Here is a 72,089-nt window from a genome sequence, read left to right as displayed (position 1 = left end):
GTTACCTCATCCTGGGAAAAATAAACCTTAATATTGAAAATGAATAGATTTAAAAAAAAGTAAGAATTGCTGGTCAATATTTATCTGAATCTTAGACTAGCTGGTATGGTGTATTTTTCTGTTTTGAAGTCTGGAAAATGTGGATAGCTGTTAGGATAGACCAGACATGGTTATTAACCCAATATTTGGGTAGAAAAGATGTTATCTTGTCGTCTTGTTTGGGAACAGTTGGGTATATGAAAGAGGGTGATCATTTGTGTTTATCTTGTCTCCTGTGACTGCATGAACATTCTTTATTGTTACTACTTCAATACTGTTTTCTATGTTTTGTGGCATAAATTTGTGGCAGTGGTGGGAGCAAGCAGGGAAGACAGTAAGGAAGTTACTGCATTTGCAACATTCATGTTCCTTATCAGCAAGTCTCTCAGTTCCCTCCTGCATCATCTTATGCACCTACACTGGTCTCTAGCTTTTACTACTCTCATATTTCTAGAGTTGGGCAATGCTGGTATATCATCATGCTGCCCCTATAGGCACTATTATAACCCTTGACTCTGAGAAGTCTTGTGCACTCCTTCCTCACCAGGACCTAGAATCCACTATACATAACTGCTACTACCATAACTGCAGCCACTGCTACTGGCTATGACCTCAGCTGTTGCTTGCAATCTGCTACTCCCTTTTAGCCAGGGCACAGAATTTCTCATCTCTAAGTCTTCTTTTTACTCTACTTTCTCTGGTCCCTCTCCATTGTTATTGGAATCAATTTTATAGGGATTCATCATCTTTTTGGTATGGATACTACTAAGTATCATGTATTATTTTACGCTGCTCTACTTTATTAAAGGCTAACTCTAGGGTTAGGTTATGGCCACCTGACCTACAACAGAAAGAAAAAACAAAACAAAGCAACCCCACTGAAAACCAACTAACTAGTGTACTATTCCCACTGGAGAGTATTGTCACTCATCTCATATTCTATTTGGTTTTATTTACCTTTCTAAGACATTTGCCAAAGCATATACTTTATCTTGATATTTATATTAAATTTTTATGTAAGTTTATTTGATATGGTTAAAAATCTGTAAAATCTGCAACAAAGGTTAGCTTAAAACTTACAACAAAAAAGATGATAATTAAAATATATACATGGGTAATCATAATTTACTATAGCCTGTTGAATATATAATTTGGGTTCAACTCTTTTTTTTTTTATAATCTCAGTTTCATTTCTTTTTTCTTTTTTTTTTTTATTAACTTGAGTATTTCTTATTTACATTTCGAGTGTTATTCCCTTTCCCGGTTTCCGGGAAAACATCCCCCTCCCCCTCCCCTTCTCTATGGGTGTTCCCCTCCCAACCCTCCCCCCCATTGCCGCCCTCCCCCCAACAATCTAGTTCACTGGGGGTTCAGCCTTAGCAGGACCCAGGGCTTCCCCTTCCACTGGTGCTCTTACTAGGATATTCATTGCTACCTATGAGGTCAGAGTCCAGGGTCAGTCCATGTATAGTCTTTAGGTAGTGGCTTAGTCCCTGGAAGCTCTGGTTGCTTGGCATTGTTGTTCATATGGGGTCTCGAGCCCCTTCGAGCTCTTCCAGTTCGTTCTCTGATTCCTTCAACGGGGGTCCCGTTCTCAGTTCAGTGGTTTGCTGCTGGCATTCGCCTCTGTATTTGCTGTATTCTGGCTGTGTCTCTCAGGAGCGACCTACATCCGGCTCCTGTCAGCCTGCACTTCTTTGCTTCATCCATATTGTCTAATTGGGTGGCTGTATATGTATGGGCCACATGTGGGGCAGGCTCTGAATGGGTGTTCCTTCAGTCTCTGTTTTAATCTTTGCCTCTCCCTTCCCTGCCAAGTGTATTCTTGTTCCCCTTTTAAAGAAGGAGTGAAGCATTCACATTTTGATCATCCGTCTTGAGTTTCATTTGTTCTAGGCATCTAGGGTAATTCAAGCATTTGGGCTAATAGCCACTTATCAATGAGTGCATACCATGTATGTCTTTCTGTGATTGGGTTACCTCACTCAGGATGATATTTTCCAGTTCCAACCATTTGCCTACGAATTTCATAAAGTCGTTGTTTTTGATAGCTGAGTAATATTCCATTGTATAGATGTACCACATTTTCTGTATCCATTCCTCTGTTGAAGGGCATCTGGGTTCTTTCCAGCTTCTGGCTATTATAAATAAGGCTGCGATGAACATAGTGGAGCACGTGTCTCTTTTATATGTTGAGGCATCTTTTGGGTATATGCCCAAGAGAGGTATAGCTGGATCATCCTCAGGCAGTTCAATGTCCAATTTTCTGAGGAACCTCCAGACTGATTTCCAGAATGGTTGTACCAGTCTGCAATCCCACCAACAATGGAGGAGTGTTCCTCTTTCTCCACATCCTCACCAGCATCTGCTGTCACCTGAGTTTTTGATCTTAGCCATTCTCACTGGTGTGAGGTGAAATCTCAGGGTTATTTTGATTTGCATTTCCCTTATGACTAAAGATGTTGAACATTTCTTTAGGTGTTTCTCAGCCATTCGGCATTCCTCAGCTGCGAATTCTTTGTTTAGCTCTGAACCCTATTTTTAATAGGGTTATTTGACTCCCTGCGGTCTAACTTCTTGAGTTCTTTGTATATTTTGGATATAAGGCCTCTATCTGTTGTAGGATTGGTAAAGATCTTTTCCCAATCTGTTGGTTGCCGTTTTGTCCTAACCACAGTGTCCTTTGCCTTACAGAAGCTTTGCAGTTTTATGAGATCCCATTTGTCGATTCTTGATCTTAGAGCATAAGCCATTGGTGTTTTGTTCAGGAAATTTTTTCCAGTGCCCATGTGTTCCAGATGCTTCCCTAGTTTTTCTTCTATTAGTTTGAGTGTATCTGGTTTGATGTGGAGGTCCTTGATCCACTTGGACTTAAGCTTTGTACAGGGTGATAAGCATGGATCGATCTGCATTCTTCTACATGTTGACCTCCAGTTGAACCAGCACCATTTGCTGAAAATGCTATCTTTTTTCCATTTGATGGTTTTGGCTCCTTTGTCAAAAATCAAGTGACCATAGGTGTGTGGGTTCATTTCTGGGTCTTCAATTCTATTCCATTGGTCTATCTGTCTGTCTCTGTACCAATACCATGCAGTTTTTATCACTATTGCTCTGTAATACTGCTTGAGTTCAGGGATAGTGATTCCCCCTGAAGTCCTTTTATAGTTGAGGATAGCTTTAGCTATCCTGGGTTTTTTGTTATTCCAGATGAATTTGCAAATTGTTCTGTCTAACTCTTTGAAGAATTGGATTGGTATTTTGATGGGGATTGCATTGAATCTGTAGATTGCTTTTGGTAAAATGGCCATTTTTACTATATTAATCCTGCCAATCCATGAGCATGGGAGATCTTTCCATCTTCTGAGGTCTTCTTCAATTTCTTTCTTCAGTGTCTTGAAGTTCTTATTGTACAGATCTTTTACTTGCTTGGTTAAAGTTAAACCGAGGTACTTTATATTATTTGGGTCTATTATGATGGGTGTCGTTTCCCTAATTTCTTTCTCGGCTTGTTTCTCTTTTGTATAGAGGAAGGCAACTGATTTATTTGAGTTAATTTTATACCCAGCCACTTTGCTGAAGTTGTTTATCAGCTTTAGCAGTTCTCTGGTGGAACTTTTGGGATCACTTAAATAAACTATCATGTCATCTGCAAATAGTGATATTTTGACCTCTTCTTTTCCGATCTGTATCCCTTTGATCTCCTTTTGTTGTCTGATTGCTCTGGCTAGAACTTCAAGAACTATATTGAATAAGTAGGGAGAGAGTGGGCAGCCTTGTCTAGTCCCTGATTTTAGTGGGATTGCTTCAAGTTTCTCTCCATTTAGTTTAATGTTAGCAACTGGTTTGCTGTATATGGCTTTTACTATGTTTAGGTATGGGCCTTGAATTCCTATTCTTTCCAGGACTTTTATCATGAAGGGGTGTTGAATTTTTTCAAATGCTTTCTCAGCATCTAATGAAATGATCATGTGGTTCTGTTCTTTCAGTTTGTTTATATAATGGATCACGTTGATGGTTTTCCGTATATTAAACCATCCCTGCATGCCTGGGATGAAGCCTACTTGATCATGGTGGATGATTGTTTTGATGTGCTCTTGTATTCGGTTTGCCAGAATTTTATTGAGTATTTTTGCGTCGATATTCATAAGGGAAATTGGTCTGAAGTTCTCTTTCTTTGTTGTGTCTTTGTGTGGTTTAGGTATAAGAGTAATTGTGGCTTCGTAGAAGGTATTCCGTAGTGCTCCATCTGTTTCAATTTTGTGGAATAGTTTGGATAATATTGGTATGAGGTCTTCTATGAAGGTTTGATAGAATTCTGCACTAAACCCGTCTGGACCTGGGCTCTTTTTGGTTGGGAGACCTTTAATGACTGCTTCTATTTCCTTAGGAGTTATGAGGTTGTTTAACTGGTTTATCTGTTCCTGATTTAACTTCGATACCTGGTATCTGTCTAGGAAATTGTCCATTTCCTGAAGATTTTCAAATTTTGTTGAATATAGGTTTTTATAGTAAGATCTGATGATTTTTTGAATTTCCTCTGAATCTGTAGTTATGTCTCCCTTTTCATTTCTGATTTTGTTAATTTGGACACACTCTCTGTGTCCTCTCGTTAGTCTGGCTAAGGGTTTATCTATCTTGTTGATTTTCTCAAAGAACCAACTTTTGGTTCTGTTGATTCTTTCTATGGTCCTTTTTGTTTCTACTTGGTTGATTTCAGCTCTAAGTTTGATTATTTCCTGCCTTCTACTCCTCCTGGGTGTATTTGCTTCTTTTTGTTCTAGAGCTTTTAGGTGTGCTGTCAAGCTGCTGACATATGCTCTTTCCTGTTTCTTTCTGCAGGCACTCAGCGCTATGAGTTTTCCTCTTAGCACAGCTTTCATTGTGTCCCATAAGTTTGAGTATGTTGTATCTTCATTTTCATTAAATTCTAAAAAGTTTTTAATTTCTTTCTTTATTTCTTCCTTGACCAGGTTATCATTGAGTAGAGCATTGTTCAATTTCCACGTATATGTGGGTATTCTTCCCTTATTGTTATTGAAGACCAGTTTTAGGCCGTGGTAGTCTGATAGCACGCATGGGATTATTTCTATCTTTCTGTACCCGTTGAGGCCCGTTTTTTGACCAATTATATGGTCAATTTTGGAGAAAGTACCATGAGGAGCTGAGAAGAAGGTATATCCTTTTGCTTTAGGATAGAATGTTCTATAAATATCCGTTAAGTCCATTTGGCTCATGACTTCTCTTAGTCTGTCGACATCACTGTTTAATTTCTGTTTCCATGATCTGTCCATTGATGAGAGTGGGGTGTTGAAATCTCCCACTATTATTGTGTGAGGTGCAATGTGTGTTTTGAGCTTTAGTAAGGTTTCTTTTACGTATGTAGGTGCCCTTGTATTTGGGGCATAGATATTTAGGATTGAGAGTTCATCTTGGTTGATTTTTCCTTTGATGAATATGAAGTGTCCTTCCTTATCTTTTTTGATGACTTTTAGTTGGAAATTGATTTTATTTGATATTAGAATGGCTACTCCAGCTTGCTTCTTCTGACCACTTGCTTGGAAAGTTGTTTTCCAGCGTTTCACTCTGAGGTAGTATCTGTCTTTGTCTCTGAGGTGTGTTTCCTGTAGGCAGCAGAATGCAGGGTCCTCGTTGCGTATCCAGTTTGTTAATCTATGTCTTTTTATTGGGGAGTTGAGGCCATTGATATTGAGAGATATTAAGGAATGGTGATTATTGCTTCCCGTTATATTCATATTTGGATGTGAGGTTATGTTTGTGTGCTTTCATTCTCTTTGTTTTGTTGCCAAGACGATTAGTTTCTTGCTTCTTCTAGGGTATAGCTTGCCTCCTTATGTTGGGCTTTACCATTTATTATCCTTTGTAGTGCTGGGTTTGTAGAAAGAGATTGTGTAAATTTGGTTTTGTCATGGAATATCTTGGTTTCTCCATCAATGTTAATTGATAGTTTTGCTGGATACAGTAACCTGGGCTGGCATTTGTGTTCTCTTAGGGTCTGTATGACATCAGTCCAGGATCTTCTGGCCTTCATAGTTTCTGGCGAGAAGTCTGGTGTGATTCTGATAGGTCTCCATTTATATGTTACTTGACCTTTTTCCCTTACTGCTTTTAATATTCTTTCTTTATTTTGTGCGTTTGGTGTTTTGACAATTATGTGACGGGAGGTGTTTCTTTTCTGGTCCAATCTATTTGGAGTACTGTAGGCTTCTTGTATGCCTATGGGTATCTCTTTTTTTAGGTTAGGGAAGTTTTCTTCTATGATTTTGTTGAAGATATTTACTGGTCCTTTGAGCTGGGAGTCTTCACTCTCTTCTATACCTATTATCCTTAGGTTTGATCTTCTCATTGAGTCCTGGATTTCCTGTATGTTTTGGACCAGTAGCTTTTTCCACTTTACATTATCTTTGACAGTTGAGTCAATGATTTCTATGGAATCTTCTGCTCCTGAAATTCTCTCTTCCATCTCTTGTATTTTCTTGGTGAAGCTCGTATCTACAGCTCCTTGTCTCTTCTTTTGGTTTTCTATATCCAGGGTTGTTTCCTTGTGTTCTTTCTTGATTGCTTCTATTCCATTTTTAATTCCTTCAACTGTTTGATTGTATTTTCCTGGAATTCTTTCAGGGATTTTTGTGTCTCCTCTCTATGGGCTTCTACTTGTTTATTTATGTTTTCCTGGAATTCTTTTAGGGATTTTTGCCATTCCTCTCTGTAGGGTTCTACTTGTTCTCTAAGGGAGTTCTTCATGTCTTTCTTGAAGTCCTCCAGCATCATGATCAAATATGATTTTGAAACTAGATCTTGCTTTTTTGGTGTGTTTGGATATTCCATGTTTGCTTTGGTTGGAAAATTGGGCTCCGATGATGCCATGTAGTCTTGGTTTCTGTTGCTTGGGTTCCTGCACTTTCCTCACCATCAGATTATTTCTAGTGTTACTTTGTTCTGCTATTTCTGACAGTGGCTAGACTGTCCTATAAGCCTGTGTGTCAGGGGTGCTGTAGACCTGTTTTCCTGTTTTCTTTCAGCCAGTTATGGGGACAGAGTGTTCTGCTTTCGGGCATGTAGTTTTTCCTATCTACAGGTCTTCAGCTGTTCCTGTGGGCCTGTGTCTTGAGATCACCAGGCAGGTTGCTTGCAGCAGAAAAGTTGGTCTTACCTGTGGTCCCGAGGCTCAAGTTTGCTGGTGAGGTGTTGCTTAGGAGCACTCAGTGGGGGCAGCCACCAGGAAGATCTGTGCTGCCCTTTCCGGGAGCTTTCGTGCACCAGGGTCCAGATGGCGTTTGGTGTTTTCCTCTGGAATCAGTAATGTGTGCAGAGTGCAGTCTCTTTTGGTTTCCCAGGCGTGTCTGCCTCTCTGAAGGTTTGGCTCTCCCTCCCACGGGATTTGGGTGCAGAGAACTGTTTATCTGGTCGGTCCCTTCAGGTTCAGGCGGTGTCTCAGACGCAGTGGTCCTGCCGCTCCTGGGCCCTCCTCTATGGGAACTGAGAGGTTGTATATAGTTTCCTTTTGGGCCAGGGATGTGGGCAGGGGTGGGCAGTGTTGGTGGTCTCTTCCGCTCTACAGCCTCAGGAGTGCCCACCTGTCCAGGCGGTGAGGTCTCTCTCCCACGGGGTTTGGGAGCAGTGAGCTGCTGCGGGCAGGGATCTGCCGGTTTGGGTGGATTCAACTCTTATTGTCAAGAATCACAGTTGGTTTTAAATAACATTTACCGTCTTGATTAAGATGACCATGTGATATAAACATCAAAAGAGATGGTTCCAAGATATTTTGGAATAGGGTAGATTCATATTTTGGAATATGAGATTCTTGTCCTGACAATGAAAATAACAGGCAAGGACAAAAGTCATATAAACAAGTTTTACGTAAAATAAGATTTAAAAATAACATGTGTTTGATAAATATGATATTAAGCTTAATCTACATGCATTTATATAGAGGATCAAAACTATAAAAGTAAATACAAATATGGAAACATAAACAATTCTCTGCTTTAACTTTGTATTTTTTTTTTGTTAGGGTTTCTATTGTTTCAATGAAACACGATAACCAAAAGCAAGTTGAGGAGGAAGGGGTTTATTTGACTTAAACTTCCATACCATTGTTCATCACCAAAAGAATTCAGGAGAGGTATTCAAACAGGACAGAAACATGTAGAGAGGAGCTGATAGAGAGGCCTCAGACTGGTTCTGCTCACTGATTTACTTCTCATTGCTTATTCAGCCTGGTTTCTTATAAGACCCAGACCAGGAACAGAGCTATTCACAATGGGATGGGGCTTCCCCCATCAATCACTGATAAAGCAAATGCCCTTTTGGCTTGATTATAGTCAGATTTTATGAAGGATTTTCTTAGTTGGGGCTTTCTTCTCTCAAATGTCTTTAATTTGTTTCAAGTTAACACAAAATTATCCAGTATAGATATGAAACCCAAGCAATCAGATAAAAAGGAAAAACAACACTAAAAAGGCAATGATAATTAGAGATGTAAATAAAAGGTAATAGATTTTATTCCTCTATTAAGGCACCAGAAGTGAAGTTTTGTTTGCTACATTTGCAATTATTTGTTCTTGTAAAAAAAAGGCTAAATAGGTCTTCTGAATGTCAGCTTTATCTCAGAATTATGTCACAGACTGATTCACTGATCTAAAATGTTGTCCTTGAATGTCTTCACATTCCAAAGTCTACAAAAGTCATTAGTTTTAAGTTTGTAGGGATTTTCTAATAATTTTGCTAATTCTAATTTTCACTTTATATAGAGGGCTATGGCCAAATACATACTAGAGTTAATAAAATATACCAGAACCCAGAAAAAAACCTATTTAAAAGGTCAAGGCAGGAAATAGTTCCAGAAACAGAATAAAGCAATAGAGAAGATAAAGGAAACCATCTCTTTGGAGAAATCAGTCCAGGTCACCTTCTGACTTAAAACTGCCAGTCTCTGGCCAACCTAGCAGCCACTATCCAGAACTAGCATTCCCAATTGGGTCTTCTATTGAAAACATGACTTTGAAAAATACCAGCAGATAAGTCATTAGATATGATCTAGTCAGGATTTTGGATAGCAAAAATCTGTGTTAATCTAGATAAAGAATAACAGAAGCTAGAGAAACAGTTGCACAATCTAGGATGATAAAGGAAAAAAGACAAGCTAAGAATGTGGAAAGAGAGAAGAAAAACTGAAGATTCTCGAGCCATCAGAAACTAGGATATTCCTATCTTATGATGCAGCTAGACAATAGCCTAGTCTGACAAAGAGCCCTAAGGTCTATTCAGGCTAACAGAAACTGACTTGAAAATACATGTCCTATACCACTCCTGGGCATATACCCAAATGATGCCCCAACATATAACAAAGACACGTGCTCCACTATATTCATAGCAGCCTTATTTATAATAGCCAGAAGCTGGAAAGAACCCAGATGCCCTTCAACAGAGGAATGGATACAGAAAATGTGGTACATCTACACAATGGAATATTACTCAGCTATCAAAAACAACGAGTTTATGAAATTCATAGGCAAATGGATGGAACTGGAAAATATCATCCTGAGTAAGGTAACCCAATCACAGAAAATACATGTCTAGCCTCTTTATCTTTGCTAACTTTAACTTTTAATTATTTGGATAAACTGGGTAAAAACAAAAACTATGAATTTTATAACAGTATGCTATAAAAACAATAAATACAATTCTCAGTCTCTCTATGATCTCCATTTATACTAACCACTGAGTGAAACTGTGCCAAGCTTTGACTACTGCCAGGACCCTTATTGAACTGTAAACACTGTAAAATTGACTGCCCCTTTTTGCCAAAGAAGTATATAATATAAATTGTCTCACCCATCAGAAAGTCTCTTGGATCTTCTGAATCTAGCTGGTAAAGGCTATTGTTACCGAGTGTGGTAGGAGAAGATTTTTTTTTTTTTTTTGGATTTAGCCTCTCCAACATGGAGATGTTTTTCAGTTGCCTAGAAGCACAAATGTGCCGTTGCTTTACACAGATGAGAAGTCTGAGGCTGGCACGATGGCTCAGCAGGTAAGAGTGCTTGCTGTCCAGCCTGAGGGCCTGAATTAGGCTCGCAGGACCCCCATGGTAGAAGGAAAGAATTGACTCTCACAAGTTCTAATCTAGTCTCCATGTGTGTGAGGTATGCAGGTGCACATGCTTGTGCACAGACACATACATACACAATAAATAAATTTTAAAGTAATTTTTTTTATTAACTTGAGTATTTATTATTTACATTTCGAGTGTTATTCCCTTTCCCGGTTTCCGGGCAAACATCCCCCTAATCCCTCCCCCTCCCCTTCCTTATGGGTGTTCCCCTCCCCACCCTCCCCCCATTTTCGCCCTCCCCCCCAACAATCACGTTCACTGGGGGTTCAGTCTTGGCAGAACCCAGGGCTTCCCCTTCCACTGGTGCTCTTACTAGGCTATTCATTGCTACCTATGAGGTCAGAGTCCAGGGTCAGTCCATATATAGTCTTTAGGTAGTGGCTTAGTCCCTGGAAGCTCTGGTTGCTTGGCATTGTTGTACATATGGGGTCTCGAGCATCAAGCTCTTCCAGTTCTTTCTCTGATCCCTTCAACGGGGGTCCTGTTCTCAGTTCAGTGGTTTGCTGCTGGCATTCGCCTCTGTATTTGCTGTATTCTGGCTGTGTCTCTCAGGAGCGATCTACATCCGGCTCCTGTCGGTCTGCACTTCTTTGCTTCATCCATCTTGTCTAATTGGGTGGCTGTATATGTATGGGCCACATGTGGGGCAGGCTCTGAATGGGTGTTCCTTCAGTCTCTGTTTTAATCTTTGCCTCTCCCTTCCCTGCCAAGGGTATTCTTGTTCCCCTTTTAAAGAAGGAGTGAAGCATTCACATTTTGATCATCCGTCTTGAGTTTCATTTGTTCTAGGCATCTAGGGTAATTCAAGCATTTGGGCTAATAGCCACTTATCAATGAGTGCATACCATGTGTGTTTTTCTGTGATTGGGTTAGCTCACTCAGGATGATGTTTTCCAGTTCCAACCATTTGCCTACAAATTTCATAAAGTCATTGTTTTTGATAGCTGAGTAATATTCCATTGTGTAGATGTACCACATTTTCTGTATCCATTGGTAGGAGAAGATTTAATGATGTTCGTTACAGAGGCTGAAGACAAATGCTGCTTAACCCCTCCCCCCCATCATCAGAATGAATGTACAGAGAGGAGCCTAGGGTAACTATTCAGGTAGTAAAGTAGCATGCAAGTAGTTTCTATATCTTAATTGATACACAAACCATTTGGTTTATACTTCCTGTTTTAATTTAGCCTTCTCAGATCTTTGATGATAATGATGGTATTATCAGTTTAACAGCAGCTGGGTAAATCCATTTCATACATAAAAATTACTCCTTGCTTTTTAGAGATATTAGGTCTTCTGGTGAAAAAGAAAATTCAGACAGGTTTTCCTTGTTGACAGGCTTCTTATCAAAATAATAAATAGGTTTTAATGCAGCTTCTGACTCTGTCTTTATTTAAAGGAACTTGCTTTATAAAGACTGTTGTCAGTAGACAAACACTTATATCTCATGATTACAGACATTAATCAAATTATATGAGTGTGCTGGCTAGTTTTAGGTCAACTTAACACAAGCTAGAATTATCTGAAAAATAGAAACTTCAACTGAGAAAATGGTTCTAAAACCTGGCTGTAAGGCATATTCTTAACTAATAATTGATGAGTTAAGGACCAAACCATTATGAATGGTGTCAGTCCTAGTGGTCCTGGATTCTATAAAAAGCAAGCTGAGCAAAGGATGGAGAACAAGGCAGTAAGTAGCACTCCCCTATGGCCTCCATATCAGCTTCAGCCTCCAGGTTCCTATTCTGTTTAAGTTTTTTGTTCTGACTTCCCTCAATGATGAGCTGTTAACCTGGAAGTTGAAAATAAACCTTTCCCCCCATGTTTCTTTGGCCATGGTGTTTCATAACAGCTACATGTCTCCCACTAGCGCAAAGTATCTAAAGAAACAATTTAAAAGAACATCTGTCTCCAATCTACATAACTAACTCCTTGGACAGAGGAAAGAATATTTATGCTTCTAACCTAAAGTCATTTTTGGGGGTCCCCAGACTTTGCAATTGCTCATAGATGTGTCTGTTCTACTTGTCTACAGTACCTCTTAACTGCATTTCTACAACTGGATTTCAGTACAGATTATGTCCTCTGTAAGTTAGAACAAATTATGTAAACTTCAAGTCATGACTTGAACTCACCTGTCAGAGTTTAAAAATACTCCTGTTATGTCAATTAACAGCTTAAGTTTCCCTGTCTATTGCCTATTCCTGAAGGGAAAGCTCCAAATGTAAGACTTTTTAAGTTCCTTAACTTTTTACCTTCTCTCTCTACTCTGTAACTATTCCAAAGATTTCCACTCAGCTGATTGACATCATTCAAGAATCTGCTACAGACACAAACTGCTCCAAAATTGTCACCAACCATGGACTTGGTCAAAACTGATATAAACTAGACTAGCCAACTTGTCCCATCAAGCTGTATCAGCAAAATAGATACTCCTAATGGAATTTCCTATCAGCTTAAGCTCCTGCTTTTGGCGAGCATTCTAGACTGCTCCAGCGTTTCCAGCACTTCACTAGCCCCAGATGGTCTGGAGAACCTAGGTAGTGAATCAGTTATGTTTTGCCCCTCCCATCTTTTGACAAGCATTTCAGTCTTCCTGGACCCTGAAACAATGATATCCTAATTTCAGTTGAGAAGCAGTTACAGAAGATAATATATCATACCTTATCTTCCACAAGACTGGAATTTTGGGCCAAGTGAATCTAGCTCTTCTATGCCTGAGAAAATTGCTCCATTTTCTTTCTGTCAAAAGAGACAAATAGCTACCTGTGTGCCTGTTGGCATGTAGGCCTATGTAGACCTCCAGGTATCTTCAGTATCACAAACACCTGTTAAAAATCAAAGATTGGGTTGGGGATTTAGCTCAGTGGTAGAGCGCTTGCCTAGCAAGCGCAAGGCTCTGGGTTCGGTCCTCAGCTCCAAACAAACAAACAAACAAACAAACAAAAGAAAAGAAAAATCAAAGATTTACAAATGCTGCAAAAAGGGACTACTGAGATTGGAGGCCATGTGCCAAACACTGACATCCTTAAAATTAAATTTCCCAGATGGAACACATTCTCCTTGAACCAATACAATGGACTACTAAATATTAGGTCTGTCTGAAACATTAACATATATCTTAACAAGAATCAATAATTTAATTCAGATGACCAAAACACAGTAGGGAATGTAATGGTTAGAAACTAGATCATTTAAAGTGAATTTCAAAGTACGTTACTGTGTAAAAGAGAAAAACCTAGGAATCAGCAGGAACTTATTCTTAGCTAAGGATTGTTAATCATAGTATGTCTAGACCATGATTCTAAAGTCAGACCCATCATCAGTTGAGTCTTGAGAGCAATCTAGAACACTCATCTTGAGTCCCTTCTTATGTAGTTGTTATTCAAAATATTAACCATATGCTCATTTTCCTCCTGTTATCTCACTTAACCACTGAATATATATAATTTTAATATGATTATTTTCATTATTTTATTATATTTTAATGTAACTATATAATACACATATTAGTTTATATAGAATATATTTTAATAAATAATATATTTATTTACACAGTCATTGAACAAGCAAGCAGTGGTTAAGTAAGATGGCAGAATATGTATGTGTATATATATGTATATACCTATATATTAAAATAAATTATGTATGTAATATATGCCTTTAGAAGCAGAAGAAAACTCAGAACCCATTGGTATGGTGGTGCTTAAGAATAGGGCAATACCTTCCTGTTCCTGCCCTCCATTTGTAGTTGCAGCACAAGACAGGGAGCGAGGGATCTAGGCAGTACAGTTGCGAAAGGAAATAGTGCAGCGGCGGGGGGGGGGGGGGGGGGGGGGGGCAGGAAGGGGGCGTGGCGTGGCAGGGGTTAGGTGGGTGGGGCGTGGAGAGAGAACGTAAAGACCGTGAGCCAAACGGCCGTTTTTCATTTTGCGGCGTTCTTGGCCGCCATTCCTCCAGCTTTCTGGGCAGCGGTTACTCAATTTCCGATGTTCTGGTTCGGATGGTGAGTTTAAGTGTTAACGGTTGGTTGTCTGTCCACACTGTGAGAGTGGGACTGCTTTTTGTTAGCTACTAACGTCCCTCTTCCTTCCTTCCCTCAGCTAGAGCCGGGTCCAGTACTTTGGGATAGGTTGGTCTGCATCACTTGTCATCATTGCCCACTCCTCTACACTGGTCTGGTGAGTTCTGGATGGGGTCACAGCCTTGAGTCTCGTGTGAACTCACTCTGTGCGGTTTCTGGCCTGCTTTACTAGTATAGTACATAAGTTGGCAATCTCTGCTAGGCCTCTTAATTGTGTAGGCTGGAGAAGGCCGCAGTTAGGCCGCGAACAGCTCCACAGCCACAACCGCTGTGCTTACGGACAGGGGTTGGGCAAGAGAAGTCCGGTAGAGGCAGAGAGGTCCTTCTTCCTCAGTTATGGTGCGGGAGTGAGGCCTGGTGAAGGCTGCCAGTAAAGGCTACAGCCCCGCATGCCCACTAAAGGAGAGGGTGTGAAATCCGTGGTCGTGAGGCAAGATGGCGGCTGTTTGGCGCCTGTTACCAGAGATGATTGAGAGTTGAAGGGAAAGGGAGCCACCACCGTTTTTAATGTTGGATTAGGAGGGAAAGTCCCTCTGTAGGCCGTGAGTAGATGAAGTAGAGCTTACTGTAACAAGTGATACTGTACAGCGGTGTACATCAGGTACACCGAATTGATTTGTTAACTGTGCCCAGTTTACAGCAGTACCTATCTTACTGGTTCACTCTGTTTACCTGGAGTATGTGGCTACTAACATTAAAAGCACAACTTTATAGAAAGAAAGTTGCTGGTTCAGTTCTGTAAAACAGAAGTGCAACCTCAAATAGGAAGCTCGAGATGGGGGAGAGTAAAACTCAGTTTTCCAATTTATTGAAAACTATTTCAATAGGTCTGTTTAAAGTCTTACTGTTTTGACGAAGTCTTTGGGAAAAAGATGTATTTTAAGAATTTAAAGTAATGCATATATATGTGGTTTAATGTTAGATTGTTTATTTCATTTGAAAAGTCTTAACTTTACTCAAAGCACTTTTTTCTTTTACATACTTACGTATTTTGCTGGAAAATCGGAATCCTGTGTTTGTTCACTATGAAAAAAGATTCAGCATGTATCTGTCTTCTGAAAGTTCTGTGCTGAAATTTCACCGGAAAAGAAATCTTCCATCAAGGAAATGGTTCTGAAATAGGAAGGCCTTTTCATAAGGTTACTAAAGGATGGGAAAGGTTTTGCTAAGTAGACAGAGGAGTAGAGGAAATAATTTAACAGACAGAAATCTCTTCTGAGAACAAATCTAGTTTGTCTAGAGTTGATTTATAGGTAGAAGTACTGTATACATTTAGACCAAAAGACCTATAGTTATGAAAGATGTCACAAGATTTGTTTGATATTCACATAGTCCTGGCTAAAACCAGTTCTGGATCTATTGCAGGTGTGATAAAGTTGAGTGATAATGGGAGCTAGATAGTGATAATGCTATTACTGGAAATTTTTTTTTTTGCTAAGAATATTGCTTTTTAAGTGGTAATCTCTTCTAGAGGATAACTGTGTTCTTTAAAGTAGCATAAGTAATTATCATTGAATTAGTAAATTTATCATTGTCAAAACTACAGGGATAATTTGAAAAGTTTCTTTAATTGTTCAGAAATAAGTTAATAAAAACAATAAGTTTCACTGTACCTTAAAGTCTTCCTAATCATATAATCTTTTATTACTTCTCACTTAAACTTTTAGAGCTCATGCTTTAATTTAAGGATGACCTAGGTGTCACAAAGTTTCAAAAATAATGTGAATGAGTGCTTATTTCACAGTTTTGTGATTTTAAAAAAGTTTTTTGTTTTCTTAGGTTGCAAAGTTAAAGTAGTGATACTTCATGAGCTATTCAAGTAAAACAAAATTCTTAAGTCATTTAGACCATGGTTTAGAAGAGGGCATTGCAAAAGGCAGACTAGAAGCAAGTTAAAAATGTGTTATTTGTTGGCACTTGTTAATTTATTCTGTTTGTTGACTGTAGAAGTAGTTTCTTGATATCTTGGCAGCTGAAGAAATTTAAACTGAAAAATTACATGTTGCACAGTACAGAAGCAAAAGGTGTTCCAGTACAGCCATTGTGAATATGCAAGATTAAGATAAAATTAGAAGCATACTTTTTATGTCAGGTAAGAATATGCTTTAAAAGATTTCTACAAAAATGCTTACATGTTTATTTTAACTGTTTTTGTTCAAGTTATAATTTTTTTACCAGGTTCAGAGAGCTTATTAATTGGGAGAAATTAATAGATTAGTTCATTAGACATTGATCTTACTAATTTGACAAATCATGGTGATTTGTATGTATGTGTATATGCAGGTGCATATGTGTATGGAAACATGTAAATGGTCTGTATGTATGGAGAGGTAGAATATAACTCAGATGTTGTTTCATAGGTGCTTATCTATCTTGCTTTTTGAGACAGACTCTCAAAATCTCTCCAAGTAGGCCAGACTAGCTAATTTAAGCCCCACCTTTCCAGATCTGGGATCACAAGTGTGTGCCACATAACCTGTTATTTTTTATGGTAGATCTAGGACTCAAACTCAGGCAAACACTTACAGATTTATGGATTGAGATCCCTCAAGGTGCTGTTTTTCACTGTTTATTTAATTAAAATCCTTATTTTGAAAAGCAGAATTTGGGGTTAGTTTCAAAAATGAGGGGAAAAAGGGGAAATTTTCCATACAATCTAGTAATTAGTTGTTAGTATAGTTCAATAGATTAAACAGCATCTAAATTATTTTCTTACTTATTTCTTTTTCTTTTTTTTTTTTTTCGGAGCTGGGACCAAACCCAGGGCCTTGCGCTTGCTAGGCAAGCGCTCTACCACTGAGCTAAATCCCCAACCCTTCTTACTTATTTTTGATCCAGCTTAAAATGTCCTTCAGCCACAAGGCCCTGGGTTCGGTCCCCAGCTCCGAAAAAAAAATGTCCTTCAGCATTATGTAGTTGAATTGCATATAGGGCAGAAAAAGGAGATAACCCTAAGCCCCCTGTTTTCATTAGAAGGCTACATATATTGTATATGATTAGCAAATATTTTAAGATTGACTAATTAATTTTACTTGGAGAGCCATTCAGTTGTATTTAATTCTTTCCTGGTCTCCAAGGTTAAATAAGTAAATAAGAAACTAACAATTATTTGACCTTCTTAGTTGTTTATATTTGTTTTTGATTTTTTTTTTCAATATAGTGTTTGCTGGCTCCAACACATGTAAATCATCCTGGTCTCAAAGTTGAGGCTTTCCTGCATGTGATATGCTAAAAGTATTTTTAATAAGCATTTTGCTTTTCTCTACAACCTTTAAACTGCCAGGACTTATATGAACATTTACACAGTATAAAATAAATCAATAGAAAATACTGTGTAGGATTTAAAACGAGAGTAAAAAGTATTATATAGTTGAAATGTAAAAGAAGATCGATTTTTGTTCTTTGTGAATTTACTATTTACTATTTACTATTTAATATCTTTAACTGAAAATTGAGTTGATACTATCTTAGGTGAAAATTAAGAGAATATGCATATTTTAATACAGATTGTCCCACATAAAAAATAAAGCACACCTGTTTTTTCTTTTTAAGATAATTATATACATTTCTACTTCCTCTTTCCTTCCTTCAAACTTTCACATTTACCCCATGTTATCCTTCAAATTAAGTTTTCATTTTTATTACTTGTGCATGTCTTTGGTCTCTGTGTGTGTGTCTGTATGAATATAAAACCAGAAAAGTTTGTTTAATGTTACTTGTATATAGGTATTCAGGGCTGACTATTTGTCACTGGACTACTAATTTCTCTTTGCTGGAGAAGACCTAACCTAATCTTAGCTTTTGTCTATTGCCTGTAGTTATTTGGGTTTGGTTTTGACCTCCTGGCCTTATACCCAGACACTTTGGTATGTCCATTGGTGGCATCCTAGTTTAGCTCATAATTGGGCAGTCATGTTGGTGATACATTATGGGTGTAGCTCTGATATTACTAGAAGGCATAGTTTCTGAGCAAACTCTGATCCTCTAGCCCTTAGGCTCTTTTCCACAATATTTCCAAAACAGGTGTGGAAGTGTTTTGAAGATGTATCATGACTGCATTTTGATTGGTTCTGGTTTTCTGTAGTAATATCCTTCTGTTGTAAAATGAATTCTTTTTGATGACAGGTAAAGGCTAAATTTATCTATGTTATTTTTTATTAGATATTTTATTTACATTTCAAATGTTATTTCCTTTCTCAGAATCCTGTGCATAAGCCCCCTTCCCCTCCCCTTCTTTTATAACAGTGTTCCCATTCCCATCCACCACCTTCAAACTCCCCCTACATTTCCTTTCACTTGGGGGTTCCAACCTTGGCAGGACTAAGGGCTGCTTCTTCCATTGGTGCCCAACAAGGGTATTCTCTGCTACATATGCAGTTTGAGCCATGGGTCAATCCATGGATAGTCTTTGGGTAGTGATTTAGTCCCTGGAAGCTCTGCTTGGTTGGCATAGTTGTTCTTATGGGTTGCAAGCTCCTTTACCTCTTTCAGTCCTTCCACTAATTCCCCTGCAGGGGGTCCTATTCTCAGTTCAGTGGTTTGCTGCTAGCATTGACCTCTGTATTTGGCATGCTCTGGATGTGTCTCTCAGGGGAGATCTATATCTGGTTCTTGTCAGCATGAACTTCGTAGCTTCATCCATCTTATCTAATTTTAGTAGCTGTATATATATGGGCGCCATGTGGAACAGGCTCTGAATGGCCATTCCTTAAGTCACTGCTCTAAATTTTGCTTCAATATCCCCTCTTATGGATGTTTTTGTTCCCTCTTTTAAGAACTGAAGACTCTGCACTTTGATCATCCTGCTTCTTGAGTTTCATGTGGTTTGTGGATTGTATCTTGGGTAATTCGAGCATTTGGGCTAATATCCACTTATCAGTGAGTACATACCAACTGTGTTTTTCTGAGTTTGGGTTACCTCGCTCAGGATGATATTTTCCAGTTCAGTCCATTTGCCTATGAATTTCATAAAGTCATTGTTTTTGATAGCTGAGTAATATTCCACTGTGTATCCATTCCTCTGTTGAGGGGCATCTGGGTTCTTTCCAGCTTCTGGCTATTATAAATAAGGCTGCTATGAACATAGTGGAGCATGTGTCTTTTTTATATGTTGGGGCATCTTTTGAGTATATGCCCAAGAGAGGTATAGCTGGGTCCTCAGGTAGTGCAATGTCAAGTTTTCTGAGGAACCTCCAGACTGATTTCCAGAATGGTTGTACCAGTCTGCAATCCCACCAACAATGGAGGAGTGTTCCTCTTTCTCCACATCCTCACCAGCATCTGCTGTCACCTGAGTTTTTGATCTTGGCCGTTCTCACTGGTGTGAGGTGAAATCTCAGGGTTGTTTTGATTTGCATTTCCCTTATGACTAAAGATGTTGAACATTTCTTTAGGTGTTTCTCAGCCATTTGATATTCCTCAGCAGTACATTTTTCTTAAGAACTGAGCCATTCTTTTCCTGCACCAAATATTAACATTCTAGTCCAGAACTTTTTATTTGAAAGCATTGGATAGCATAAAACATATTTTTTTCTCAAAAATGAATAAAATCAATATTTGTTTTTAAAGGGTTATTATTTTATTTTGTGTGCACATATGTCTTATTATGGGCATTTTCACATGTGTGAGGGTGCTCAAGGAACCTATGAGTGGATGCTAGATGTTCTGAAGCAGATATCTGTAACAGATAACCATGAACCACCATTCCTGACATAGTTTCTGGGCACCAAACTGGAATCCTTTGAAAGTACAGTACATGCTCTTAAGCACCAAGCTGTCACTCCATCTCCAAACATACAGTTTTAAAAATCAAAATATATTGTTTACATGATTGTAGTATCTGGAAAACTTTAGATTCTGGAGGTTAAAAAGTATTTTTATTTATTTATTTTTTTTTATTATTATCTTGAGTATTTCTTATATACATTTCAAGTGTTATTCCCTTTCCCGGTTTCCGGACAGACATCACCCTCCCCCCTCCCCTTCCTTGTGGGTGTTCCCCTCCCAAACCTCCCCCCATTGCCACCCTCCCCGCATAGTCTAGTTCACTGGGGGTTCAGTCTTAGCAGGACCCAGGGCTTCCCCTTCCACTGGTGCTCTTACTAGGCTATTCATTGCTACCTATGAGGTTGGAGCCCAGGGTCAGTCCATGTATAGTCTTTAGGTAGTGGCTTAGTCCCTGGAAGCTCTGGTTGCTTGACATTGTTGTATTTTTGGGGTCTCGGGCACCTTCAAGCTCTTCCAGTTCTTTCTCTGATTCCTTCAACGGGGGACCTATTCTCAGTTCAGTGGTTTGCTGCTGGCATTCGCCTCTGTATTTGCTGTATTCTGGCTGTGTCTCTCAGGAGCGATCTACATCCGGCTCCTGTCGGTCTGCACTTCTTTGCTTCATCCATCTTGTCTAATTGGGTGGCTGTATATGTATGGGCCACATGTGGGGCAGGCTCTGAATGGGTGTTCCTTCAGTCTCTGTTTTAATCTTTGCCTCTCCCTTCCCTGCCAAGGGTATTCTTTTTCCTCATTTAAAGAAGGAGTGAAGCATTCACATTTTGATCATCCGTTAAAAAGTATTTTTAGAAAGGCTTTTACCATTTTCAACATATGTAACCAAGGAAAGTTCTATTAAAAACTAAGGCATGGTTAGTTGCTATGGAAACTCAGAAGAAAGAAAATTTTTACTAGCAGTTTTTATTGTTTGCATAGAGAAGGAAAAAACATATTGGGGGATGGGAATTGATCCCATATGATAATATAGACTTTTTATTAGAAAAAAAAAAAGAACCAAGTATAGAATTGTGAATTTAGAGAGACACTGTATTTCAATTTTCTAAAAGATTTTTATTATTTTAATTATCTTTTATTGAAAAGGATTTTTACAGAAGTGCATATGTCAGCAGAATCCAGAGGTAGAATCAGATTCCCTAGAGCTGAAATTAATAGGCAGTTTTCATACTAGGAACTGAAGTCAGGTCCTTTGCAAAAGCAATATGTATTCTTATTACTGAGCCTTTTTCAATTTCACTTATTTATTTTGACATTTATTTGTATTAGTATGTTCACACAAACCCATGTGTTGCATATGAGTATGTATATACCATTGTAAATACACATGTAAAAGTCAAAGATTAACATACAGGAGTCAATTCTTTTATCATGTAGTTCCTGGGGTCAAAGTTCATACTTGGAATCATAATAAGTACCTTAGAAATCTTGGTGATCCCTTTTTATTTCTTTTTTGGCACCTGCAATTTTTCTTTTTTCTTTTTCTCTGAAGAGTAAAAGTAAACAAAGAACAGTTATTTGAACTATGGTGAATGACTTGAGGATACATCTCAGAATACAAGATACAGTCTGAGGCTGAATTAAGTTAAACATTTTAAATGGAAATTTTTTTATTATTTTCATTTAAATATTTTCATTATTTAAATTTTGTTTTAGAAAATTCACTCGTTTTACATGTATTTTACATTATATTGTATATGGAATTTATAAGATACAGGGTGGAAATAAGTATAATGGAGAATATTATTAGATTCCCCTAAAATAAGAAGTATAAAGTATAATAGATAAGACCTTATGAGAAAGTACAAGGTATAGTCATGAGGCATTAGAAAGGTGAAGATAGCCCAGTCTCTTAGGTTTTAGAAGGCAGGATGAATGAGAAAAAGTATGTGAATAAATCTGAATTTGTATTGTTGAAATATTAAGAATCTGGCTCTAAAGCTGGATGCTTGTAGTGTATGCCTTTAATCCCAGCACTCATGAGACAGAGGCAGATGTAGCTCTTGAGTTCAAGCCCAGCCTATTCTTCCAGGACAGTCAGGGCTCCACAGAGAAATCCTGTCTTAAAAGGGAAAAAAGTTGAAAAGGCTCTAAGTAAGTTAGGGCCAAAAACAAGCAAGATAACAAACAGCATTTGATATTTTAAAAATTAGTCCTATTTTTAAACCAAGGTCTTATGAGAGGACTGGTAGTTCAGACAAAAAATTATCTGGCTTTTAGTTTGAAACAGGAATTTGAACTGCGATGCAATTTATTTGGTAAAGTACCTACTTAGCATCCATAAGGCCCTGGGAATAATGACTTATGCCCGAAAATTTCTGCACCACAGAGTTCATTATCAGAGGATAAGAAGATCAAGGTAATTGGTCACCACAAAATAAGATAGCCTTAGATTTATAAAACACTGTCTCAGAAAACCAAACAACAACAACGACCTGAATCTAATGTACTATAAAAAGTTTTTATAAGATGTATGACTCATTTTATAAATGCCCTTGACAACTATCCTGGTGATGTGAGTTGTACTAATATGTTTGAAAGTGAGAATCACTTTTTACAAGTTGTCCTCTGACCTGAACACTAATACTTTGGTACTTATGCCTATATAAGACATACAAAAGTAAAAATTTTAAGGTAAATATTGGGTAAATGTAAGAAGGTTAATAATGTATTTGTAGAAAAAGTAGACATCTTCAATGTTATATTAAAACAGAATATAAAAAATTGTATTTAATTTTGTCTATGTAAACTGGCTATTTCTCACGATAGTCTAAACCAAATTTAGAAAATTACTTCAAGCATTAAAGTGACACTTATGTAAATAGGTACAAAAAGACTTTATTGTCTTTTTTGTTTCAGACATGAATTATACTTATTATATCTGGTATCAGTTCATTTATGGTCCATATAGTTAAAGCAAAAGCAGAGACTCTTACAAATATACTTTTTCGGTAATTAGAAGGTCAATTAGGATGGACCGTTTGTGTACATATCTTAATTAGGAATTTCGTTTTACCATTTTATAATGTGAAATTTATAATTGAATTTATAATTTAGCAAGACTAAAAACTATTGTAAATTTATAGATGTAATAAAATTTTGCCAAAATTTACTAGGAATATACAAAATAGGTATAAGATTGAGTTGCCATTGGTAGACAAGAGGAACTTTCCTCTAAGAGATGTTTCTGTATATTATTTTGAAAAAATGTAATATTTGTTTCTATGTAAAATTTGAATTTTTCTTAAGATTAAAATAAAAAAAAACTTAGGACTTACTTCCTGGAATGTTTAAAATAGCAAAATCATAAAGAGTACTTTGATTTAGTTTCACTTCTAATTATAGTGTTTTCTTATGTATTCCTTTTTATTGCAGTTGATGGGTTATTGAAAATGAGTGCTTCAGATATGTAAACATGATGACATTTTAATATGTAATATAGAAGAAATCAATATTTGATATTTATTCCCTGGTTTAGGAGCTGACTTAGTCAGAACTGAAAGCCATGGATGAAGAAGAAATTGAATTGACTCCACAGGAAGAAAACTCATTGTTTGATGGAATAGGTATAATATTTCTTGAGTATTCTGATTCTTAAATTAGATTTAGAATTATTTCAACAAAATTTGTTGTCAGATTTTATTTATATCATTTCGTACAAAATTCCCTTAGTATTGGCTGAACTTTTATTGGTAACTCTGTCAGTTATACTATCAGTATTCAAGTCTTACTGCTAGTTTCAGTTATTTTTTATTTATTTATTTATTTTTACAAATTATGTGTTCATATGCATGAATATGCCATGGCACCTGTGGTGAGTAAAGAAGCAGGATTGCTTGCTTTACTAGATGTGTCTCAGGAATCCCAGATAATAAAGCTTGGTAGCAGATGCTTTTCTCTGCTAAATCATCCAACTGGTTCAGTTTCACTTATTCTGATATGTACAAGTTATGCAACTAAATACTACTAGTTCTGATTTGGGGTATTTTACAGACATAAGCCCCTTATCCCATCTCCCTTCCATTCTTTTATAAGGGTGTTCCAATTCTAACCCCTCCCCCAGTCCCAACATTTTCCTATACTACGAGGTCCAACCTTGGCAGGACCAAGGACTTCTCCTTCCATTGGTGCCCAACAAGGCTATTCACTGCTACATATGCAGCTGGAGCCCTGGGTCTGTTCATATGTAGTCTTTGAGTAGTGGTTAAGTCCCTGGAAGCTGTGGTTGATTTGCATTGTAGTTTTTATGGGGTTGCAGGTCCCTTCCGCTGCTCCTTCAATCCTTTCTCTAATTCCTCCAACTCCATTCTCAGTTCAGTGGTTTCAGCTAGCATTCTCCTCTCTATTTGAAATGATCTGGCTGTGTCTTCTTGGCTTTCTCAATCCTATCTAGTTTTGGTGACTGTATATATATATATGGGCTGTATATATGTATATATGAATATATGTGGGGCAAGCTCTGAATGACAGGTACTTCAGTCTCTGCTCCAAACTCTCCCCCCGACCCCGCCCCAGAGCTGTGGACCAAACCCAGGGCCTTGCGCTTGCTAGGCAAGCGCTCTACCACTGAGCTAAATCCTCAACCCCCAAACTTTGCTCCATATCCACTCCTATGAATATTTTTGTTCCCCCTTTTAGAAAGGAGTGACACTTTGATTTCACTTCTTCTTGAGCTTCATGTGGTCTGTGGATTGTATGTTGGGTAATTCAAACTTTTGGGCTAATATTTACTTATCAGTGAATGGGTACCATGTGTGTTTTTCTGTGATTTGGGATACCTCACTCAGGATGATATTTTCCAATTCCGACCATTTGCCTATGAATTTCATAAAGTCATTGTTTTTGATGGCTGAGTAGTATTCCATTGTGTAGATGTACCACATTTTCTGTATCCATTCCTCTGTTGAAGGGCATCTGGGTTCTTTCCAGCTTCTGGCTATTATAAATAAGGCTGCTATGAACATAGTGGAGCACGTGTCTTTGTTATATGTTGGGGCATCTTTTGGGTATATGCCCAGGAGAGGTATAGCTGGGTCCTCAGGTAGTGCAATATCCACTTTTCTGAGGAGCCTACAGAATGATTACCAGAGAAGTTGTATAAGTTTGCAATAAATCAAACAATGGAGGAGTGTTCCTCTTTCTCCATGTTTTGCCAGCATCTGTCGTTACCTGAGATTTTGATCTTAGCCGTTCTGACTGGTATGAGGTGGGATCTCAGGGTTGTTTTGATTTGCATTTCTCTGGTGACCAAGGATGTTTAATATTTCTTTAGGTGTTTCTCAGCCATTCTATATTCCTCATCTGTGAATTTTTTGTTTAGCTCTGTACCCCATTTTTAATAGGGTTATTTGGCTCTCTGGAGTCTAACTTCTTGGGTTCTTTGTATATTTTGGATATTAGCCCTCTATCCAATGTAGGACTGGTAAAGATCTTTTCCTAATCTATTGGTTGCCATTTTGTCCTATTGATAGTGTCCTTTGCCTTACAGAAGCCTTGCAGTTTTATGAGGTCCCGTTTGTCAATTTCTTGATCTTGATCTTAGGTGGTTTTTTTCCCAGGAAATTTTCCTCAGTGTCCATGTGTTCAAGGCTCTTCCCCACTTTTTCTTCTATTAGTTTGAGTGTATCTGGTTTGATGTGGAGGTCCTTGATCTGCTTGGACTTGAGCTTTGAACTGGGAGATAAGAATGGATGGATTTGCTTTCTTCTACAGGCTGACCTCCAGTTGAACCCGCACCATTAGTTAAATGCTGTCTTTTTTCCATTGGATGGCTTCAGCAACTTTGTCAAAGATCAAGTGACCTTAAGTGTGTGGGTTCATCTCTGGGTCTTTAATTCTATTCCATTGGTCTATCTGTCTGTCTCTGTACCAATACCATACAGTTTTTGTCACTATTGCTCTGTAATACTGCTTAAGATCAGGGATAGTGATTCCCACAGAAGTTCTGTTATTGTTGAGGATAATTTTCCCTATCCCAGGTTTATTGTTACTCCCAATGAATTTGCAAATTGCTCTTTCTTACTCTATGAAGAATTGGATTAGTATTTTGATGGGGATTGCATCGAATCTGTAGATCGCTTTTGGTAAAATGACCATCTTTACTATATTAATCCTGCCAATCCATGAGCATGGGAGATCTTTCCATCTTCTGAGGTCTTCCTCAATTTCCTTCTTCAGAGACTTGAAGTTCTTGTCAGACAGATCTTTTACTTGCTTCATTACAGTGACACCAAGGTATTTTATGTTACTTGAGACTATTGTGAAGGGTGTCATGTCCTTAATTTCTTTCTCAGCCTGTTCATCCTTTGAGTAGAGGAAGGCTAATGATTTGTTTGAGTAAATGTTATACCCAGCCACTTTGCTGAAGTTGTTTATCAGACTTAGTAGTTCTTTGTGAAACTTTTGTGATCACTTAAGTATACTATCATATTTGCAAAATTTTGATCTCTTCCATTCCAATTTGTATCCCTTTGACCTCCTTTTGTTGTCCAGTTGCTCTGGCTAGGACTCTGAGTCTTATATTAAATGAGTAGGGAGAGAGTGTGGCAGGATCGTTTAGTCCCTGATTTTAATGGGATTGCTTCACATTGCTCTCCATATTGTTTGATGTTAGCTACTGGTTTGCTGTATAGTGCTTTTACTATGCTTAGTTATGGGCCTTGAATTCCTGTTCTTTTCAGGACTTTTATCACAAAAGGGTATTGAATTTTGTCAAATGCTTTCTCAGCATCTATTGAAATCATGTGGTTTTTTTTCTTTGAGTTTGTTTATATAGTGGATCATGTTGATGGATTTCCATAAACTGAACCATCCCTGCATTCCTGGGATGAAGCCTACTTGATCATGATGGATGATGGTTTTGATGTGTCCTTGGATTCGTTTTGCAAGAATTTTCTTGAGCATTTTCCTAAGAGAAATTGGTCTGAAGTTCTCTTTCTTTGTTGGGTCTTTGTGTGGTTTAGGTATAAGAGTAATTGTGGCTTCATAGAAGGAATTCGGTAGTGCTCCATCTGTTTCAATTTTGTGGAATAGTTTGGATAGTATTGGTATGAGGTCTTCTATGAAGGTCTGATAGAATTCTGCACTAAACCCTGGGCTATTTTTGGTTGGGATACTTTTAATAACTGATCTATATCTTTAGGAGTTATAGGATTGTTTAGATGGTTTATCTGTTCCTGATTTAATTTTGGTACCTGGTATTTGTTTAGCAAATTATCCATTTCCTCCAGGTTTTGCAGTTTTGTTGACTATAGCCTCCTTTTTAGTAAGATTTGATGATTGTTTGAATTTCCTCAGTTTCTGTTATTATGTCTCCGTTTTCATTTCTGATTTTGTAATTTGGATACACTCTTTGTGCCCTCTGGTTAGTCTGGCTAAGGGTTTATCTATCTTGTTGATTATCTCACAGAACCAACTTTTGGTTTTGTTGATCCTTTGTATGGTCCTTTTTGTTTCTACTTGGTTGATTTCAGCTCTGATTTGATAATTTTCTGCCTTCTACTCCTCCTGGGTGTATTTGCTTTTTTTTTGTTCTAGAGATTTTAGGTGTGCTGTCAAGCTGATATATGCTTCTTTTTGGAGGCACTCAGAGCTATGAGTTTTCCTCTTAGCACAGCTTTCATTGTTTCGCATAAGTTTGGGTTTGTTGTACCTCATTTTAATTAAATTCTAAGAAGTCTTTAATTTCCTTATTTCTTCCCGATCAAGTTATCATTGGATAGTTTTCATTGAAGAGCATTCTTCAGCTTCCATGTGTATGTGGGCGTTTTGTCATTTTCTTATTATTGAAGTCCAGCCTTTTACATAGTGATTTCATAGGATGCATGGGATTATTTCAATTTATTGTATCTGTTAAGGCCTGTTTTGTGACTGACTATATGGTCAATTTTGGAGAAAGTACCATGAGGTGCAGAGAAGAAGGTATATGCTTTTGTTTTAGGATGAAATGTCCTATAAATAAATATCTGTTAAATCTATTTGGTTCATAAACTTGTTGTTTCTCTATGTCTTTGTTTAATTTCTGTTTCCATGATCTGTCCATTGATGAGAGTGGGGTGTTGAAATCTCCTATTATTGTGTGAGGTGCAATGTGTGCTTTGAGCTTTAGTAAGGTTTCTTTTATGAATGTAGGTGCTTTTGCATCTGGAGCATAGATATTTAGGATTCAGAGTTCATCTTGGTGGATTTTTCCTTTGATGAATATGAAGTGTCCTTCCTTACATTTTTTGATAAATTTTGGTTGAAAGTTGATTTTATTCGATATTAGAATAGTGACTCCAGCTTGTTTCTTCAGACCATTTGCTTGGAAAGTTGTTTTCCAGCCTTTTACTCTGAGCTACTGTCTGTCTTTGTCTCTGAGATGTATTTCCTGAGATGTATGCAACAGAATGCTGGGTTCTGTTTCCATATCCAGTCTTTTATTTTTTGTCTTTTTATTGGGGAGTTGAGTCCATTGATGTTGAGAGATACTAAGGAATAGTGATTGTTGTTTCCTGTTATTTTTGTATTTAGAGGTGGAATTATGTTTGTGTGTCTCTCTTCTTTTGGTTTTATTTCAAGGATATTACTTTCTTGCTTTGTCAAGGGTATAGTTTTCCTCCTTGTGTTAGAGTTTTCCATCTTTTATTCTTTATATTGCTGTATTTGTAGAAAGATATTGTTTAAATTTGGTTTTGTCATGGAATATCTTGGTTTCTCCATCTATGTTAATTGAGAGTTTTGCTATATATAGTAGCCTGGGTTGGCATTTGTGTTTTCTTTGACTTCTCCCCAGGATCTTCTGGCTTTCATAGTCTCTGGTGAGAGAAATTCTTATAGGTTTGCCTTTACATGTTACATGACCCTTTCCCCTTACTGCTTTTAATATTCTTTTTTTGTTTTGTGCATTTGGTGTTTTGACTATTACCTGACAGGAGGAATTTCTCTTCTGGTCCAATCTATTTGGAGTTCTGTAGGCTTCTTGTATGTTTATAGTCATGTCCTTCTTTTTTTTTTTCTTTTTTCTTTTTCTTTTTTCCGGAGCTGGGGACCGAACCCAGGGCCTTGCGCTTACTAGGCAAGCGCTCTACCACTGAGCTAAATCCCCAACCCTAGTCATGTTCTTCTTGAGGTTCTTGTTCAAGATATTTACTGGACCTTTAAGTTGAGGAATCTTCACTCTCTTCTATACCTATTATTATTAAGTTTGATCTTCTCATTGTGTCTTGCATTTCCTGGATGTTTTGGGCTAGGAGCTTTTTGTGTTTTACATTATCTTTCATGGTTTTGTTGATGTTTTCTATAGTATCTTCTGCCCCTGAGATTCTCTCTTCTATCTCTTGTATTCTTTTGGTGATGCTTGCTTCTCTGACTCCTGATCTCTTTCCTAGGTTTTCCATTTCCAGAGTTGTCTCCTTTTGTGCTTTCTTTATTGTTTCTATTTCCATTTTTAAATCCTGGATGGTTTTGTTCAATTCCTTCTCCTGTGTTTTTCTGTAATTCTTTAAGGGATTTTTTTTTTACCTTCTTGTTTACCTGTGTTCTCCTGAATTTATTTAAAGGACTTATTTATGTTCTCCTTAAATCCTCTATCATCATCATAAGATGTGATTTTTTTTAAGTCCAAATCTTGCTTTTCTGGTGTGTTTGGATATCCAGTATTTGCTTTGGTAGGAGATGCCAAGTAGTCTTGGTTTCTGTTGCTTAGTTTCTTTCCCCATCAGGTTGTCCCTGGTGTTAGCTTGTCCTGCTGTTTCTGACAGTGGCCTGTGTGTCAGCACTCCTGTTTTCTTTTCTTTTTTTTTTTTAATTAACTTGAGCATTTCTTATATACATTTCGAGTGTTATTCCCTTTCCCGGTTTCCGGGCAAACATCCCCTTCCCCCCTCCCCTACCTTATGGGTGTTCCCCTCCCAACCCTCCCCCCATTGCCGCCCTCCCCCCATAGTCTAGTTCACTGGGGGTTCAGTCTTAGCAGGACCCAGGGCTTCCCCTTCCACTGGTGCTCTTACTAGGATATTCATTGCTACCTATGGGGACAGAGTCCAGGGTCAGTCCATGTATAGTCTTTAGGTAGTGGCTTAGTCCCTGTGAGCTCTGGTTGCTTGGCATTGTTGTACATATGGGGTCTCGAGCCCCTTCAAGCTCTTCCAGTCCTTTCTCTGATTCCTTCAACGGGGGTCCCATTCTCAGTTCAGTGGTTTGCTGCTGGCATTCGCTTCTGTATTTGCTGTATTCTGGCTGTGTCTCTCAGGAGAGATCTACATCCAGCTCCTGTCAGCCTGCACTTCTTTGCTTCATCCATCTTAGACCTGTTTTCTTTCAGCCAGATCTGGGAACAGAGAGCTGCTCCTGGGTTTGTGTGACCTGAAACCTCCAGACAGGTTGCTTGGTGCAGAAAAGTTGGTTTTACTTCTGCTCTCCGGTGTGTAGGCACTCCTGTCAACTGGCTTTCAACTCTTGGTATAAGCAGAAACATGAAGGGTCCTGCCCCTGATTCCCCAGAGGGCACAGAGGGTACTAGGTGCTTTCCTCTTTGGTCAGGAATATGGGCAGAGAGTACTCTTCTCTGAGTTTTCAGGACTGTTTCTTTTTCAGAAGGTCCACCTCTCTCCCCCACAGAATTTTGGTGCAGGGAGCTGTGGAACTGGTTCAGTTCCTATTTATTTTTTTATTTATTTACTCCAGATATTATTCCCATCCTGGTCCATCCCCCCAACCCCTCACTGTTCCACATCCCATAACTCCTCCCCTACCCTCCTCAAACCCTGTCTTCTCAACCCATCTCCACAAGGATGTCCCCACCCTACCCACCCCATTAGATCTCTAAACTTGCTGGGTCCTCCAGTCTCTTGAGGGTTACGTGCATCTTCTCTGACTGAACCCAGATCTGGGAATCCTCTGCTGAATATGTGTTGGTTGGCCTCCTCACAGCTGGTGTATGCTGCCTGGTTGGTGATCCAGTGTCTAAAAGATCTTAGGGGTCCAGGTTAATTGAGACTGCTGGTCCTCCTACATGGTGGCCCTCCTCCTCAGCTTCCTCCAGCTTTTCCCTAATTCAACCAGAGGGGTCAGCAGTTCTGTCTATTGGTTGGGTGCACATATGTGCATCTGACTCTTTCAGCTGCATGCCAGGTATTTCAGAGGCCAGTTAGGATAGGTCCCATTTCGTGTGGGCCCCATAGCCTCAGTAAGTATCAGGCCTTGGGGCCTCCCCCTGAGCTGGATCCCACTTTGGGCCTGTCACTGGACCTTCTTTTCCTCAGGCTTTTGTACATTTTTGTCCCTGCAGTTCTTTCAGACAAGAATTATGGCTCAGAGCTTTGGCCGTGGGATAGCTATGCCATCCCTCACTTGATGCCCTGTCTTTCTGCTGGAAGTAGACCTATGAGTTCCCTGTCCCCGCTGTAGGGCATGGGTCCAACCCTTTTGAGTCCTGACAGTCTCTCACTTTCCAGGTTTTTAGTACATTCTAAGAGGGTCCACCCATCCTCTTTCATCCCAAGGTCACCCTATTTCCATACTTTCTGTTGGCCCTAAGGCCTTTTCCTCCACTCAATACTAGATCATGTTTACCTCTCTCCCAACCCTCACCCCCTTTCTTTCCCCTGTCCTGCCCTCCCAACCCCCTTGTGGTTGCTTTCTTCTCCCTCCCCAAGTGGGATTGAAGAGTCCTCATTTGGGCCCTTCAGCTTGTTCACCTTTTTACATTTATTTTTGGCTTATATCCACTTATTAGTGAGAATATAACATGCATTTCCTTTAGGGTCTAAGTTAGTTCACTCAGGATGCCATTTTTAGTTCTAGCCATTTGCCTGCAAAAATCAGGATGTCCTCATTCTTAATAGCTGAGTAGTATTCCATTGTGTAAATGAACCACATTTTCTGTATCCATCCCTCTGTTGAAGGGCATCTGGGTTCTTTCCAGCTTCTGGCTATTATAAATAAGGCTGCTATGAACATAGTAGAGCATGTGTCTTTTTTTTTATATGTTGGGGCATCTTTTGGGTATATGCCCAAAAGAGGTATAGCTGGATCCTCAGGTAGTTCAATGTCCAATTTTCTGAGGAACCTCCAGACTGATTTCCAGAATGGTTTTACCAGTCTGCAATCCCACCAACAATGGAGGAGTGTTCCTCTTTCTCCACATCCTCGCCAGCATCTGCTGTCACCTGAGTTTTTGATCTTAGCCATTCTCCCTGGTGTGAGGTGAAATCTCAGGGTTGTTTTGATTTGCATTTCCCTTATGACTAAAGATGTTGAACATTTCTTTAGGTGCTTGTCAGCCATTCGGCATTCCTCAGCTGAAAATTCTTTGTTTAGCTCTGAACCCCATTTTTAATAGGGTTATTTGGCTCTCTGGAGTCTAACTTCTTGGGTTCTTTGCATATTTTGGATATTAGCTTTCTATCTGATATAGAATTGGTAAAGATCTTTTCCCAATCTGTTGGTTGCCGCTTTGTCCTAACAACAGTGTCCTTTGCCTTACAGAAGCTTGCAGTTTTATGAGATCCCATTTGTCGATTCTTGATCTTAGAGCATAAGCCATTGGTGTTTTTTTTTCAGGAACTTTTCTCTAGTACCCATGTGTTTGAGATTCTTCCCCACTTTTTCTTCTATTAGATTGAGTGTATCTGGTTTGATGTGGAGGTCCTTGATCCACTTGGACTTAAGCTTTGTACAGGGTGATAAGCATGGATCGATCTGCATTCTTCTACATGTTGACCTCCAGTTGAACCAGCACCATTTGCTGAAAATGCTATCTTTTTTCCATTGGATGGTTTTGGCTCCTTTGTCAAAAATCAAGTGACCATAGGTGTGTGGGTTCATTTCTGGGTCTTCAATTCTATTCCATTGGTCTATCTGTCTGTCTCTGTAACAATACCATGCAGTTTTTATCACTATTGCTCTGTAATACTGCTTGAGTTCAGGGATAGTGATTCCACCTGAAGTCCTTTTATTATAGTTGAGGATACCTTTATCTATCCTGAGTTTGTTGTTATTCCAGATGAATTTCAAATTTTTCTGTCTAACTCTTTGAAGAATTGGATTGGTATTTTGATGGGGATTGCATTGAATCTGTAGCTTATGTCTTTTTATAGGTGAGTTGAGTTCATTAATATTGAGAGATATTATAGAGAGATGACTGTTGGTTCCTGTTATGTTTTTGTACATAGTTATGTGCTTGTGGTTTTCTCCTTTTGGCTTTGTTGGGAGATGTTTAATATCTTGTCTTTTCTTTGGTAGAGGTATCTTCCTTAGATTGGAGTTTTCCTTCTAGGATCCACTGTAGTGCTGATTGGTTGAAAGATACTGTTTCAATTTTTTTCCTGGAATATTTTGGTTTCTCCATCTATGCTAATTGAGAGTTTTTCTGGGTTTAGTATCCTTGGGTGGCATTTGTGTTCTCTTAGGGTCTGCATGACGTCTGACCAGGCTCTTCTGACTTTCATAGTCTCTGTTGAGAAGTCTGGTGTGATTTAGTCCTTTTCCCTTGCAACTTTTTAATATTCTTTCTTTGTTCTGTGCATTCAGTATTTTGAGTATTATGTGATGAGAGCATTTTCTTTTCTGGTCCCATTTATTTAGTGTTCTGTAGGCTTTTTGTACCTTTATGGCCATCTCTTTCTTTAGGTAGGGAAATTTTTCTTCTATGCTTTTGTTGAAAACGTTTTCAAGTCCTTTGAGCTAGGAATCTTCATTCTCCTCTATTCTAATTATTCTTAGATTTGGTCTTTTCAATGTGTCCTGAATTTCCTGGATGTTTTGAGTTATATTTTGAATTTTCTTTGACCATTTTGTCAGTCTCTTCTATAGTTATCTTCTACACCTAAGATTCTTTCTTCTATCTCTTGTATTCCGTGGGTGATTCTTACATCTTTAATTCCTAACCTCTTTCCTAGGTTTTCCATTTCCAGGTTTGCCTCCATTTCTGTTTTCTTTATTGTTTCTATGTCCACTTTTAGGTCTTGGACTGCTTTATGAAATTCCTTTATCTGTTTGATTGTGTATTTCTTTATGTCTATAAGGCACTTATTTGTTTCCTCTGTAAAGGCTTCTACCTATTTACCTGTACTTCTTCCACTGAGTTATATATATCTTCCTTAAATGATTCTATTTTCTTCATGAGTTAGAAGTTTAGGTCATCTTCCTGATTTTCAGGTGTGTTGGTATATTCGGGGTTTGCTGTGGTGAGAGAACTGGGTTCTTAGGACACCCATGTGTATTGGCTTCTGTTGCTTATGGTCTTGTGCTTGCCTTTCTATCTGGTTATCCCTAGTGCTTGCTGGTCTGAGTGACTATGTCTGGAGTCTTCCTCTCTTGTCTCTGTGTTGTAACAGGTCCCCTGGTTGGCCTGTGGCCCTGGCTGTAGCAAACCTCCTTTGGGACCTTCCAATTGGAGGGTGTTCAGAGGGGCAGAGAGGTTGCTGATTTCTTGCTGCAGTACATCTCCTGGGAGGCCTTCATACTTCTGGGTCTTCAGAGGAGCAGTCAATCTGTTCTGTGTGAAGTTGTTATCTGAGGGGTTGAATGGACTGTGATTTCTGTTTCCTTCTGTGTAGCTACAATTCAGGGAGGCTTTCAGTCTTTTCAATCAGTTGCCCTGCATGCCATAGTGCCCTGGGAGGTCTTCCAACTGTTGTCAATTGCTCAGTTGCCCTGTGTACAGAGAAACTCCTGGAATTCTTCAAGCTGTGGTTTCCTAGGAGCAGTAGATCTCCTGGGATGTCTCAGGATGTGGTACCAATTTGTGTTCAGTGATTCTTCTGGCATTCTTCAGAATGCCAAATGTTCTGAGTCCAGTGGATACTCAAATACTGAGTGTAGGGGATCCTCTGGTATGCCTCGGGATATATAGCTTTTTGGGGAGCAGAGTAACAAGCATTCTGTCCCATCCAAAAGGACTAGTTGGAAGGGGATTGGTATTTGGTAGGTGGGAGGTTTGGGGAGATGGTGGATCCCTAAGTCCACTGGCCCTCAGCTGCTGCTGTGGGACTTTGGTGAGGAAGGGTTTTTACCAAATGCTGAGTGCTGTGGATTCATTGGTATGTCTCAGGATATAGCTTCTTCTGGGGAGAGGAAAAACATTGGATGTCATTCCTCAGGAACCATCCTCCTTATTTTTTCAAGATAGAGTTTTTCCCTGAGCCTGAGGCCCATTTATTTAGCTAGACTAATTAGCCATTGAGTCAAGAAATCCTCCTTCCTATATCTTCCTAGCAGTAGGTGGTCCATACACACAGGTATGGTCTACCACACACAGTATCTTATTTTATTCTTATTAAAATATCTTAAGGTTTGAAATGTAAATAAATTAACCAATAAAATAAAAAATTAATATATATATAAATATATATAATAAATTGCAATCATCGTTTCCCCTCATTTGTATTCTCTCCATTCCTCTAACTTCATGACCTCTTTCTCCCTCTTTGGAAAACAGATAGGCAAACAAGCCCCCCTCTGTCACCAAACAACCAGGTTATTTAAAAGAGAATGGAGAAGAAACATACACACTCGGAGACACAATTACTCAAAACTTATTAGAGCATAAAATTGGAAATCATGATATACAAGCAAAAGTCCAGTAAGAAAAAAAAAGTACCCAAAGTAATTTGAAACAAAAATTTTATAGATATACCACATACAGCATTTTATATTGGGGCTAGAGATCAAATGAAGGTCTTAATGTTTACAACAAGCACTTACTGAGTGAGCTATTTCCTTAACCTATTCTTTCATGTAATACCAAATTATTATGTTTCTGATTTCTGCATTTTTTTTAAATTAGCTGTGGAAAGTTGTACTTTGGGGTTCATCTTGTGAGGCTGAACATACCCATTCCATCCAGGCTAACCCATTTAAATTCATAATATTGAAATTTCATTGAAAATCTTCATGCAGGATAAGCTGTTGCTTCTCATAATCACAAGCTGTAGTGATTTTTATATTGTGGACATATTTGCATCATGGAATGGAATATGTTGGATGATGTAGATAGTAGAAGAGGTTTACTTACCATACTAAATTTCCTCATTTCAGTGGCAACAAATAGCTCAGTGCTTACTTCATTATGGATGTATAGTAACAAAATCTTTTTAACAGTCTTCATTCTCCTACCCTTGCATTACGCAATTTAGATATTTTCAAAGTCCTTTTGTGTTTATCCCATATTACTTTTTCAACCTTCTAATTCATATCACCCCTATAAAAGAGTTAGCATCAGGAATATAGTCCCCAAACTGCATATGGAAAATTACTTATGAAGTTCTAGCAAAGGGATTTCAGATTACTACTTTTGTTACATTTTCAATATTATGAAATGCTTTGTGAGAAATATGTAAGAATTCCTGTTGATAAGGTAAATTTGTAATAATTTTCTAAATTTAATTTTATCAATTTTTCTTATTTTCTATGTATGTTTCTTAATTTATTATAGTTCTTTGATTCACATTTTGGTGGTTTTAGTTTATGATAGCTAATGTAAAGTTATGATTAATTCTTTAAAGTACATGAAAACATAATAAATACTACAAAAATGGAGATAGATTCTTTGAAAAAACTCAGAACTGTTAATTTGCTTTTTTTTTTTTTACCATAAGTAATCTTAGAACTTGGGCTAAGTAATTGGAGGGCATTTGAGTAGAGATGACTAATACTTAAGCTATTTCTCTATAATAGGGCCCATGTTTTCTTTACCATCATAATAATAAAAAATTCTCTTTACAGTTTTTCAGGATGCCTTTCATACATTCCCATTTGAACATCATCACACTCCTATGACATGCATGGCAGGTATTATTATCCTCATTGAAAGAGGAGACAAATTCAGAGGTTTAATGGCTTGTCTAAGGTCACAAACTTAAGGGTACAACCTGATCTTTAAACTTGAGTTGCTTTAGGCTATCTATAATATGAATGATATTTAATGTAACCCAAGCCACACATTTACTTTTTATGTATATTAGAATTGTTACAATACATAATTTTTATATTACATTTTCTTGTTTTATACATCTTTTCTCCATATCTGAGTTACATTTCAATATATGACTTTTTCACATCTGATTTTTTTCTTAATTATTTTATTTATATACATTCCAAATGTCCCCTCCCAGTACCCCATCCCAGAAGTCTTCACATCATTTGCCTTCCCTTTGCCTCTGAGAGGGTACTCCCCATGCTGCCCCATCCATATACCCCTTTCCCCCAGGCATCAAGTTTGTATAGGGTTAAGCACATCCTCTCCCACTGAGGCCAGACAAGGCAGTCTGCTGCTACATATGAGCCCCTGTATGCTCCTTGATGGTGGGTTAGTCTCTGGGAGCCGTGAGGGATCCAGGGCCTTCCTACAGGGTTGGGAACCGTTCAGTTCATTTAGTCTTTTTCCTAATTCTTCCATAGGGGCCCCTGACCTCAATCCAATGGTAGGCTGTAAGTATCTGTATCTGTTTCAGTCAGCACCTTAGAGCCTCTCAGAGGACACCGCTGCTAGACTCCTGTGTTCAAGCACGGCAGAACATGAGTAATAAGTGTCAGGGTTTTGTACCTGCCCATAGGATGGATCCCAAGTTGGGCCCAGTCACTGGAAGTCCTATCCTTTAGTCTCTTCTCCCTTTCTGTCCCTGCATTTCCTTTAGAAATGTTTAGGAACAATTCTGGGTCAAAAAATTTGAAGGTGGGTGGGTGACCCCAGGCCTCAGCTGGGGGCCATGTCTGTGCTGGATGTGGTTTCTTCAGGTTCCATCTTTTTTCTTTTTCTGGTCTATTTGTCTGGTGTTCTATAGGCTTCTTGTAAGTATTATAACCATTTCTTTTAGATTAATGAAGTTTTCTTCTACGATTTTGTTGACGATGTATCCGGCCCTTAGAATTAGGAATCCTCATTCTCCTCTATTCCTATTACTCTGTTCTTTTTATTTTGTCCCAAATTTCTTGAATGTTTTCAGTTAGGAATGTGACAGACACTTCTTTGACCGATATTGTCAATATTTTCTATGGTATTTTTTATTCCTGGGAGTCTCTCTTCCTTCTCTTGAATTCTGTTGGTGATGCTTGCATCTGTAGCTCCTAAATAAACTCTTCACTAAATTTTCCATCTCCAGGGTTTCCTCCATTTGTAATTTCCTTATTGTTTATATTTCCATTGTTTTGGGTCTTGGACCATTTTGTTCAATTCCTTCACCTGTTTGATTTTATTTTCCTGTATGCCTTTAAAGATTTTGTTTCTTCTTTAAGAGTTTCTCCCCATTTGCCTATGCTTTCCTATATTTCTTTAAGAGAGTTATTTATATTTATCCTTAAAGGTCTCTGTCATCTTCATGACATGGGATTTTAGATCTAAATCTTGCTCTTCAGGAGTGTTAGGATAACCACAGCTTGCTGTGGTAGGAGAACTGGGTTCTCATTGTGCCAAATTTCATTGGCTTCTGTTGTTTATATTCTTGCTTTTGCCTTTTGCCATCTGGTTTTCTCTGGTGTTAACTGGTGCCCTGGACTGGAGCAGACCTCTTTGGAAGTAGATATGGCTGTGAGAGCTGGATTAGAGCTGACCTCCTAGGAGACAGGCAGTACTGGCTCTGGTTATGATAGACCTTTTATGTCCCTAGTAAGGGCAGACTTCCTGAGAGACAAGCAGGTTTTGGGGTTAGGAGGTGGGCAGGCATGTCACTCTGCCACAGGTGTAGTGCCACAGGGCTGGGAGGAGGCTCAGGCAGAGCAGAATAGCTCCCATATCTACTATGCCTCATGGAGGGGTCCCAGCTGGGATGGGTATTTGTGTGTGAATCTCAACTGTGTCCCTGATTAGAGCATACCTCTTGAGAGACAGGCATGCAGTGAGCTTGGGAGGGAGGAGTAGGGGGTCAGGCATGTCTATCTACCCCTGGTCCCAATTTATGACTTTTAATCTGAATAAAATTTGCTGAATATCATATGATTGGCCAGTTTGGTGATACTACTTAAGTCATTTTATCTCAATGAATTTTCAGTGATTCACCCTTTTTACTTTCACTTCATAACTGTACACTCAAATTAGATTGGTATTTAATAATCTGAGAAGTTTCTGTGAGATTTGGAAAATTGGGTCTTGAAACAAAGAGCTGAAGGGGAACTACTTACTTGGTATTATTAGTCTAGGTCCCACTTTTGCTGTCCTTAACATCAAATTCCTAAAAGCTGAAGTTTCATTCATTTTACTATCCAAACAGATACCTTTTTCAGCCAGTTGTCTTTTGTCCTTAATTGTGTACCTTTCCCTGTGTACTTTCATTTATACCTTGAGTATTTATTTTAGTTTCAATAAGGATGATTTTTTTTAATTGCCAGCTATCACTGACTAGGATATAAGTAAGTTACTGCACAAGAACAAGTTAGAGTAAACAATGTTTTTTTTTTACTGAATATTTTTTATTTAAATTACATTTCAAATGTAATTCCCTTTCCTGGTTTCCCAGACATAAGGCCCCTATCCCAATCCTCCCCTTCTTCTATAAGGGCATTCTCCTCCCCATCCCCCCACATTTCCCTTCACTGGGGGAGGGGTTCAGCCTTGGCAGGATCAAGGGCTTCTCCTCCCTCTGGTGCCCAAAAGACCATCCTATGCTACACATGCAGCTGAAGCCATGAATCAGTCCATGTATAGTCTTTGGGTAGTGGTTTAGTCCCTGTGAGCTCTGGTTGGTTGGCATTGTTGTTCATATGGGGTTGCAGGCCCCTTCAGGTCTTTCAATCCATTCTCTAATTCCTCTAATGAGGGTCCTGTTCTCACCTCAATGGTTTGCTGCTAGCATTCGCCTCTGTATTTGTCATGCTCTGGCAGAGCCTCTAAGGAGAAGCTATATCAGGCTCCTGTCAGCATGCACTTCTTGGCTTCATCAATCTTATCTAGTTTTGGTAGCTGTGTATATATGGGCTGTATATCCAGATGGGGCAGGCCCTGGATGGCCATTCCTTCAGTCTCTGCTCCAAACTTTGCCTCCATATCCCTCCTAAGAATATTTTTGAAAACAATGTTCCTAAAATGATAAAATATGGTAAAGGGAAATGAAACATGAGAAATGTTGTGGTTTCTTTTTTTTTTTATTAACTTGAGTATTTCTTTTTTTTTAATTTTATTTTATTTTTTTTTTATTATTAACTTGAGTATTTCTTATATACATTTCGAGTGTTATTCCCTTTCCCAGTTTCCGGGCAAACATCCCCCTCCCCCCTCCCCTTTCTTATCGGTGTTCCCCTCCCCACCCTCCCCCCATTGCCACCCTCCCCCCCAACAATCACGTTCACTGGGGGTTCAGTCTTAGCAGGACCCAGGGCTTCCCCTTCCACTGGTGCTCTTACTAGGATATTCATTGCTTCCTATGAGGTCAGAGTCCAGGGTCAGTCCATGTATAGTCCTTAGGTAGTGGCTTAGTCCCTGTGAGCTCTGGTTGCTTGGCATTGTTGTACATATGGGGTCTCGAGCCCCTTCAAGCTCTTCCAGTCCTTTCTCTGATTCCTTCAACTGGGGTCCTATTCTCAGTTCAGTGGTTTGCTGCTGGCATTCGCCTCTGTATTTGCTGTATTCTGGCTGTGTCTCTCAGGAGCGATCTACATCCGGCTCCTGTCAGTCTGCACTTCTTTGCTTCATCCATCTTGTCTAATTGGGTGGCTGTATATGTATGGGCCACATGTGGGGCAGACTCTGAATGGGTGTTCCTTCAGTCTCTGTTTTAATCTTTGCCTCCCTATTCCCTGCCAAGGGTATTCTTGTTCCCCTTTTAAAGAAGGAGTGAAGCATTCCCATTTTGATCATCTGTCTTGAGTTTCATTTGTTCTAGGCATTTAGGGTAATTCAAGCATTTGGGCTAATAGCCACTTATCAGTGAGTGCATACCATGTGTGTTTTTCTGTGATTGGGTTAGCTCACTCAGGATGATATTTTCCAGTTCCATCCATTTGCCTACGAATTTCATAAACTGGTTGTTTTTGATAGCTGAGTAATATTCCATTGTGTAGATGTACCACATTTTCTGTATCCATTCCTCTGTTGAAGGGCATCTGGGTTCTTTCCAGCTTCTGGCTATTATAAATAAGGCTGCAATGAACATAGTGGAGCACGTGTCTTTGTTATATGTTGAGGCATCTTTTGGGTATATGCCCAAAAGGTATAGCTGGGTCCTCAGGCAGTTCAATGTCCAATTTTCTGAGGATCCTCCAGACTGATTTCCAGAATGGTTGTACCAGTTTGCAATCCCACCAACAATGGAGGAGTGTTCCTCTTTCTCCACATCGTAAATTGCATTGCTTTGCTTGTTTTAAGATTTTCACTTAAGATTTTATTTAAGATTTTAACACAATAAGAAGTATATGTTTTGATACATTGAAATTTCTTTCCTAAATATTTTTCTTCTATGACTATCCCAAAGCTAAGGTTTTTAAATTTCATTAGTTACTTTTTGATACATACCCTAAAAGTGGATATTCATTATATATATATAGGTGATAATTTTTTTTAAATAGAAATTTCAAAACATTTACTTTATTTGAGATACATGTACTTACCTGGAAATTCTTTTTAATTTTAATTTTTAAGGAGCTGATGCAGTACACATGGATGGTGACCAGATTATTGTGGAAGTTCAAGAAACTGTTTTTTTATCTAATTCAGATGTAACTGTGCATAATTTTGTTCCTGATGATCCAGACTCAGTTATAATTCAAGATGTTATTGAAAATGTTCTTATTGAAGATGTTCACTGCTCAAATATTTTAGAGGAAACAGATATATCTGACAATGTCATTATTCCTGAGCAAGTGCTTGATTTAGATACAGCTGAAGAAGTGTCTTTAGCACAGTTTCCAATTCCAGACATTTTAGCTTCTAGTATTACATCAACCTCATTAACTATGCCTGAACATATCTTGATGAGTGAAGCTATACATGTGTCTGATGTAGGACACATTGAACAAGTGATTCATGATAGTCTAGTAGAAACAGAAGTCATTACTGATCCTCTGACAGCCGACATTTCAGAAATACTGGTAACAGATTGTGCTTCTGAAGCAGTCTTAGATTCCAGTGGAATGCCTCTGGAGCAGCAAGATGATACCAAAGTCAACCGTGACGATTATCTTATGATTTCTTGTAAGTCCTGAGCCACATGGCTATCAAAAGTATGTTTTGTTTTTGTTGTTTTGTTTTGTTTCAGACAGGGTCTCATGCTGAACTTGAGTGTGTGCCACAATGCCTGAATTATCAAGGCATTTTGTTTTGTTTTGTTTTGTTTTGTATGTGGATATACTTAATTGTTGCTATATGTATATTCAGGTTTACAAGCATAGTTGAATGTGGAAGTCAGAAATTAGCATAGCTTTGATCATTCTACCTTTATTTTCTGAGACCAAGATCTCTCAGTATACCTAAGGTTAGCAATTCTACTAGACTTTATTGCCACTTTTTATTGCCATTGCCAATAAACTTCAATAATTCACCTGTCTGACAGCACTCAGGATGTGAAAAAGGGGGATCATGATTTTCTGAAATCTAGCGATGGTTACATAGTAACACCCAATTTCAAAACAGTAAAAACAACTTCTTTTTTTTATTTTGACCAGTAAAATAATGTCTTTACATTTGTTCCCTGTGAACATCTTAAAATTTTATGGGTTTATTTTGTTCTGTTTTGTTTTTAATAAATTTTGTAGGTTTGGGATATTACTTTTCCATCTTCATCTTATTTCTTTTTTGTCTTCTGGCATGCAGGCATTTTTTAAAAATATAAACTATAGTATTTCATAAGTCATTTCATGCATGTAGCTGTCACTTAGAATCACTTTATTCTCATATTGTTACATATGAGGCCATTTTCATTCGTATTATTGTTTTCTGCCAAAAAAATATGGCTAATAATGTGTTGCTAATGTGGTGACAAAATACTATGACCAGAAGCAAGCAGGAAAGGAAATGATTTATTTGGCTTAGACTTCAGAACACTTTTTTAATCACTGAAAGAAATCAGGACAGGAACTCAAACACTCTGGAGGCAGAAGCTGATATAGAGGCAGTAGAGGGGTGCTGCTTGCTGGCTTTAAATATTTATCTTATATATATGAGTACACTGTAGCTGTCTTCAGACACACCAGAAGAGGGCATCAGATCCCATTACAGATGGTTGTGAGCCACCATGTGGTTGCTGGGAGTCCAACTCAGAACCTCTGGAAGAGCCGTCAGTGCTCTAACCACTGAGCCATCTCTCCAGCTCCTCGACTTTTCTTATAGGACCCAGGACTACCAGCTCAGGGTTGGCCTCATTCACAATGAGCTGGGCCTTCTCATGTCTGCCTACAGGTGTAACTACAATCTGATCTTGTGGAGACATTTTCTTAAAAGGTTCACGCTTTTGAGATGATTTCAGTTTGTGCTGGCATAAAACTATCCTGCATAATAGTAAAACAAAAATTTTAGTAATCAAATAGGTATATGAATCTGGTTTCTGTGTTTACAAAAATGAAGGCAGGGCATTGGGAAATTGATAAGATTTACAGGCTAATAGAATGATCACTAGGTGTTTTATTGTTGTAGATATTACAAATTTTATTTCAAAATAACATTTATGCATTTTTATTTATATGAAAATAAATAGGGCATATTGTATTTCTTTCATTAGTTAAAGTGATTCAATTATAAGCATGTGGTTATTTCATTTTAAAGTTTTTTAAAATAATAAGATAACATCTCAGCAAAGTTTCTTTTCATTGTTTCAGCAAAGTCAAAAGTAGAACTAGATATAGAGTACTTATCTAGCAAGCACAAGGCCTGGATTCTATTATCAGCACTGCAGGTTTTTTGCTCTGTTTTTAAAGAACTTTATAATTTTTTAAATTATTAGTATATATGGATAGGTGTTTTGCCTGCATAAATGTCTGTGTACTGTATACTCTGGTGCCCAAGGAGGCCAGAAGTGTGTGGTCAAATCTTCATATTTTCTTTCACATGTAAATACATATATATGTGTTGTGTGTGTATACATATATGTGTGTTATATGGTATATTATATATAAGCTATACAACATATTTTGTCTCTGTATATATGTGTATACCAAATATACCAAATATACATACATGCATACATACATACATAAATACACACACACATATAGTGTTTGAAACTGAACTACAAAGAAGAAAAAACAGTGTCTTAAATGGGAAATTAGAGAAAGAAGTTTTAAGAGGATGAGGTGATAGGTGATTTGGAAGGAGAAAAATAGCTAGGAAGAAATGGGAGCAGCAGGAGGATAGAAAAGTGAAGGTATGAAGGTTTTGGAGAGATAACTTAATGTTTAGGAATACTTGTTTTCACAGAATACATAAGTTCAGTTCTCACATGGTGACTCACAACCACCTAGTTCTGCTTAGGGGTTTCAGTACCCTCTTCTGATATCTGGCAGGTATACATCTACCTGGTGCAAATGTATTCATACCCATAAAATTAGTCTTTAAAATTTTAAAGGAGGTGGAGGTATGAAAGGAAAAGACAAAAGGTACATATGAAATGCCACATTAAACTCATTTAGTGATATTTTTAACTAAAACATAAAAAAGCAGTTAAGTGGCAAAATATCCATGTTGATAAGAGAGATAGTTTTAGAATTCACTGTAAGCAGTACTGAATGTCACTTTATATTTGCCTTTTAATGTTCACTTTTGAAATAACTACATTTATTGATATGAAATAATTCTAATTAGATAAATGAACTTTCAGAACTTTTAGTTGTTCGGAGATTTCAAAATCTTTGTCTCTGAATATAAACCACTTAAAATATGGTTTAAAATATGGCTTAAAAAGCATTTAAAACTTTTAATATACTTTTCCTTAAGTATTTTTTGTGCTGAACTTAACACATTGTCTATTGTCTTTCCATTGTTACTTTTCTAATAATCATACTTTGATTTTTTTTAAAGATGTCATTTGTTTATTTATAGAGAGTCATCTCCAGGGTAGTCTCAAACTCATTTTGTAGCAATTATTCCTCCTTTTGCCTCAACTGGCCAGTGTTGGCATTGCAGATAATAGAATTCATTAGCAAAATTAAAGCAGTGGTAAGGATGAAACCCTAGACTTTGTTCATGTTAGGCAAGCACTCTTCCAAGACACATTTCTAAACTAAAATTTTCATAGAAATACATGTGATTAAATTATATTCAAAGATAAATAATAGGTAGAGCCAAAAAAATTACTTTAAAGAGTTCTGTTGACTGACTTTTTACCATGTTGGTATTTTTATTTATAGATGAGTAAATGAGAAAATATGCTCATTTATTACTCTTCATGTTTTGGAGGTATATAACAGTTTAGATTGTTCTAAATCATTTTTTCTGTACTTATTTTTGTAAGTTAATTACACGTGATACTACTATGTATAAGCTCCTGAATTAATTAAATTAAATTAAATTAATTAAATTCCAGTAGAGTCCTGAAAATAGGAAAACGTGTTTTGCTTCTAGTATTTTCCAGAAATCATCCAATTTTATTTGTACATTTCAGAGTATATTTCTAAGAAGAAACTTCTTTTTAAAGATAAATTTACTTTATTATTTCAGTATTTTGCCTTCTTTCAAAGTGTGTCTGTGTGTGTGTCTGTGTGTCTGTGTGTATACATAACATAGTGTGCAGTGCCCATGGAACTAGAAGAAGGCATCCCCTGGAATGAAAATAGTGGTGGTTGTGAGTGTTTCCCTATGTGGATATTGGGAATCTTGGTCCTGTGCAAGAATAGCAAGTGTTTTTAGCCAGATCTCTAGACCCAGGTAAAAAGGAATTTTCTTTGGAAATTTACCTAACAGTTTGTGTATAGTATGTAAGTGAGAAGAGGGGAAAGATGATAGAGGAGAATTCAACTTTTAGAAATCACTTCTCTCCTGTTATTGGTTCTAAGAAGCAAACTTAAGGTGTCAGACCCTAAAGCCATCCAGCCAGTCCCTCTTCATTTCTATTTAAAAAAAAGAAAAAGGAAGCCATATTTTATTTTTATATCTACTATAAAGATTTATAATACATTTCCTATTTAGTGGATGATGCTGGCAAAACAGAGAATGAAGGTTCATCTGAAGTTACCACGAATGCAGAGTCAGAAAGTGATCCTTATAAATTAAATGAAACATCTCCTGAAGTTATCAAGGTGTACATTTTTAAAGCTGACCCTGAAGAGGATGATGTAGGTAAGGAAGAAAACATTTAATTTATATGTGTGTTATAACAATTTACACTATTTATATTTTTTATAAATAAAATTTATAAATGTGTATAAATATTTATATTATTTTCTATATTATTAATGTGATTGTTTCTTTGGGGTGGAGGGTTGTGTGTTTTTGAGGCAGGGTCTCCCATGTAGACTTGGCTGACCTGGAACTCACCTAATGTATACGAACCAGGTAGGATTCAAACGCCCAGTAATATGCTTGCCTCTGCCTCCTGAGTATTGGAATTAGAGCATGTGCCACCAGGCCCTGATATTACTTAGATTTTTCAAAGCTGTTTAGGTTGGAAATTTTGAAAGCCTCTTTGAAGATAACTTTAATATATTTGTAATATAATCTGCAGATACTATAAAAAGGAAACCTAGTAAATTAAATAAACCAAATTCCAAATTAATTTTTATAGTTTATTTTCTTTTAGGAGAAACTGTAGACATTGTGGAGAGTAAGACTGACAATGGCAATGAAGCTGAAGTCATTGATCAGAGTAGCAGCATTTATGTTCCCAGAGACAACGTTTATATGCCAGTCAGTGATTCTCAGAAGGAAGAAGAAGATACTAGTAAGTAGATGGCTTATTTGAATGGAGATGATTTTGTTTCTATAAACTATAATTCTTTTCAAGCAAGCAGTACTATGACAGCTCTGTGTAGGGATTATTATGCTACCACATAAAAAAGGATATCAGTATTCTTTTTTCAAGAAAGGATGTGTATTTAACTTTCTGTTTGAATTCTAAAATTTTGTCATTAAGTTTACTTTTTATAGTTGGTTATTTTATTTATTTACGTTTCAAATGTTATCCCCCTTGCTGGTTTCACCTCTGCGACCCCATCACATCACCCCTCATGCCCTACTTCTATTAGGGAACTCTCCCAACCACTAACCCACTTACACACTCCAGCCTCAGTGCCCTAGCAACCCCTACACTAGGGCATTGAGCTTCCACAGGACCAAGGGCCTCCCCTCCCATTGATACTAGGTAAGGCTATCCTCTGCTACATATGCAGTTGGAGCCATGGGTTGCTCCATGTGTACTCTTTGGTTGGTGGTTTAGTCCCTGGGAGGCCTGGTTGGTTGATATTGTTGTTCTTCCTGTGCAGTTGCAAACCCCTTCAACTCTTTTATTCCTTCCCCTAACTCCCTCAGTGGGGTCCCAGTGCTCAGTCTGATGGTTGGCTGTGAGCATCTGACAAAGCCTCTCAGGGGACAGCTAAACCAGGCTTCTGGCAGCAAGAGCTTCTTGACATCAGCAATTCTGTCTAAGTTTGGTGTCTGTAGATAGGATACCCCTAGGTGGGGCAGTCTCTGGATGGCCTTTCCTTAGATCTCTGTTTCACTCTTTGTCCTCGCATTTCTTTAGACAGGAACAATTATGAGTTAAAATATTTAAGATGAGTGGGTTACCCATACCTCAACCAGTGACCATGCCTTTACAGGTCTTTTCTCCCCTTTGTTGGGTATTTCAACTATGGTTATCCCCATTGGGTACTAGAAACATCTTGGGTCCCTGCCATCTGGGACTTTCTAGGAGCTACTCCCAGTTCTCCCTCCCTAATGATACATACCTCCTTTCAAATTCCGACCCTCTGTGGTTCTCCCCCATCTCCTTCCTTTTCTGAACTGGCCCTCTTTCCCCTCCCTTTCCTGTCTCCTTCCCAGATCCCTCTTTGCCTCTGCTTCCTGGGGATTATTTTCTTCCCCCTTCTGAGTTAGGACTGCAGCATCCACACATTGGTGTGATCTTTCTTCTCTGGTTTCATATGGTCTGTGAGTTGAATCATGGGTATTCTGTGCTTCTTTTTGCTTTATATTCACTTATCAGTGAGTGCATACCATGTGTGTTCTTTTATGACTAGATTACCTCATTCAGGATGATATTTTCCAGTTCCATCCATTTGCCTACGAATTTCATAAAGTCATTGTTTTTGATAGCTGAGTAATATTCCATTGTGTAGATGTACCACATTTTCTATATCCATTCCTCTGTTGAAGGACATCTGGGTTCTTTCCAGCTTCTGGCTATTATAAATAAGGCTGCGATGAACATAGTGGAGCACGTGTCTTTGTTATATGTTGGGACATCTTTTGGGTATATGCCCAAGAGAGGTATAGCTGGATCCTCAGGCAGTTCAATGTCCAATTTTCTGAGGAACCTCCAGACTGATTTCCAGAATGGTTGTACCAGTCTGCAATCCCACCAACAATGGAGGAGTGTTCCTCTTTCTCTACATCCTCGCCAGCATCTGCTGTCATCTGAGTTTTTGATCTTAGCTGTTCTGTCTGGTATAAGGAATCTCAGGGTTGTTTTGATTTGCATTTCCTTGATGACTAAGGATGTTGAACATTTCTTTAGGTGCTTCTCAGCCATTCGATAATCCTTAGCTGAGAACGTTTTGTTTAGTTCTGTACCCCATTTTTAATAGGGTTATTTGGCTCTCTGGAGTCTAACTTCTTGAGTTCTTTGTATATATTAGATATTAGCCCTGTATTGGATATAGGTTGGTAAAAATCTTTTCCCAATCTGTTGGTTGCCATTTTGTCCTATTGACAATGTCCTTTGCTTTATAGAAGCTTTTCAATTTTATGAGGTCCTATTTGTCAATTGTTGATCTTAAAGCATAAGCCATTAGTGTTTTGTTCAGAAAAATTTCCCTTGTCCCTATATAGTCAAGGCTCTTCCCCACTTTCTCTTCTGTTAGTTTCAGTGTATCCGCTTTTATGGGGACGTACTTTATCCACTTGGACTTGAGCTTTGTATTAAGAATGGATCGATCTGCATTTTTATACATGCTCACCCCCAATTGAACCAGCACCATTGTTGAAACTGCTGGGGTTTTTTTTCCCCACTGGAAGGTTGTGGCTCCTTTGTCAAAGATCAGGTGACCATAGGTCTGTGCATTTTATTCTGAATCTTCAATTCTATTCCATTGTTCTTCCTGTCTGTCTGTATACTAGGGCCCTACTTTTTTTTTTTTTTTAAATCACTATTGGTCTGTAGAACAGCTTAGCTTGAAATCAGGGATGGTCATTCCCTGGAAATTCTCTTATTGTTGAGGATAGGTTTTTTTGCCTTTCCAGATGAATTTGAAAATTGCTCTTTCTATCTCTGTGAAGAATTGAGGAGGAATTTTGATGGGGATTGCATTTAATCTATAGATTGCTTTTGGCAAAATGGCCATCTTTACTATATTAATCCTGCCAATCCATGAGCTTGGGAGATCTTTTTATCTTCTAAGGTCTTCTTGGATTTCTTTTTTTTAGACACTTAATGTTTTGTGGTGTTTAAATTGTTTTAAACAATAAAAAAAACCAAATAGAAATCAAGACATGATGCCATACACATACTCCTAGCACTTGCAAGGCTGAAATAGGGGAATTGTGAGTGGCAAATTGAATTTCAGAGTAGCCTGGTATTATTAAGTAGGATTTTTCTCTTGAAAAATCAAATAAAAATAAATTATTAAAAATAAAAGATAGAAGGGTTGGGGATTTAGCTCAGTGGTGGAGCGCTTGCCTAGCAACTGCAAGGCCCTGGGTTTGGTTCCCAGGTCCGGAAAAAAAAAAAAAGGTAGAATGTACTCCATTTTCATTGAATATTTTTCATTGAATACTATAATTTTTATGGAAGTAAATTTACTTTTTGCTGAGATTATAGTAAACAAAAAGGATAATTTGTGTATAGATGTGGCTGAAATAACAAATGTTTTATATAGAAGTAATTGTAGGAGATGAAGATGCTGGTGACACAGCTGCAGATACTTCTGAGCATGAACAACAGATGGATGACAGTGAAATAAAAGCAGCTTTCCTGCCTATTGCATGGGCAGCAGCTTATGGTAAGTAATGGCTTGAACATTTAATACTTAATATTTAGTTATTATTATTTGAGTTATAGTGTACATGAATGTGAGGATGGATATGAATGTGGATGCACATATGCACTCATGTATGTAGAGACAGTTGTGTGGCATTAGTCTTGGGGAGATGCTAAGACATGTCTAGTTATTCCAGATAGGGAAACAAATGACAAAAACCAAAGTTCAACTTGGTGAGCCCTTGAGTTTATTGAAGTTATTTTTAAGAATCTGGGGTTACTTACAAGAACAGAAATGATCCAAAGACAGCTAGCTGCATTGCTAGAACCTAACCAAACATGGCAAATGAAGATATTACTGTGTAAACATTTGGACAAGTTGAAGATTGTTTTAGGCAATTCAGGTAGTGTTTCTTAGTTCTAGGTAGCAAGCCGTTCTGAACTTCTTCAAGGCCTCTTAGCTTGTCTGACAGTTCTTTATACCTTTCCTACTGCTTACTTAAATATGTTTAAGGAGAAGGGGATAATCAGTTTCTGCAACTTCCTGAAGCTTTTGCTTTGTGTACTTCCTGAGCTTCACAAGCTTCACCTCAGTAAACAAAGTTTTGCCTCTGTTTAAAACATCCCATGTCTTAGCAAACCTCTCTAAGATAGAAACTGCTTCACAATGGAGACCAAAGGACATTCTTTTGTATTATTTCTCAGGAAACACAATCTACCTCATTTTTTCAGACGGTGGTTTTTCTTTGGCCTGAAGCTCACTAGGCTAGCTGGCCAGGAATCTAACCTGTCCTTCCTTTCCCAGTCCTAGGATTACAAAATGTACCTCTGCATTCAGCCTTAAAAAAAAAAGCAGCCAAAAACTTGTTTCAGTTTCAAACTCTAATCCTCATGCAAGCATTGTATCTACTAAGTAAGCTGTCTTTCCAGCCTCTTGGGTTTATTTACTAAGAAATGGCTTCTGATATCTTAATATTTTACAAATACATTATTTTTTAAATACAGTAAGTGAATACAAAATAGGGAACTTAGAATATATAGTTCAAATTTTTCTTTAATTTTAATTAATTAAAATCATACATAGTCTCTACCTGGAGTTTGCTTTCTTTTGTGTTAGCTTATAACTTTACAGTTTTGGCAAACTGCCAAAATATGTTAGGTATTTTTTCCCATAGTTTTCAACTAAATGTGTTTTTAATTCCACTTCCTAAAAAAGAAATTTTTGACATTATCAATTGGATCTGTCTTTTCATTGTTGTGGTAATTAATAAATAATTCCTAACATCTTGTAATACTGTATCATGTTTTTTATGTACCTTGTTAGATAATAATTCTGATGAAATTGAAGAGCAGAATGTCACTGCAAGTGCTGTCTTGCACCAAAATGAGTCTGGTGGCCTTGACAGAGTACATAAACAAAAAGCAAAAAAGAAAAAAAGACCTGAATCCAAACAGTACCAAACAGGTAAGGAAGAAATAATCCCATTGTGTAGAGTCTTCTAAAATTATATGAGGAAACACTGGTTACCATTCGTATGGGTATAATGAAGGTTTTTTGGTTTGGGGTTTTGCTTTGTTTTGTTTTTGTTTTGTTTTCACTGCTCAACTTGAGGTAGCTATTGTGCATCTGAATTTGAAAATACAAGTTTGCATTTACTGATAGTCATGAATAGCTTGCTTTGGTAAAAAAATAATAGACTGTAGATTAAACATTAAGAAAAAATAACTCTGATGTTTTTTAAAAGCCAGAAATGTGTTATCCTTTTTTAATGGCATCTCACATTTTAGCCAAGACTAACCTCAAACTATTGGCAGTCCAACTTCCTCAAAGAGCTCTCATACTTTATTAGTTTGCTTAATGTGAAACTAAAACATTCTTTTCTTTCTTTGTTCTACTATTTCTATGTTTTGAAGACAAATTCTTCCTATTCAGGTTAAGCTGGCAATGAATTTGTGATCCCCAGCCTCTCTCCCCTCAATACTTGCACTTCTGGGCCTTTACTACCACCATAGTATTTAAACAGGCATATCTTAAGAGGAGAGCAGTTTAATTGTTAACAAAATGTGTCTCTTCTCTGAATTGATTTTGAGATGTGTATTTAGGGAGTTTATAGCTGTTTGTATTATGTTTTTATAAGCACTGTTGAAGAATGCCGAAGATTACTGAAAGTTCAGGTTATAGTGAACCTAACTAAATATTTAGCTTTACTTGCAAATTATTTTCTACAGGTCTCTAATTTGATAAAGCTTCGTTAATTTTTTTTAATTGGAAGGGATGAAATTAACCCTGTCATAGTGGGTCAGATTCTTTCCTTATTGTTGCAATATGTATGTGAAAAGAATATCAGTGAAAAGAATGTTAAAAACTGATAAAGTTGAGCAAATGTATTTTAAAGTTAATGAAGATATAAAAAAGGAATATAGTTTAATTATTTGCTTGTCTCTTTCCCCTTTTTTAGCAATAATTGTTGCTCCTGATGGACAGACTTTAATAGTCTATCCTTGCATGTTTTGTGGAAAAAAATTTAAGACCAAAAGTTTTTTGAAAAGACACATAAAAAACCATCCTGAATATCTTGCTAAGAAGAAATACCACTGTACTGACTGTGATTACAGTACCAACAAGAAGATAAGCTTGCATAATCACATGGAGAGCCACAAGCTAACCATTAAGACAGAAAAGACAACAGAATGTGATGACTGTGGGAAGCATCTTTCTCATGCTGGGACTTTGTGTACTCACAAAAAAGAAAAAGAAAAGGTCAGCAAAACATATAAGTGTAAGTTCTGTGACTATGAAACAGCTGAACAGACATCATTGAATCACCATCTTTTGGCAGTCCACAGCAAGAAATATCCTCACGTTTGTGTAGAATGTGGCAAAGGTTTCCGTCACCCATCAGAGCTCAAAAAGCACATACGCGTTCACACTGGAGAGAAGCCTTATCAATGTCAGTATTGTGAGTACAAATCTGCAGACTCTTCTAACTTGAAAACACATATAAAAACTAAGCATAGTAAAGACATACCACTGAAGTGTGGCATCTGTCTCATGACTTTCTCAGACACCAAAGAGGCTCAGCAACATGCTCTTATACACCAAGAAAACAGAACACATCAGTGTTCATATTGCAACCATAAGAGTTCAAACTCAAGTGATTTGAAGCGACACATAATTTCAGTTCATACAAAGGACTATCCTCATAAGTGTGATATGTGCAGCAAAGGGTTTCATAGGCCTTCAGAACTCAAGAAGCATGTGGCTACCCATAAAAGTAAAAAAATGCACCAATGTAGACACTGTGACTTTAAGAGTCCAGATCCATTTCTGCTAAGTCGCCATATTCTCTCAGTTCACACAAAGAATGTTCCATTTAAGTGTAAGAGATGTAAAAAGGGATTTCGACAACAATGTGAGCTTCAAAAGCATATGAAGACCCACAGTGGCCGGAAAGTGTATCAGTGTGAGTACTGTGAATATAGCACCACAGATGCCTCAGGCTTTAAGCGCCACGTTATCTCCATTCATACGAAAGACTATCCTCACCGCTGTGAGTACTGCAAGAAAGGATTCCGAAGACCCTCTGAAAAGAATCAGCACATAATGCGGCATCATAAAGAAGTTGGCCTGCCCTAAGTGTACATCCTAACTTAGAGGAATTAATTTTTAAAATCAGTCACTCTTCTTCACATCAAATATGAATTTGTTCAGTGAATATAAAATGGTATTACTCCTATTTGACTTTGTTTTATTAAATAGGGTATTCTTCTATATATCCTGTACAGACTTATGAAGTGACAGAAACAAATTTTCTTTACCAACTTAATCCAATTCTGTATTGAATTTTTAGTCTTAGAAGCCTAACTATCATACCTTACTTATCTTGGTGGTACTTTTCTAAGAAAAAATAATATAACATGAAAAGTAACTTTGACACAAAATATGCATGTTAAAGATATTGCTAACATAAAAAGGAGAGGTTTTCCTGATATGCCATACTATGAGAATAAGGAAATAATTTCCTTGACTTAATATCTTCAGATTTTCAACAGTACAACTCTTATTTGAGTGTCTACCATGACTGATAAGATGTCGACTAGGTTTGGGGTTAGTTTTCATTTTTGTTTACTCATCATTTTCATTTGGCTTGTTGTATTTAATTTTTCCTCCTATATAGCAGAATTTATAAAAAATCTTAAAGAAAATTTTTGCTTTTCCTTGTTTTGCAATGTTTTGTAGTTTGTCTTACAGTTTTGGTCTATAAATAAGGACTACTGTAGATTAAGTTTTGCAGATTTGTAGAACTCTGTTGTGGCTTGTAGAGTACTTTATAAGTTTGACATTAAATTGCAATTTAAGTGCTAGGTATATATGTTTCTTCCTTAAAACAACAAACCTTTAATGAAATTATTTAATTTACAATAACCTGAAAAACCCAGAGATATATGGTATCATTTGTATACTTGGTATTCAGAAAAACTAAAACTCAGGTGGAGAATTAGAGGGAAAATAAGGAGCTTAGTAAAAACAATGGTATATTCTCCTTAACCTTGGTAATTGAAAAGCAGAAGTTATACCATTTTTATAGATAGAATATTTTAATACAGTTTAGCATTGTACTTGAATTTTTCTGGAAGGAATTGATATACAGCTCTTTATTTTTCTTTAAATCTTGTCTTTAATGAAGAAGAAAGCATGGAGGCAGTTATGACATCATTTTACAAACTTCATAACTTCTGTTAGAATATAGAATTGGCAATTTTAGGCAGTCTTTTATTTTTCTTAGCTTGTTTTTCATTTGGTAACATATATATTGGTGTTCACTAGAAAATAGTAATTGGTTGTTTTAATTTTTGAGGTGTAACATTTTTAAGGCATTCATAGAAGACATAAAATGAATCCAGCTCATTGGATTTAACCATTAGAAATTTTGAAGAAAATGTTTATTCTGTTCCTTTAATAATCCACTGGTATGTGGGAAGAAATAAAGCAGCACCCTTTTCTCTATGGTACTTCATATTCTGCTTCTGCTGCTACTTTTTTTTTTGTCCCAGTGATACTTATACTCAGATGTTATATTCATAGGATTAGAACTCTTAACTAATTGATGCTTGATGTTCTCTGAAATATGCTAGGTTTAAGTTCAGTACTAAAATATTTAGATACATAGGAACACAGTTATTGCTAAGCAAAGGTCAGACTGGATTTTGAAACCTCCTCTATCTTCTAACACCTGTGTTTATCCTCTTCAGAATTTAGTTGCTATTCTCTGTACTGTTCTGTAAAACTCTGTTCTTTATATCTAAGAAACTGTTCATTTTGCTTTTTCCTGAAGTAATATAAAAGTGTATGCTTAGGTGAAAATCTTAACTATAAGAATTTAAATAAACTTAAAGTTTATTTAAATAAACACTTAATTTAAATAACACTTTAAACTTGTATTTTTCATACTCAGGAAATTAATTTATTTTTAAATGATATGTAATAGACTTTTGAAAAGTAATAATTAAAAGTTTGGTAAAGTAAATGTGATATATTTACATAGAAATGAATCATACTTATATTATTTATATGACAGTATTTTTTTACTTTTTAAATGATTTCCAAAGCTAGAAGACTTCTTCTAGCCAAAACTTTATAAAAAATACAAAGTCTTAAAGTAAATGAATTTGAAATTTGAAATTACCTGTTAACTATTCCATCTTACTTGTACACATTATGAAATACAACAAAATGCTTAAAAGAGATGATACTGTAAATGTGTACTTGAGAGTAACATACAGAAATAAAATAAAATTATTTTCCTGTTAATAAGTGTTTATTATATTTCATACCAAGCAATAACAACACTTTTTGGGCCAAAAGTGCATCTTTTTTTTCTTTTTCTTTTCTTTTCTTTCTTTTTTTTTTTTTTTTTTTTTTTTTTTTTTTTTTTGGAGCTGGGGACCGAACCCAGGGCCTTGCGCTTGCTAGGCAAGTGCTCTACCACTGAGCTAAATCCCCAACCCCATTTTTTGAAAAGTATATTTTTGTGTGTGTTTGCCAGGCAGAGCATGCATGTAAAGGTCAGGGGACAACTTGTAATTTGTTTGGGTTTTTCTTTTTTTTTTTGCCATTGTTATTTTTTAATTTATTTGTTTGTTTGTTTCTGGAGACTGGGTTTCTCTGTATAGTGTTAGCTGTCATAGCACTCATTCTGTAGATCAGGCTGGCTTTGAGCCTCCAGAGTTACAGAGGATAAATTGTAAGAATACATTCTCTGTGTCTATTTTTGGGTCCCAGAGAAATTTGTCAGAAGTGTCCCAAATCATGTCCCAAATCACAGAAGAAAAGCATCCTTTTCTAGATGATGGGGGCCTGATAGGGCAAGAAGAAGCTTCCTTGTACACTGGTGTGGCTTTCATAGTAAAAGTAGACAAAGCAGGAAGCTTTGTAGTGACAACCAATGGAACAGGAAAGACAAGAGGTCAGAGCAGGTAGAGAAAACAACTGGAGAGGTGCAAGTGTCTTAGTAAGTAGAATTGCCTGTGTGATAGGTCTCAAAGAACATAGTAGGGATATGCCCTTAGGCAGTAGTGCAAAAGGGTGTGGATTAGAGATGCTCTTGTGGTGGGCATCCCAGAAGGGTGTAGCAGGGAGAGAGGACACTTACTGAGTAGGTGAGGAGAGATGGAGTTAGATAAGTTGAAGGGAAGAAGCAGCTGAAGAAGTAAACTCCCAAATCATATTTGGTGAGTAGAGCCACTCCTATTTGGGCACCAGATAAATTTAGAAAAAAAATACAAAAAGAAAGGAAAGTACATGACTGCTCCTAGGTATGGTGTACAAGAAAGTTTATTATAGATAAAAGGAAGAGCATAACCAGAGGCAGGGACATCTTGGTAAGTTTAGAGTAGTCATGACCCTGAACCATGTGGGGAAAAGGGGAGGGCAAGGGAGGTAGAGGAACCAAGTACAGCAGCCAGGAGGACAAAGGCACAGAAAATACAAAAAAAAGAATGAATAACCAAATTGTCTGGTGCGTGCATGTATGTGTGTGAGTGTGTGCAAGAGCCTCTGGGGAAAGGGCAGCCCAACCCCTGGGCAAAAAAGTTCAAAATGTCAATGTGAGGTAACAGATAGGGACTGAGGGATGCTGAGAGAACCTAGAGGCTAAGTCTATTTTGATATGTTAAATAGGCATCTCAGCCTCTTGTCCTGTGTTTGAAGCAGGATCTGGCTTGTACATTTAATATATTTTCTGCTTTTCTTTCTTCTATTCTGTACCATTACCCTGTGATACGGAACGTAACAGTTCTGCATCCTCAAGACCAAGTTCTCAGACCAAAGATTAATTATTTGCCTCAGAGGAACAAAGGGCAGGGAATAAGAAAAAAATATATATATATATAAATGACTGGAGATGGAGGAGGAGGGAGAAGGAGTATTTGTCCCAGAAGGGAGCAGGACAAAGAATTACTTCTGGGTAAAAAAAGGAGACAGACATGACCAAGGGCAAATGGCACTGTAAAAAGGTATAAGGGGAACCCCTATGTTAGGATGAGGTGTTTAATTTTAACAGGGCATGTTAATTAGGTGAGCCAAAGAGGTTTTTTATTGCTGGACTTCAGTACTTTGATAACTCTGGCCCTTGCTAATCAGCCTTGGGAGGGGGAAGTGTCCAAATAAGGGATCTAGCTTTGGGAATGTAATCTAATGGTTTTTAACAAGGCAGAGGGAATGGGGGAGAAGGGCACGGAATGGCAGAGCCATGCTCAAGTTCAAGCTGTATCGAGTACCAGAGCCATGTTTGCCATGCTCAAACCAGTTAGAGCCCCTTCACTCTACAGTTTTTAAATTGATTTATTAATTATTTTGTACAGTTGTTTTGCCTGCATGTGTGTCTGTATAGCATGTGCAATGAAAAGTGCAGATCCCCAGAACCTAGAGTACAGGGAATTGCTTGCTGCTAGATGGATGCTAGGAAGAGCCACCAGTGTTCTTAACAACTGAGACCCCCAACTGTGTATGTTTATAAATTAGGTAGTTTTACAATTATCATTTTTTACTGTGTAGTTCTAGTGTTTATAGCCATAATCTTTGTTATCCACTATATCTGCTATTATATTGCCATATCATAAGAACTTCACAATATCTATCTCTAGTTCTGAGCAATTGTCAAATATTTTATTTGTTCATGATACAATCTCTGAATATTGACTGCTGTAATTAACTTCCTTCCTCCCTCCCTCCTTCCCTCTGTTCCTCTCCTTTCCTTCCTTTCTTCCCTTCCTTCCTTTCTCCCTTTCCTTCCTTCCCTCCCTTCCTTCCTTTCTTCTTTCCTTCTTTTCTTTCTTTCCTTTATTTCTGAATTAGGAAGGCCCAAACTAGGATGATACTGGTTGGAAATTAACTTATGTTTTCATATATTTATAATTTGGCTTTGACTTCCTGTGCCATATAGACTTGGATTATCAAAAAAGTGCTTGCTCATTTATAAATATCATATAGAACATTAAACATTTGTGAAAAGTATTATTAGCAGCAGTTGTGTGTACTAATTTACTGTGTAGACTACAGTAATCATTATCCACATCTTAAACTTTTTTCAAAAAACTTTATTTTTACCTATATGGTTATGTCGATTTGTGTTCTTAGTTACTGAAAAGTAACAGATTTTATTTTTTTACTTTTATTTTATTTGTATATGTGATTATCTGCAGAAAAAGAGGTGATGAGGAAGGAGACCATATTCATGCCTCATGCCTGTGGAGACCCAAAGATACCAGATCTTCTGAAATAGGAGTTACAGACTCTTCTGAGTCAACATACCACATGGGTTTTGGGAACTGAACCTGGTTTCTCAGCAGGAGCACCTAGTGCTCTTAACCACTGAGCCATCTTTCCATCCACTTAAAGCAATTTTTGGTATAATGCAAAGGATGATATTTTCATGAGCTAGGAGCCTAGATTCTTCAGAATCACTTCACAATCCTGAAACACGGACCAGAGGATAGAGCATCTTAGCTAGCCTGAGTTTGATGCGAGGGATAACTCATGTATAAAAGGAGAAAACTGACATTGGAAAGTTGTGTTCTGGGTGCTGCAAGTACACATAGAGACACCATAATTAATTAATTAATTAATGCAGACAGAACCTTTCAAAATGTTAGTTTATAAACATACCACTCAAAAGTTTAGGATGGGGCTCAATTGTAGAATTCTTGCCTGGCTCCTGCACTGTTGTAGGTTTTAACCCCTAACTCTGAGGGAAACCAAAGAAAAAAGATATATTAGTTGATGATGTCTTTGCTTCTAAAGATGCAATATGTTTTGCAAACAGAGTCTATGAGCAGGTGTGCTGATACACTAACAAGCATGTAAATGTTATATATGGAAGAACTTCACTGTGTTGTCTTTACTTGAGTGTGTGCTCAGGTTGTCAGTTACATAAAACCCTTCATGGATTTTATCCTTCATGGATAAATAGATGGAACTAGAAAATATCCTGAGTAAGGTAATTCACATATGTGGTATGTACTCACTGATTACTGGAAAAAGCCAAAAAGTACCGAATACCTAGGACACAACTCACCAACACAAGAAGGGTAACAAGTAGAAAGGCCCAGGTGAGGCTATCTCAGTTCTACTTGGATGGGGTAAGGAAATCATGGGAAGCAGTGGGAGGGAGGTTCCTGGGTGGGAAAGGAGAGTGGGAGGAAAAAAGGGGAACAAGCTCAGATATGTGGGGTGGGGGCTTGGACAGTAAAAAAAGCCCAGAGGCCCAAGAAAATAAATGAAAATAAACATCATGGGGGTGGTGTGGGAGGTGGGAGTAACCTTTAGAAAGTACCAGAGACCTGGGAGGTGAGAGATTCTAACTGGGTTGGGGTAACCTTAGCCAAAATGCCCTACACTGGGGAGAGGGAACTTGGAGTTCACCTCCAGTAGCATCAAGTAGAGGGACAGAGTTATTAACCCTCAAAATTTCTGACCCAGAACTGTTCCTGTCTCAAAGAACTGCAAGGACAAAAATGGAGAAGAGACTGAGGGAAAGGTGGTCCAGTGACTGGCCCAACTTGAGATCAAATGACCAGTCCTACATGGAATCCATCTTATGCAAGGGCACCAAGGCCTGACACTGTCACAGATGCTATGGTGTGCTTACAGACATAGCTGTCTGCTGAGCAGCCCAACAAGCAGCTGACTGAGACAGAAGCAGATACCTAGACCCAACCAATGGACCAAAGTCAGGGACCCCTGTGGTTAAATTGGGGAAGGATTGAAGAAGCTGAAAGAAGAGTGACCCCAAAGGAAATCAGAAGTAACAACTTACCCAGACCTCAGGGAGCTCCCAGAGACTGAGCCACCAACCAGGAGTATATGCAGGCTGGTCTGAGACCCTGACACATATATAGCAGAAGACTGCCTCATTAGGGCTTAGTGGTAGAAGAGAGTCAGTGGGAGAAGAAACTTGAGGCCTCAGGAAAGGAGGAGGTCTGGTGCAGGGAAGCACCCTCTCAGAGGCAAAGGGGAAGAGGAATGGGATGAGGAACTGAGATTGGGGTGACTAAGAGGAGAAGCAATGATGTGAATGTAAATAAATAAAATAATAAAAATTAAAAAATTATGTTTATTTACAACAACCTCCAAACTTTGGATGTTTATCAACCTGAGGACAACATGTTATTAATATTCTTTTACTAAATATATTTCAAGATATTTTCTACTGTTTTGGACTTTTGATATTTTTGCTTCTTTTTAAAACAGGGTTTTCCTATGTAGCCTAGGTTGGTCTTGACTTGTGATAATCCTAACCTGTAGTCACCAGTATACTGTATCTGGCACACCATGATTATTTGCATATGTAAATAATGGGCTAGAATTCCTGTATAACCAAACCCACAAAACTAAGCTGAATCCTGTGGCATTATTTTCAAGTAACAAAATCTGTGCTAGTAGTGATTTTTACCATGTCAGAATTGCTACCTGCATAATAATGTATGCAGTTATTTTAATCTGTATTCCATTTTATTCTTTCTATCTGGAACCTGAGTCTTTATCTAAAAGCTAAGGACAAAAATAATGAATGAATAAAACATGGTAAATTTGACTTAGGATGAAAACAATCTCTAAAGGAATTGGAGGGGTGAAACATAGATAGGACTTATCAATCTTTATGACATTTGTTTGCAAATCTGTTTCTTTACTAGGTGATCCTGGTCTTTGTAAGCAATAAAATACTGTTGGCTTATTAACTTAGGCAGGAAATAGATTGATGGAAGTTCTGGTACTGAGAGAGGAACTCTAGAATAGAATCAGGTGCAGAAGGATTTGTCCCAAACTCTAAAGAAAGTGAGAAAGCCATAGAGCGCTCAAAAAATACAATAAGTGAATTATTAAGTTATGAGCTAGTCAAGGAGCTGGGCCAAGATTATGGTCTAGGCATTTATTTGTTCATATATTATTAAGTCTCAGAGTCATTATTTCAGGAACTCAGACACAATTGGAAAACATGCTATTACACTGCAAAACTCTGCACTTGTTTTCAAATTATTATTTGAACTTTTAAAAACAGTCCAAAAAAATAGGAAAAGGGAACCATTCTGCCTTAGTATTTTGATTGAATATTAAATTGAGTATGCAGAATCAGAATCACTCATTGTTAGTATTTTCTTGGACTTCTTATTAAAGTAGTTGGATGTGTTTGTGAGGTATGTGAATTTATGGATATAACTGTAAAAACATTGTCAGGTAGTATGAACAAAGGAATTATTTTTCATTGTAGAAATGGGAAAACTGCCCTTAGATTAGGAAAACCCAAGAAAGATTAGGGTGTCCCTGTATTAGTTTATTTTTTGTTAGTAACAGGTTGGCTATTTAATAAAATATGTTTGTTTTGCTTACAGTTTTGCACCTGAAAGTCCAAACAGCTCATACAAAGGCACTGACTGTATTATCGTATTGATCACATGGTTATTATGTCATACTGGTAGGAATTAACACAAGAAGGTTTACAGTGGGATAGAGGAGGCAAAGGGCCAGTCAGAGATCTGTGGAAACCTTGCCTCTTAAGTATCCAGTACCACACTGCTATTTGCATTGAAATCTTTGGGAAAACATTCACCCTATTGTTTCAGCATACCAGTCAGAAGCATCTTCAGCTGAGGACTGAACTCAGGGCCTTAGGCTTACTAGCCAAGTGCTCTACCACTGAGCTAAATCCCCAATCCCCAGAAGCATCTTTTTAATTGCTTTCTGTTTTATAGGACAGGTAATCGAAGTAAAAGTCATTAATACTTGCTGAATGCCAACCAGCTTGTGTATATAGACATTGGTGATTGGCCAGATGGGAAATTGACAGGTGATTTGGTAGGTCTTTGAGGCTGTAGGGAGCGGCTAAAGATGGCGCCGACATCCGGTGGTCGTTGGTGATAAACACCTGCAATGCGCATGTGTTGGCATTTCTCTGGCATCTACAAGGCCAGGGTGATATTCATGCTAATAAGGTGTTTCATACTCCACCAATCCCCAGAGGACAAGTTTACAGTCACTGTCTGTCTTGTATATAAGGCGAGTGCCTTTGTTCCTCGGGGTCCCCCGTATCAAGAATGAGGTGTTCCTGCAATAAAAGCTGTTGAGAAGAATCCAACGGTGTTGCATCTTCCTTGCTAGCTAAGGTGGGCGCTACAACTGGTGGCCATGTACAGGGACCCGAGAAAATTCTCTTTTCTCGTGTGGATTCAGAACTTTTCAGTTTCAGGACTGCGACGTCGGTAAGGCTCCCGGATAAGGGACGATAAAGCTCCTGGATAAGGGAATATAGAATTCCCTAATAGGACAATAAGGTTCTCTGGAGTAAGCAGAGACGATGAAAGCCTTGGTTTAGAGGTTAAAAAGTCTGTGGTCTAGAATTTGTAATTTTGTTTCTTCTTTGTGTGGTGGATTTGTTTTTCTTTTGAATTGCTACCATCCCGGACAGGAATGCATTCCCGGACAGGAATGCATTTGCTGGGCAGAGCCCACTAATGATGAGCTACAAGATTCGTGTGTAAATAAACATGCCAGCTCGCCCTGCTTGTAAATTGATGGTAAATAAGCTCGTAAAGCATGGGAAACTCACACTCCACCCCGCTCCTGTCAGCTCTTCAGGAGCTTCTTGGTCAGTGTAAGCTTAAAATCGAAAGGAAAAGAGACAAAGAACCTTGAGGAATAAACTGCTCTTAAATAAAAGTTCCCCAGATAAGGCCTCCAGCTATGGAGCAAGTGTAGTGAAAGGAAATTTAATTTTATGGACCCCGCTGTAGTGGCGGTGTGTTGGTTGATAGCCAATGTTAATTTTTGAAGCATAGTGTTTTATCATTGCTTGTGCTCCCAGCCCACACAGTAGGGGGGAACGAAACTAGCTGCGGAGCTGCTGCAGCCAGCATGGAGACTTCTTAAGTCTCACCCAATTTTTCTGGCTCTTCAAGAGCTGTTTGAAAGAAAAAGACTTAGGATAGAGAGATTTCTTAGTGAATGCGATGCCATTGCACCTTGGTTCATTATCTCTGGGAATCTCACGGTGGACAGCTGAGATAAGCTGGAGAAAGATTTAAATTTTGCTTGGGAGCAAGGAACCTTAAAGGAACAGACTGTGTTAGAAATGCCACAGGAGGAATGATCTGAAAAGGCTGAGAGTGAGGTGGGGAAGGACTCTAAAGAAAGCAAGAACAAGAAAGAAATTTATCCATCCCTCAAAAAACAAGGTCAGAAACAAAAAACAAACCAAAAAAAAAAAAATCCAGTTGCTCCCTTTAGTGGCCTGACCTTCAACATTTGCTCACAGAAAGAGAGTGTTCATTAAGGGAGCCTGCCTCATCTGCTGGCCTTATTCCAAGAGAGGAGTCAGTCTCCAAAATTAAGTTACTTTTCTCATTAGTCATCATTAATATGAAGAGTGCCTTTGATCCTATCCCCTCAGCAGCCAGTTCCTGCCTCTATGGTCAAAATGCCCCAGGTTTGGGGACAGAGGGGAGCCCCTAAAGTAATTTCAGAAAAAGTCTGCAGCAGACTGTGAGTAACTTTGTTTTGCCAGACAGAACAGGTTTTAATTTAAGATGATAAGAGGAGAAGTCTTGACATCGACTCTTCAGCTTAATCCAATTAGAGGCTGTGGCCAAGGTCAAGATTAATGTTTTCTTTTCCATGGGCCTTTAGCCCACTGAGACAGTTTGATAAAGGGCCACTACTGAGGTCCTGAAAGTCCCAGGTGAACCCATTACAATTCTTTTGTCAGCCACTTGACGAAAAAATCATTTAAAAACATTAAATGATTTTCAAAAGTTACTAGGAAGCATAAATTGGATTCAACCCTATATTAAAATGCCCAATGTAGAGTTACAGCCACTCTATGAGATCCTGAAAGGGGATTCTCAGCTTACTTCACCCCGTGCTTTAACCAAGGAAACACGATTATCCTTAAGGAAAGTAGAAAAAAGACTAGAAAAGACAATGCTAACAAGGTACAAGGAAAAGGAAGATCTCCTTTTGTGTATACTGAGAACTTTTCATCAGCCTACAGGAGTGCTATGGCAACAAGGACCACTTCTGTGGATTTATCCTCATATTTCTCCTAATAAGACCCTTGAATATTATCCTTCTGCTGTTGCACAGCTTGCTATGTTAGATGTTAAATCTTGTATTCAGCATTTTGGTATTTTACCCAAGAAAATTATTATACCATATACTACAACTCAAGTGGAAACATTGTGTGCCTTGATAGATGATTGGGCCATATTATGCTGTAGTTTTGACGGAGAGTTTGACAATCATTATCCTAAGGATCCTTTGTTACAATTTTTTACTGAACATCTAGTAATTTTTCCTAAGGTCACTGCCTCAGAGCCTTTGTCTGGAGCGTTACATATTTACACAGATGGCTCCAAAACAGGTGTAGGTGCCTATATGGTTGATTCTCAAGAACCAGTATTAACTCAATACAGTCCAGGTACCCCCCAAATTGCAGAATGTAAAATTGTATTGGAAGTTTTTAAAAGATTTCATGATTCTTTTAATTTCTGATTCTGTTTATGTAGTTAACGCCGTGCGCTCACTTGAAATTGCAGGGCCAATTAGGTCGAATAGTACTGTATGTCAAATTCTTTTAGAATTACAAAAGTTGATTTGGGCCAGGAAAAATAAATTTTTCAAACAACATATTGGAGCTCATACTAATTTGCCTGGTCCCATGGCCAGTAATAACGTCCTGGTGGATGCTAGTACTCATAGAGAATTTATTTTTCATTCAGCTCCAGTTGATCTCGCTAGAGAATTTCATCAAAAGTTTCATGTTCCTGCTTTCACTCTTCAACAAAAATTTAAAATCTCTAGAGCTGCAGCTCATGATGTGGTATTACGTTGCCAGAATTGTGTTGAGTTTCACCACCCTCCTCAGGTGGGAATTAACCCTCATGGTCTGATTCCGTTAAAGCTTTGGCAGATGGATGTCACACACATATCTCAATTTGGGAATTTAAAATATGCTCATGTTTCTGTTGACACCTCTTCCGGTATTATACATGCCACTCTAATGACTGGTGAGAAGGCTCGTAATGCCATTAGTCATTGCTTAGAGGCGTGGACAGCCTGGGGAAAGCCTGATAGTCTCAAGACAGACAACGGGCCTGCCTACACTGCAAAGTCCTTTCAGGCATTTTGCCAAACAATGCAGGTCAAACATACTACAGGATTGCCATATAATCCCCAAGGTCAAGGAATTGTGGAAAGAGCACATCATACCTTAAAAGAGCTCTTACAAAAACAAAAAGGGGGAATTCCCTATGGCAGAACACCAAGAGAACAGTTGTCTTTAGCTCTTTTTACTCTAAATTTCTTAATTTTGGATGCACATGGCCGCTCTGCTGTGGATCGCCATGCTGCTACTAAACTTATGACTAATGCAGAAGTAAAGTGGAAGGATGTCTTAACTGATGAATGGCGTGGCCCAGATCCTGTGATTTCTAGATCTAGGGGAGCTATTTGTATTTTTCCGCAGGATCAAGAAAATCCAATCTGGGTGCCTGAGCGTTTGACTCGCAAACTGTCTTCTGCTCTTCCTGAAGATGAGACTATGAACCCTACTATTACTACTGGGAATGATAATACAGGTTGATTCACTCACTCTGTGGGCTATTCCCAGATCCTGGCCAGTACTTATGCCAGTTCATAGCAATTCTACTGTTTTGCCAACCTTTTTCTCCACCTCCTGTTTGCGTGGTGTTCCTTGTATAGTGCCAAATGGAGAATTGCCCCAACGGTATACTGCCACTAATCTTTCTTTGTTGCATACACTATGTTTCACTCTTAAAAATTCCTCCCAGCCTTGTATATGGCTGCGAAGGACAACATTGGCTAATTGGTTAGATCCTGTGAGTAATAGTGCTATGGGCACTGGAACTATCCTGGCTGCTTTGAGTCAAATTACCCAAGGAGCCTCTTCAGGCAGTGGAGACACAGCTGTCCTGTGTTTCCTCCCTTAGAGGCTTATGTATTACTCCTCTGCAAGCTAACCTTTCTCAGTATTCTCAACAGAGCAAAGAAATCTTAAATTATCTGAAAGGAAACTGGTCCATGAAAGCGGAGCAATTATCGAGACACTGTTGCGTCTTCCTTGCTGAACGAAGAAGTTTCAGAGGCAAACAGAGAGTCATGAGTCTAGGCCTTGGACATGGACAAATGACTATCCAAGTTATTCCCAGGAGGCACCAATCAGGAATGGGTTTTCCTGACTCAGAGTTATGTACTTTCTTCAGCCCACACCAAAACCCACTATACCTCTTAGAAGCCAACTTGGTAGGCCATCCACCATCCACCATCCATTGATCTAAGAGATTCTTTACCCAATGATACTCTCTAAAGTAGCACTGTCTGTGATAAAACTGGTTGCTACATGGCCCCTGAACACACCATATCTTCTGGACTATGTGGTCAAGTTCAGATTGATCAGGAGCTCTGCATACTGTCATAAGCAAGGCAGGTCACCTAGGATCACATGTGCACTCCCTCCAGCCTTCTTCTGTCTGAGAAGAATACTTAAGGAGATTGAGCCAGAGGTCTTCTGCAGTGACCTGGAAGGAGGTAAGACAAGTATCTCTCTAGCTTTTGGGGTCAGTGTTTCTCTGCAGACTATGAAGATTCAGGACACTTCTGTTTGGAGTAGAGTGGCCAGAAATGTGTGTTTGTAGTGTTTTTCTGAGCATTGTGTGACTACTTTGTGTGTGTGTGTGTGTGTGTGTGTATGTGTGTGTGTGTGTAAGTGTGTGTGTGTGTAAATAACTGAGTCTTAAATGCACATTAGCAAAGTGCCAGCAACAACTGTTGGTTGTATTGAAATAATCCTAATAACAATATTTTTAGTATTACTACATAGGAAATTTGTACAAACGAGCTTTATGATGCATGTATATGACAAAGAGAGAAAGAAAACTTCCTTGAGATATTTGTTGAGTTTTAGGTTTTGTAGCTTTCAATTCTAAAACTCAGCATTACTACTGTTTTTGTTTTTGGTTTTTCTTTGTCCCATGGTGTAGATCTTTATAGTGGGCTATTGCCCTGGACAGACTGATTCTTTTTCTTCATGCCACCTCGCTTACTGGACTAGGATACAATTGTTTTCCTACTTATCTTTGACCCTCTCTACCACTTGTACATGCTTGTTTATTTCTCAGTTAGTCCATCATAAATATCATGTATGCTACAGGGCAAAAAGAACGGCTTAGTATGCTCATTGTTGTATCTTAATGCTTGTTGAGAAGAAATGACCAAAGAGAAAGTTGTATGTTTTTAAGGAGTGTAAAAGTGCAGTCTCTACATTTACAATCCACAGGGGTTTTGGTTGACAATATGTAGGTTTGTGTGGTGGCTTCAAAGTGGATTAATTGGGCTGGACTAGGGAGGTCCCGAGGGAGGAGGGATGAATATTTTCTTACACACTTTAAATACTAAAATCTTTCTTACAAACACAGTTCGGATACTAGCTTTTACCCCTTACACTTTATATCTTGACTTTTGTCTCTGTCTGTCTCTGTCTCTCTGTTTCTGTCTCTATCTCTGTCTCTCTCATCCCATCTCTGACTTCCTGGTTGCAATCCTAATTCTTCCACTACATTCAGCATTTCAGATCTTCACTTTCAGTGTTCAGCCCTACAGCCTGAGGACATATTAATCTCTGGAGAAGGGACAGCTTTAGGAGCAGTGACAGTTGTCTAGATAGCATGGAGGGCCATGTCAAGCGCCCCATGAATGCATTTATGGTGTGGTCCCGCGGAGAGAGGCACAAATGGCCAAATGGCCCAGCAGAATACCCAGCATGCAAAATACAGACATCAGCTGACAGCTGGGATATCAGTGGAAAAACCTTACAAAAGCCAAAAAAAAAAAAAAAACACAACAACAACAACAAAAAAACCAGCCTTTTTTATCAGGAGGCACAAGAACCTACACAGAGAGAAATACCCAAAATATAAGAATCAGCCTCATTGGAGGGCAAAAGTGCCACAGAGAATGGCAACCTGCTGCAGTGGGACAACAACGTACACACCATCATATACAGATTATGACGGAGGTAGAGCAGCCCACCTGTCCTCCAAGAACATGGTTCAGAGCTGAGATCTTCCTAGTGTTCAAAACCAATTGATTGTCAGAACTAAAAGTACATGCCTCTCTCAAAAACCCAGAATAATATGGATATCCAAAACTCAGATCAATCAAGTCCTACTTTTGGCCACTCGATTCTGTATTGTTAGAACCTAAGACATACTACTCAAAAGAACCCAGACAAATATGGATGGCTGTTGCCTGTGCCCTGGACAGCACTCAACCCAACCCTCCTTGCTCTTGTTGGTTGGGGTGAGTTGACAGATTTTGGGAGCAGGTGAGAATGCTTCAAAGAGCTCATCTGAGCACTGCTGCAAGTTCCTTTAATATTCACGACTATTGGTCCCATGAAAGTATGTATTCTAAAAAGCAGTTTCTGATTGCCTGGCATTATTTTCACCAGCAATACTTGGTCTCTCTGGAAGTCCTCAATTAAGTCCTCCTGTAGAAGTGCTTTTGTGGCTTTGTGGCCATGCTATCCCTGCTATAGCATAAAAGCTCATACCAATCCATCCCTACCTTTAGCTGCTTGACCATCCCGAGCCCCTTCTGTCAACCTGTCAAAAATAAATTAATGAGCCCTTCTGCCTGGTCTTTTCTGTTCAGACAGACTGCTAGCCAGCCTGCTTCCTAGAAGAGGCTATATCCCAATATATAACAGAGGCATTTGGTAAGATGCCTGCACTCAGCATTTGATAAGAAACCCCCCTGAAGTCCCACAGCTGGTGCTGGGGGCCAGTGGATCAGGGATCCATGAACCCCAAAAACCCCAACTGCCCAATACCAATCCTCTTCTGCCTGTTCTGTTTTGCTGGAATAGACCACCAGCAAGTCTGCTCTCTGGAAGAGGATATATCCTCAGACATACCAGAGGAGCTGCTGCACTCAGAACACTTGAAATCAAATCCTGAAGCATAACAGAAGAACCACTGCACTCCAAACATTTGATATCACATGCTGACGCATTCCAGGAGATCTGCTGCACCCAGGGTATCTGTCACAACAACTGGAGACATCCCAGGTAATCCACGGCACCCAGCACACCACAGCTTAAAGGTATGTCTGCAGTTCTTCTATACACAGGGCAATTCACACCACAGTCTGAAGACCTGCTAGGAGATCTACTCAGCAAGAAATCAGCAGCTTCTCTGCCCCTCTGAATACCCTCCAATTGGAAGGCCCCAAAGGAGGTTTGCTACAGCCAGGGCCACAGGCCAACCAGGGGACCTGTTACAACACAGAGACAAGAGAGGAAGACTCCAGACATAGTCACTCAGACCAGCAAGCACTAGGGATAACCAGATAGAAAGGCAAGCACAAGACCATAAGCAACAGAAGCCAATACACATGGGTGTCCTAAGAACCCAGTTCTCTCACCACAGCAAACCCCGAATATACCAACACACCTGAAAATCAGGAAGATGACCTAAACTTCTAACTCATGAAGAAAATAAGAGTCCTTTAAGGAAGATATATATAACTCAATGGAAGAAGTACAGGTAAATAGGTAGAAGCCCTTAAAGAGGAAACAAATAAATCCTTTAAAGAAATACGGGAAAACACAATCAAACAAGTGAAGAGATTGCATAAAGCGGTCTAAGACCTAAAAGTGGAAGTAGAAATAATAAAGAAAACACAAAGGGAGGCAAACCAGGAAATGTAAAACCTAGGAAAGAGGCCAGGAATTACAGATGTATCCAATAGAATGCAAGAGATAGGAGAGAGAATCTCAGATATAGAAGATATAGTAGAAGAGATAGATGCAAAGGTCAAAGAAGATTCAAAACATAAAATACTCGTAACATAAAACATCCAGGAAATTCAGGACACAATGAAAAGACCAAATCTAAGTATAACTGGAATAGAGGAGAATGAAGATCCCCAGCTTAAAGGACCTGAAAATGTCTTCAACAAAATCATAGAAGAAACCGTTTCCAACTTTAAAAAAAGAGGTGACATAATGAGACAAGAATCCTATAGAACACAAAATAAATGCGACCAGAAACGAAAATGCTCTCATCAGGTAATAGTCAAACCTTAAATGCACAGAATGAAGAAAGAATATTAAAAGCTGCAAGGGAAAATGGCCAAATAACATACTAAGGCAGACCTATCAGAATTACACCAGACTTTTCAACAGAGATTATCAAAGCCAAAAAAGCATGGTCAGACGTCATACAGACTCTAAGAGATCATAAATGCCAGCCCAGGCCACTATACCCAGCAAAACTCTCAAACAATAGATAGAAAAACTAAAATAGTCCAGGAAAAACCAAATTGAAACAGTATCTATCAATCCATCTCTACAGAGGATCCTAGAAGGAAAACTCCAGTACAAGGAAGATACCTCTACCCAAGAAAAGACAAGATATTAAACATCTCCCAACAAACCAAAAGGAAAAAACCACAAACACATAATTATGTACAAAAACAAATATAGACCCCTGCCCACATCCCTGGCCCAAGAGGAAACTGTATAAGGCCTCTGGGTGCCCGTGGGGGAGGGCCCAGGAGCAGCAGGTCCACTGCGCCTGAGACACTGCCAGAACCTGAAGGGACTGACCGGATAAAGAGTTCTCTGCAGGGGCTGGGGATTTAGCTCAGTGGTAGAGCGTTTACCTAGGAATCGCAAGGCCCTGGGTTCGGTCCCCAGCTCCAAAAAAAAGAACCAAAAAAAAAAAAAAGAGTTCTCTGCACACAAATCGCGTTGGAGGGAGAGCTAAACCTACAGAGAGGCAGACACGCCTGGAAAACCAGAAGAGACTGCACTCTGCACACATCTCTGACGCCAGAGGAAAACACCAAACAGCATCTGGAACCCTGGTGCACGGAGGCTCCCAGAAATGGCTGGGCAGATCTTCCTGGTTGCTGCTGCCGCGGGGAGCTCGTAGGCAACACCCCACGAGCAAACTTGAGCCTCAGGACCACAGGTAAGACCACTTTTCTGCTGCAAGTGACCTGCCTGGTGAAATCAGGACACAGGCCCACAGGAACAGATGAAGACCTGTAGAGAGGAAAAACTACACGCCTGAAAGCAGAACACTCTGTCCCCATAACAGGCTGAAAGAAAACAGGAAAACAGGTCTACAGCACCCCTGACACACAGGCTTATAGGACAGTCTAGCCACTGTCAGAAATAGCAGAACAAAGTAACACTAGAGATAATCTGATGGCGAGAGGCAAGCGCAGGAACCCAAGCAACAGAAACCAAGACTACATGGCATCATCGGAGCCCAATTCTCCCACCAAAACAAACACTGAATATACAAACACACCAGAAAAGCAAGATCTAGTTTCAAAATCATATTTGATCATGATGCTGGAGGACTCCAAGAAAGATGTGAAGAACTCCCTTAGAGAACAAGTAGAAGCCTACAGAGAGGAAGCTCAAAAATCCCTGAAAGA

At 38.3% G+C, this 72,089-nt stretch overlaps 1 protein-coding gene across 2 annotated transcripts; it reads left to right on the top strand.

Moving 5' to 3' along the window:
- Positions 1–14,066: 14,066 nt before the first annotated feature.
- Zfy1 (zinc finger protein 1, Y-linked) lies at positions 14,067–55,429 on the top strand. Of its 2 annotated transcripts, XM_039100725.2 has the most exons (10): positions 14,067–14,177; positions 14,275–14,352; positions 16,203–16,347; positions 23,515–23,602; positions 41,587–42,138; positions 46,063–46,212; positions 46,673–46,813; positions 49,968–50,090; positions 51,393–51,533; positions 52,528–55,429. In XM_039100725.2, the coding sequence occupies exons 4-10, from the start codon at positions 23,542–23,544 to the stop codon at positions 53,703–53,705; spliced, it is 2,346 nt and encodes a 781-aa protein (XP_038956653.1). In that variant the 5' UTR covers positions 14,067–14,177; positions 14,275–14,352; positions 16,203–16,347; positions 23,515–23,541; the 3' UTR covers positions 53,706–55,429. The 2 variants fall into 2 exon arrangements, with proteins under 2 accessions (XP_038956653.1, XP_038956652.1); XM_039100724.2 differs by having other exon boundaries at positions 14,275–16,347.
- Positions 55,430–72,089: the final 16,660 nt, after the last annotated feature.

Source organism: Rattus norvegicus, chromosome Y, assembly GCF_036323735.1.
Source record: "Rattus norvegicus strain BN/NHsdMcwi chromosome Y, GRCr8, whole genome shotgun sequence".
Taxonomy (NCBI): domain Eukaryota; kingdom Metazoa; phylum Chordata; class Mammalia; order Rodentia; family Muridae; genus Rattus; species Rattus norvegicus.
This window is presented reverse-complemented; position numbering and strand designations above follow the sequence as displayed.

Excerpts from the sequence above, each read along its gene's own strand:
- Zfy1 (XM_039100725.2), top strand. The coding sequence starts at position 23,542 with ATGGATGAAGAAGAAATTGAATTGACTCCACAGGAAGAAAACTCATTG. Across the intron at positions 42,139-46,062 it reads CGATTATCTTATGATTTCTT|TGGATGATGCTGGCAAAACA; the intron begins GTAAGTCCTGAG and ends TTTCCTATTTAG. Across the intron at positions 46,213-46,672 it reads CCCTGAAGAGGATGATGTAG|GAGAAACTGTAGACATTGTG; the intron begins GTAAGGAAGAAA and ends ATTTTCTTTTAG.